General features: G+C 40.3%; 1 long non-coding RNA gene and 1 pseudogene across 1 annotated transcript; both read right to left on the bottom strand.

Annotated features, from left to right (window-relative positions):
- Positions 1–25033: 25033 nt before the first annotated feature.
- On the bottom strand, positions 25034–67949 carry Cdk4-ps4 (cyclin-dependent kinase 4, pseudogene 4). The gene is made up of 3 exons (XR_015687189.1): positions 67832–67949; positions 66491–66643; positions 25034–25221 (listed from the first exon to the last, which is right to left on the bottom strand). It is a non-coding gene; the product is annotated as a cyclin-dependent kinase 4, pseudogene 4 (long non-coding RNA).
- Positions 39836–40679, bottom strand: LOC147994668 (cyclin-dependent kinase 4 pseudogene; annotated as a pseudogene).
- Positions 67950–72089: the final 4140 nt, after the last annotated feature.

Here is a 72089-nt window from a genome sequence, read left to right as displayed (position 1 = left end):
TGAATGGACAGCTCTCTAAAGAACTTTATACAGTGGTCCACAGGTGTATCAAGAGGCAGTCATCATGACCAATAGCAACAATACAAAACTAAACCACAATGAGGTAGCCCCTTACCTATGTGAGGATGGATGCTATGTATGTCAGGTTGCTTCTGTCAACTTGATACAACCTGGAATCACCTAGGAAGAAGGTCTCAGTGAGGGACTGTCTGATTCAGGTTGGTCAGTGGGCATGTCTGTGGGTTGTCCTGATTATGCTAACTGAGAAGGTAAGGCATGTTCACTAGGAATGGCACCTGGGTTTAGATCCTGGACTGTAGAACAAGGAGGTGAGCTAAGCACCAAGCATGACATATTCATTCTCTCTGTTTTCTTGACTCTAGATGTGAGTGAGCTCCTGCTTCCAGTTTCCACCATCTTGACTTCCTGCTTTGGCAGAGTGAAACCTGGAATCTTGAGTGCAAATGAACTCTTTCTCTCCTAAGTTGCTTTTGTCAGGGTATTTTATCACATGATATAAATGAAAATTTGATATTATTAAAAATTATAGTGTTGATGGGTTGCTAAGAGATCAGAATATCAGTCACTGTTAGTTGGAATGTAAGAGGACATTATCATCTTAGAAGTTCTTAAAAAACACTGAACATCTACCAATCTCATTTCTGGGTATGTATCCTAAAGATCCTAAAGATAACTTTGAAATCTTTGGGATGCATTTATATTTCCACATTCCTGTGTACCCTAATTTCCCATATAGAAGATACAGAAGAAAATCAAATGCCCATAATTAAATGTACAGCATATGGGGTAGAGTACACGTGCTTAAAAAGAAAGACACCATCTTATATTGTCTGGAGGGCCTTATGGTAAATGGAATAAGCTAATCAACCGAGAACAAATACTCTGAGATGTTTGCTCATGTAAAAAGCCCAGATTCACCAAAGTCACATGAATATAAAATAGAAGTGATGCTGCCCATGCATAGGGCTATAAGTTGGGGGTGACTGGAGCATTACTCACAGAGCTGGCAAATCAGCCCGGTGTGTCAGCTTTCCACACACGATCACTGGGAGATGTCTATACTCACCAGTCTGGGGAACAGTGAGGACTGCTAAGGGACAAGATGATGAGGTGTGGCTGAAAAAGACATTTTTTTCTTGGTGACATGGATTTTGAAGACATCTGCATTTTGAGGGTTCTGTGTCTGTGACTATGTGACTTCATCTTGAATATGACAAACCATGTGGAAGGATACTACTCAAGTTTTAATGTTTACCTTGGGGAGACATTTGTTGCAGAGAGGATGGAAAATAGCATTTGATTTCCTGACTCCCCACTGTGAACTGTTGATTTACCTTGTAACAAGCAGCATGTGTTCCTTTGTAGTTTGAAAGGTAAGCCTGATAACATATTAACAATTAAATACAGTTGTGTCTTCAGTCTGCTCCCAGAAAATTGTGGAATCTCTTTACTACTTGCAAAATTTGTGTCATGTGTACCTACCTGGCCCACAGACTCAATCAGTACATAGCTCTAGGTCCCTGAAAGGATTCAAATTCTCATCCAGAAACCATCCTATGTACAGCCTGGCCTTGGAATGCCTCTCAGACAGGCATTCTGTTCTCTGTGGGCTCAGTGATTCACTCTCTGGAAGGGATGGACTGCAGCAAGCAGATGAGACAGAATAGGGGGCACACTATGGTCTTCCTGAGGTTCTCCACCTACCTAGCTCAAACACAGAGTTATAAGGGGCTCTTCAACAGCTTCCATATCACAATCATTTAGCACTTTGTTGGATTACATTAGACCTGTCCAGGAAAGTGATAGATAGAAGAGTGATGAGGATGGTTCCTAACATCAAATTCAGGTCTCCTGAATTTGGAAATGTGTGTGTATGTGTATGCACACAGACAGACAGACAGACAGACAGACAGACACACACACACATACACGGAAAACAATGACATACTATCTATCTTACATAATTAAGTACTTAAGTGAACACCTTTTCAAACTGTGGTTAGTGCTTTGTGTATGAGTGGTGGAGGATGCCCTGGTTCTGCCATCATGAAACCACTCTGCTTTTAGTTCATCAGGACATTGTACAGTTTGAACAAGGTCACTGAAAAGATTTCAAGGGGTTTGAGAGCATGGTCTATGCTGCATGACCCTAGGAGCTCTGAGGTAAACATCCTTCAAGGAATGGGGCCAGGCCAGTCCCCAGAAAACCATGAGGTGGGGGTCAGTTGAGAAGATCCAGATGGCTGGGAACACAAGGAACAGCAGGCAGTTGGGGATAAGATCAGCATATGCATGGGCATTAACAAAGACTTGTTTGTACCTACAGAGGAAGTGCTGGTAGCCAGGTTGAGCCTGAGACAGCCTTCATGGCCAGCCACAGGACAAGGTATGGAAGGAGTTAAATCTGCAGTCCAATGACCTGCTGTCTTGAACTTATATCACCCATCTCTTGTGGACACTGGCTGTTGACCCTGGGTGGACACACAACACTCCTGGCTGCCAAGCAAGCTGTTGCCTTTTCTCCCAAGTAGGCAAAAGTCTGCTTTTGCTACTGTACTAAGTTATGGGTTGTGGTGAAACAAGAGATTTTAAAAAGAAAGTTTGCCAAAGTCTAAAGTGCTCTCCAAGAGAATAGTGCAATATTATCTTTGCTATGGAAACTGGGTCTTTTCCCAAAGTTAGAAGAGTGAATTTTCTACCTCAGAAGGGGGTTCTGCATAATTGGATATCTTACCATGGAACTGCTTTCTGGAATCTTCCCTGGAGAATCAGCTAAAGGAGCAGTGATTACCCACGAGGCTGCACAGCAAGGACTAGATTGATGGGGGCTGGGGAGGCTCTTGAGATCCTTGCCACAGTCATTTGTAAGTGTTCGTTTTGTTTCCCCACCAGACACTCAGTGTTTCTCCCCACAGCTTAGAATTTTATAGCAAGTCTCTTTTAGTTTGTAAAGTAGAAAAACTCAAGTATATTTTCAGGTCAAGCCCCAGCTGCAAGCCAAGCCTTGCTGTGTGATGAGTGAGCTTATAGCTTCAGAACGGCCTTGCTGAGTGATTGGCTTACAGCTACAGGGTGGGCCTTGCTGAGTGATCTAGGCTTACAGCTACAGGGTGGGCCTTGCTGAGTGATCTAGGCTTACAGCTACAGGGTGGGCCTTGCTGAGTGATCTAGGCTTACAGCTACAGGGTGGGCCTTGCTGAGTGATTGGCTTACAGCTACAGGGTGGGCCTTGCTGAGTGATTGGCTTACAGCTACAGGGTGGGCCTTGCTGAGTGATCTAGACTTACAGCTACAGGGTGGGCCTTGCTGAGTGATCTAGGCTTACAGCTACAGGGTGGGCCTTGCTGAGTGATCTAGGCTTACAGCTACAGGGTGGGCCTTGCTGAGTGATCTAGGCTTACAGCTACAGGGTGGGCCTTGCTGAGTGATCTAGGCTTACAGCTACAGGGTGGGCCTTGCTGAGTGATCTAGGCTTACAGCTACAGGGTGGGCCTTGCTGAGTGATCTAGGCTTACAGCTACAGGGTGGGCCTTGCTGAGTGATTGGCTTACAGCTACAGGGTGGGCCTTGCTGAGTGATCTAGACTTACAGCTACAGGGTGGGCCTTGCTGAGTGATCTAGGCTTACAGCTACAGGGTGGGCCTTGCTGAGTGATCTAGGCTTACAGCTAATGGCACATAGTCACAGTGAGGTGAAAACCCAGGATAATGAGGGAATGGAAATGCCCTTCCTTACTGTCTCGGACAACACCTCTGACTTGAACACTACTGTCTTTTCTTCTTCATCCTCCTCTCCTTCCCCCTCCTCCTCTTCTTCTATGAATATGTGCATATTTTTGCATGCACATGGGTGCCATACCTATGGAAGCCATAGGGCAACATGGAAGTTTTGTTCCTCAGTTTCCACCTTGCTTGTTTTTTGGAGTCTCTTGTTGGCCTGGAATCCACTAAGTGGACTAAGTTGGCTACACTGTTGAGATCTGACAGTTTTTTAGTGACTCCTGAAAGATGCTGTAGCTATGACTTACTTTTCTGGCCCCCATAAAGTGATGTGCATGAGACTCAGTCAAACCAGCTCCTGCATAGGCTGTTGTGATGGCTAATTTTGCTTGTTAACTTGATATAATCCAGAATTACCTTGGAAGAGGGAACTTCAACTAAGGATTGTCTTCATCAGATTGGCCTGTGAGAGTGTCTTTGAGAGCATTTTACTTACTGCTAATTGATATGGGATGGCACCTCTGTGAGCAGTGCTGTTCATGGACAGGAGGTTCTGGGTTGTGTAAGAAAAGTAGTTGAGTAAGCCAGTAAGCGGCATTCTTCCAGGGTCTTTACTATAGTTCCTGCCTTGGCTCCCCTAGATGATAGATTATAACCTATGAGCCAAATAAACTCTTTCCTTTTCATGTTGGATTTAGCCAGCATTTCACCACAGCCAATAGAAAGTAAACTTGGACAATTAATGCTGGTTAACTGGGGTTGAAAAATAAGCTGCAATTAAGATGGGATCAGCATGGTGGAGGTTAGATTTTCTAGAAAGTACTCGCTCAGGGTCAGCCCACAAAAGCCATGGTCCAGGGGGGTGGGGATGGGGATGGGGTGAGCTCCAGTCAAATTTGGTTATGTATAAGAGTTTCTCATGTACTGGTTCTGAAAATATGAAGGAATCATGGGGAGCAGCTAAGGTGGTTCCGGGCTGCATATGAAAGCAGGCTGAGCAAGCCAGTTAGCAGCATTCTTCCACAGTCTCTGCTTCAGTTCCTGTCTCAGATTCAATGGGTAATGGATCATAACCATAAGCCAAATACATTCTTTCTTCCCTGTCCTTGATAGTTTTGCTAACCTGACACAAACTTGAGTTATCTGAAAGCGGAAAACCTCAACTGAGAAAGTGTCTCCATAAGATACAGCTGTGGGGCATTTTCTTAAGTAGTGATTGACGGGGGGAGGGCCCAGCCCCATTATGGGTAGTGCCATACTTGAGCTGATGGCCCTGGGCTGTATAAGAAAGCAGACTAAGCAAGCCATGAGGAGCAAGCCAGTAAGCAGTACCCCTCCATGGCCTCTGCATCAACTCCTGCTTTGAGGCTCTTGCCCTGTTTGAGTTGTTGGTTTTCTTTGATGATTCACCACAATGTGGAAACATAATACCAATAAACCCTTTCCTCCTCAAGCTGGCTTTGGTCAGTGTTTTGTCATAGCCACAAAGAGAAAATTGTGGCTCAGTGCTAAAGAGCAGAGCAAGTGCTTTGTTACCCATTGTTTTGTTGCCAGAATGTGTATATCTCTCTTCTGTTGATTATAGTAATGATATTTCTTTGTATATGGTCACTGTAGGGTTGATTATTGGCTTATCATGGCTGTCAGAAATAGCTTCTTATTTCTTTATGCATGTTACCAGTAGTATCTTACATGGTCAAATTCTTAAACTAAAGGGATATGTTGACAGTTTTGAGACTTCTGCTTGTATTTCTGAGGAAGGATGCAAAGAAGCTACAGATGTGAGAGCTAGAAGTAGGTCGGTATTCCATGCTGTCAAGAGTCCTATGAGGAATCTCAGTACCGGCTCCCTTCTGGGTAGACAGAGGGATAACCTCTGAGCTTAGTTTATTTTAGCCATCAGTAGGAGTATCATGTGGTCAATAGATACTTGTGAGAAGAAGAAGGCAGATAACAAGGCCATATCCAAGAAATATGTTTGTCACTTCTTTATGTCTAGCCCATACCTAGACCCAGGAGGGTCATAGAGTCTCTGGGAGCTCATTATCTTAAAATACTCTTTAAATTACACCTCAGCAAAATCTAGATAATAGACCCTCTATGCACAGGGAGCAGAGCATCCTACTTGGACATGGGCTGGGGAAGATGTCATGGAAAAGAAGAGGCCTCAAGACAAATCTTGAATCTATCAGATCAGGCTTGATGGAAATTAAGAAATAGACTCAAGTGAGGCCCAAGAGAGGGAAGGAAAGATGGAGGTTCAGCAACAGAACTGGGTTTGGAAGAAAGGAAGTTCCTTTCAGTTCTTCATTGAAGTATTGCCTGTGCCTTGCTTGTCCACTGTCAATCTTCCTATGATGGACTGGGGGCTTCCATGGAGGCTTGAGCCAGCAGGACATGGACAGAAACTGATCTTTCAGCCAGTGCTTCCTCACTGTGATAGATTTCAGGAAAAACATCTGTCTGCTGAAGGATCACTTCAGGCCCACACATCAGGGATGCTGCTGAATGTTCTCTCACTCCAGCTTCCTCATCTCCATGCCATGACAATCCAAGGGCAAGGCTGGCTGATAACCAAGGTGCTATCTTTTTTGTGATCAGTGTTTTAATCTTTTGTTTTAGAGGTAACTAGATAAAACAATATTGGCACATCGAATAGACGACAGGTGGCATGCAATAGTTACTTTCTAGGTGTGGTTGACTAAATGGGCTCCACTATTTGTTGTGAAACCTAAATGGAAAGACTGCTGCCCTGGGACATTCTCAGGGAAACACAGTGTTTTAAGTCTTTGGTCTCATAACCCTAGCCATGGGAAGTAGGATGTGTTCTATCTTCCTTTGCTCAGGCAGTAATGGGAATTAAATAGCCTCTCCATCCTTCCTAAGCCTATTTCCCAAGGCTGACCTAAGTATTAAATGATATTAATATATATTAATGTCTGTACAGTAGGTACTCAATATGTATTTAATGTGAGTCATGAATAAAAAATATTTAGTTCACTTCAGAAGTATTTTAACTTTAACAGATTTCTCCAAAGGAAGTCAGTATCTTCTTTTCAGTTGTTTAGTGGTTGGTAGTGGTAAATTAGTTGGCATTTTGAGAACCTTTAAACTCATTCCTCAGATCTTTTGATATAGTCCCTTTTCTGCCTTGGCAGAGCTGGAACATTTGCATCCAGGCTGTATCTGGGGTTTTTGGTCTAGTGACTCTGGGGAGGAGTAGATATAAAGCTGTGTAGTAGTGGAGACCAAGAAGACATATTCTAAAAGGCAGAGATATCTACATTATCTTAAACAAATGAAGAGTGCTAGCCTTAACTGCAAGAATTTGGCCCTAGTGACCCAGAAGTTCAGGACTCAAGGCTTTTCATTACTTATTTCCAAAGTTGCTTAGTCCAATTATAGGGTTACACACATTTCAACCAAGGCTTTGACCTTGGACTTGCTAAGATTAAGAACTTGATTCTCTTTGTAATGCTCCTAGTCTTAACTTGCTTTGTAACCAAGTCTCAAATCATGTACTTATATTTTTTCTACTCTTAGACTTCAGAAGATGAGAGTCATTTTTATAAACGTACAGAGAATCCCCTTGGATTTTGCATGGCTGTTAAATGATCTCTAATGGTAGTTAGCCTTCACTGTTTTACTCCCATGCATCAGTCATCTGATTCATGCTTCCTATTACTATCACCCACCCCCATTATGGCTAGTCTCACTTGTCACTTTGACTATATATGGAAGGCTGGGAACACCTGAGAGGGGTTCTTTCTTAAATCATTTGAACTGGAAAGATCCACCCAGGTCTTTTTAGATGGTTATATCCACTTTTAATCTGAGCTACACCATTGTTGGTAGCCTATATAAAAAATAAAAGAAGAAAGATTGCCTTCTTTGCCTGCTTGCTCTCAATCTCACTGGCAAGTTTATTATTTCACTGGTGGTAGAGCCTAGTTCTTTGGAATTTGGATATATACTGAAGTCCAGCTATGACATCTTGTCTTGTGGATTGAACAATTGGATTCTTGGACTTTCCATCAGTATACAACCATTCTAGGATTGGCTGGGCCATACATAGTCTGTAAACTATTATAATAAATCTCTATTACATATATTTTATTCTATAAATTCTGTTCCGCTAGAAAACTTTGACTAATACAGAGTTTTGGATCAGGCATCGTTCTAGAGCAACAGAATTGTAAGGGTGAATTTTTTAACTATCTGGACCAGGTTTCCAATTTGTGAACACTTACAGTTACTGAGGCCTCTTTAGTAACTAAAGCATCCCTTAGAAGCTCAAAGACTATTGAAAACACATGGTGTGAAGTATTTTACAAATTTAAGGAGACAAATGCATTTGACTCTCCTGATTCACAAAATGTGAGGGGCAATGGATTTGATGACTATGTAAAACTTGACAATTTGTGGAAAAATAAGGAAAATGATAGCATTGTCTGGTTGCTCCTAGCATCTTTGGATAAAATGACAAAGGAAAAGAATGAGCTGTGTGATAAAATTTACCAGCTTCTAGCATCTGAGAGTATGGTGAAGGACAACGATGGACTTGGTGATAAAATGACTGACTTCAGATACACGGAAACAGTCTAAAGGTTTCTACGTGTGTCCTGGAAGAAAGTCTTCTCTGGCAGCCACAGAACCACATTCAAGTCATGGTTTTGGAGGGTGTTTGTGGTTAGAGTAAAAACAATATCCATGACGACCTAACCCATAATGAACAACATGAGGAGTTTTGTGGTAGCATGACCTTTTTAAATCTTTGTTACTGGCTAAAGTTATCATGTTGTTTTCCAACATTAAATGATAAGAAGCCAACTACATTTTTATTTGATGTATAAATGTGGACTTTCTTCCCCAAACAAATGAAACGTTGCATTAATTTGTGGCAACTAGGTATCTCAGCCTGTGAAGCATTTTCCAGACTTGAGCCTGTTTAAACACCCAGAAACCCTTAATGAAGAGAAAGCCAGGTTCCTCCGAAGAAGGGCTTTCAGAAAATACCTAAGAGTTTTACTGCTAGTTTCTTCAGTTCTTCCTCAGAGCTAACTATAGCATTTTACAAGGATAAAAATACACCAAAAGAAAGGAAACAATCAGACTTTCTGGAGCCTATTGGATACAGGTTCTGAATTGATACTGATTCTGGGAGATCCAAAAAGCATTATGACCCTCCACATAAAGTAAGGGCTTATGCAGCTCAGGTGATTGACAGTTTTGGCTGAAGTTTCACTCAAAGTAGGTTTAATAGGTCTCCAAATTCATTCTATGGTTATTTTTCCAGCCCAGAATGTGTGGTTTGGGGTAGATATACTTAGAAATTGGTTCCCTGACCTGTGGAATGAAGGCCATTATGGTTAGAATGGCTAAATGGAAGACTTTAGAGTTGCCCCTATCAAGGAAAGTAGTGAATAAAATCCTATTCTAGCATTCTTGGAGGAATTGCCACAATTAGTACCACCATCAAGGACTTGAATGATGCAGAGGTGATGATTCCCACCACTTCTCCCTTTAACTCTCCTCTCTGATCAGAGCAGAAGATAATGAATCATGGAGAATGACAGTTGACTACCAAAATCTCAGTCAAGTAGTGACTCCAATTATGGCTGTGGTGCCAGATGTGGAGTGTTTACTTGAGCAGAGAAATACATCTACAGATAAATGGTATGCAGCTATTGATCTAGCAAATACCCCTTTCTTGGTACCAGTTCATAAGGACCACCAGAAGCAATTTATTTTCAGTTGGCAAGGCCAGAAGTATAACTTTATAATTTTAACTTAAGACTATATTAACTTTCCAGCCATGTGTCATAACTTAGTTTGAAGGGATCTTTATTATCTGCCTCTTCCATAAAATATCACATTGGTCCACTATTTTGACAATGCAATGCTGATTGGATCAAATGAGCAGGAGGTAGCAACCACCTATGTGCTTCAGATGACAGGTAATAAATCCTTAAAGGGCCTTCTAGCTCCATAACATTCTTAAAAATCTAGTGCTGTAGGGCATGCAGAGATATTTCTTCTAAGGTGAAGGGGAAGGTATTGTACCTGATTTCTCCCACCATCAAGGTAGAAGTACAATGTTTAGTTGGCCTATTTGGATTTAGGAGACAACATATTCTTCACTTGGGTGTGATATTCTAGCCCATAAACCAAGTGATTCAGAATACTACAAGCTTTGGGCTAGTTCTGGAACAGGAAAGGTTTTTCAACAGGTCCAGGCTGCTGTGTAGCTCTACCACTTGGGAACCTATGACATGATTTTACTTAAGTTTTCAATGGAAGATGTGAAATGCTTTTTGGAGCCTTTAACAGGCCCCTACACACAAATCAGAGAAGTGATATTTGGAATTTTAGAAGAAGGATCTACCATCATCTACAAACAACTATTCTTCCTTTGAAAGATAGCTCTTAGACTGCCACTGGGCCTTAGTGAAAACTAAACTTTTGACAATGGGCCACCAAGTTACCATGCAATCTAAGCTGCTCATCATGAGCTAAGTGTTATCAGACACATTAAGTCATAAAGTAGGACATGCATAGCAGTGATCCATTATAAAATGAAAATGTGTTTTGCCAAAGCAGGCCCTGAAGGCACAATCAAGTTCCATAAAAAAATTTGCCCAAATGGATTCTATTCCCATTATAATGTCTCTGCAACCAAACATGTACCTATAGCCTCAAGGTTATACCCAAGGATCAGTTGACTAAGATAAGACTAGGACCTAGTTTACTGATTGTTCTGTGCTTCATGCAGGTACTGCCCAGAAGTGGACATCTGCAACCCCTGTCTGAGACAATCCAGACACAACTAAAACAAGCAAAGAGAAACCCCCCACAGTGGGCAGAACTTTTGGCAGTACACATGGACATACATTTTATTTGGAAGGATAAATGACCAAATATATAATTGTTTACTGACTCATAGACTGTGGCCAAAGGTTTGGTTGGATGGTTAGGAACTTGTAAAGAGCATGATTGGAAAATGGTGAGAAAGACATCTGAGGGAGAAATATGTGAATAGATCTCGGAAATGACTGAGGATGTAAAGGCTGCACAGTTCCAGAGACGGATTAGAGTGTGCACTAGAGAGAACTAGGTGACTGGAAGACATGGCACTGTAGGTCCTGTGTATTTGGCACATGTCATTCTGCAGACTGATTCCCACCCCATCCCCTACTCTATCTCACCTCCCCTACACCCCATTCCAACCCCGACTCCTCACACCCACCCCTGCTACCCCACCTCCCTCATGCACAAGGTGCATCTGCACATTGGAGCTGACAGCAGGTGTGGGGTTGGGAGAGACTGCACGTTTGCCCAGATCTGGGGCAGTCAGAGCAGCTTGGCATGTAGGCCACAAGCAGAGTGCTGATTCTAGAATCAGGTTGAACTGACCCAAGGTGGTGGAGCTAGCCACTGCCAGTTGCTAAACATCAGGGGGAGCATTGGAGACAACACAAATGAAATTCAAGGCCTGAGCACAGATGATCCTCTGATCGGGTTTGGAATTGTGCTTAAGTACTGGAAAAAGAAAAGAAACTGGGTATACAAGTCATAGACAGAAATAAATAGTTAAAAAGTAATAAAATAAAGTACTAAAAATGAATCAATTAAAATTAAAAAGAATAAGACACATAAGGATGAAAAAACCAAATAACACCCATATAGAAACCCAAATATTTGGACCCTACAAAATGCTATCTTAGATGGTTTAAAAACAGAGATAGAAAATGAAAAGACAGATGAGGTAACTGAGTTTGGCTCAATACCAATTATAATTACTATCATTCTGGTCTTTCATATTTTATTCTTAAAAGTCATAGTGGCTTTCAATGCCTTCTTAAACAAAAGGATTTAAAGATTTAGAGACACAGGGAAAGGAAAAATGTGAAAAAATGGGAACAAGCCTTAGGAAGAAAATATTAGAAAAAGTTATAAATAAAATGAGAAAGATACTTAGAGACAGAGAAATTAAGAAAGGAGCCTACTGTACCAGCATATAATGAAATAAAAGAAGGTCAATCAAAACTAACCTTAGCTTATGCGGTTACTATATGACAAATACTGACAGGCAATATTCACCCCAAAGGTTTTTAAAGAATTTGCATGACATCCTATAGATGTGCTAGATCTTAAAAAAAAACAATCTGTTGCTTAATATGGTATGCATATACCATTTGTGAGGCAGATATTAAATTCTTGGACAGTTCAAAATAGAATAATACCCCAAGATTGGAAAGATGTGACAAAAGGAATATTAGAAGCTGGTCTTCAATTACAATACATCATGATGGAAAGAAGAAGCTAAAGAGACAAAAAAAAAAAAAAAAAAAAAAAAAGAGAAGTACGACAAGAAGCATCAATATTTCCCAAGATCAATTATTTGGTGAAGGTCAATATACTGAGGTACAGATGCCAATTGAATATGAGAAAGCCACTTTGGCATTATGTTGTTTTATGGTAGCTTTAAGTGCTTGTAACTGTTGAAGAAATCGGAAAAAGATTTGAACCATTTACTCAGATTATACAAGGCCCTAAAGAAACATTCACTGACTTTTAACAAAGGTTGACTTCATTTGTAAATATCAGATCCAGAAGATAGGAAAGCACTGATTGAATCTTAAGCTTTCTAAAATGCCAGTGTTGAATGCAAAAAGGTTATCAGGTCCTAAAAGACCTAATACTGATAGCAATAGATGAATGGAATAGAAATACAGCTGATACTGGTGTTCATTCACATGATGTAATTTTAATAGAAGAGACCTCCAAAGGTTTTGAGAAACTTTTGAGAAAACTGTCAAATGTCTTAATTGTGGTAAGCAAGATCATTCAAAAGGAATTGTAGGCAAAGCCAACCTAATTCTAAAAGAAGGCCTGAGGCTTCTGGAGTGTGCAGTAAGGTGTGGTAAAAGCCAACCCTGGTCTGTTGTGGATTAGTTCTAATGCTGTTTGTGTTAATTTGGTTCCCCAAATCACTCAGAAACTGGTATGCCTGCCTGTAAGATGCTGAAGGTCCCTGACCCCATCTATCTCTAATTGGTAAATAAAGTTGCTGGTGGTCAATGGCTGGGTAGAGAGACAGAGGCAAGACTTTAGATTTCCTGGTCAAGGGGTCACAGGAAGTAGGTATTAGAATCATCATTGCAACAAAAAAATAGGATGCAAGCATGAGAGCTGCAGAAGACAGAACGAGCCCTGTAAGAATTGTGGAAAAGCAGCCCCAGGGGCCAAATCTCCTATTGGGCCTAGGGTAGCAGAGATGAAATATAGAGTTTAAAAAGTAAGAACTCAGGAATATTGGAGGGGGGAGTGAATTAGGCACAAGGAGGTTTGGAAGTACCCAATCATTGAACTGCTTAGGGCACCTTAAAAATAAGCCAGCATGTGCATGTGCATGTGCATGTGCATGTGCATGTGCGTGTGTGCATGTGTATGTGTGTGTTTCTGTGTTTCAGTTTCAAAGATAGAGCATTTTGGTGGGTGATGAGAAGGGTACTTGTACCTGCTGGGGAGTTAACATATAACCACATCACTGGACAAATGAATGCTGATCAACAAAGAACAAACAGGGTAACCCCTTGTCAGGAAATGCTGAAAGGGGTCACTTGTACACCCCGATACCAAATTCAAATTGGCTATTTCAGGTCAGGAGTGGAGAAACTCATCTGCAGAGCAATTAGAGAACACTGTAACAGATATAGACATTAATAAACAAGGTATTTTTTCCATCTTTATTGAGTATTTCTTATTTACATTTCGATTATTATTCCCCTTCCCAGTTTCTGGGCCAACGTCCCCCTAACCCCTCCCTCTCCCCTTCTCTATGGGTGTTCCCCTCCCCATCCTTCCCCCATTACTACCCTCCCCCCAACAATCACAATCACTGGGGTTCAGTCTTGGCAGGACCCAGGGCTTCCCCTTCCACTGGTAATCTTACTAGCCTATTCATTGCTACCTATGTGGTTGGAGCCCAGGGTCAGTTCATGTATAGTCTTTAGGTAGTGGCTTAGTCCTGGAAGCTCTGGTTGGTTGGCATTGTTGTTCATATGAGGTCTCAAGCCCCTTCAAGCTCTTTCAGTCCTTTCTAAGATTCCTTCAACAGGGGTCCCGTTCTCAGTTCAGTGGATTGTTGCTGGCATTTGCCTATGTATTTGTGTCTCTCCGGAGAGATCTACATCCAGTTCCTGTCAGCCTGCACTTCTTTGCTTCATCCACCTTATCTAATTGGGTGGCTGTATATGTATGGGCCACATGTGGGGCAGGCTCTGAGTGGTTCCTTCTGCCTCTGTTCTAAACTTTGCCTCCCTATTCCCTCCCAAGGGTAGTCTTTTTCCCCTTTTAAAGAAGCAGTGAAGCATTCGCATTTTGGTCATCCTTCTTGAGTTTCATGTGTTCTGTGCATCTAGGGTAATTCAGGCATTTGGGCTAATAGCCACTTATCAATGAGTGCATACCGTGTGTGTTTTTATGTGATTGGGTTACCTTACTAGGATGATATTTTCCACTTTCATCCATTTGTCTATGAATTTCATAAAGTCATTGAATAAACCAGGTATTAAGATCAAAGCAACTTCAATAGACAAAACAGAAAATCTGGAAAAAAACCAAAACCAAGAATTTGGCAAACTGCCATAGACAGAGGGTAAAACTATAAGTATTTATAAATAATTTTGAAGTTGAAGGTATTGTAGACATAGGAGCTGATGTAACAAAATTATATCCAAAATCCCAGCCTCCAGACTGCCAGTTTAGGAGACAGACATTCGATTCTAGGGTTTAGAACTTTATTCCAAATAAAACAGATTGTAAAGTGACTTAAATGTATATTTCCTGAAGGCCAAATAGGAAAATTAAAGCCATATGAGTCTACTATAGCTATGAATTTATGGGGAAGAATTTATCTATAGCAACAATGATTTAGCCTTGCTCCAACTTCAGGGACAAGCTATATGATAGGAGTTGTTTCTGATGAAAGTATTGAAAAAATTATCAAGAATGGTTATGGACAGTCCATGTTGTCCATAAGCAGGAGACAGAAGAAGCTGACTCCAATTTTATATGGGGGGGGGGCACTGCTGGCAGAACTCTAACATCCCTAACACTAATGTGGTTGACTGATGAGCCTGTTTGGATAGAACAATGGCCCATAGCAAAAGAAAAATTATAGGCACTAGAGTAGTCCAAGTGCTGCTAGAGCCCAACAGGTAGAAGAGTCTACCAGTCCTTGGATTTCTCCTATATTTATCATGAAAAAGAATCTGGAAAATGGAGGATATGAGAACAATCAATAAAATCATCCAGTCAACGGGCTCTTTATAGGATGAAATCCCATTGCCTTCTTTGATATCTAAGGCATAGCTTATTATAGTGATTGATTTAAATGACTACCGTTTCATAATTTGCTTTCTCAATACCTACTTATAATTGTTGTCCAATAAAAATGTACCATTGGGGTTTGATATGTAATTTAAGCTCTAACAATATTTCTTTTACAAATGTTGGTGCTCTTGTGTTTCAGGAATAGATGTTCAGAATTAAGGTATCATCTTGATAGTTTTTTTTTCTTTGATGAAGTGTCCTTTGTGAAGTGTCCTTCCCTGTCTATTTTAATTTTGGTTAAAAGTGTATTTTATTAGATATGTGACTGTCCCAGTTCGCTTCATGAGTCTGTTAGTTGGAAAAACTTTTTCCAGCCCTTTTCTCTAAGGTATTGACTATTTCTTTTGCTGATGTGTATTTCTTTTATGCAGCATAATGATGGATCCTGTTTTCACACCCATTCTCTTTGCCTATTTCTTCTTATTGGGGAATTCAGTCCACTAATGTTGAGAGATATTAACGACCAGTGATTATTAGTTCTTGTTATTTTGATGCTGGTGGTGGTGGTGGTGGTGGTGGTGGTGGTGGTGGTGGTGGTGTGTGTGTGTGTGTGTGTGTGTGTGTGTGTGTGTGTGTGTGTGTGTCTGTGTGTGTGTGTGTTTCCTTTGTTTTTCTGGTATGGAATTACTTATTTATTGTGTTTTCTTGGATGTAGTTTTCTCCTTGGGGTGGAGTTTTCCTTCTAGTATCTTTTGTAGAGTAGGATTTGTGGATACTCTTTAATTTAGGTTTTGTCTTAAAATATCTTGTTTTCTCCATCTATAGTCACTGAGAGTTTGGCTGAGTATAATAGTCTTCATTGGCATCTGTGGTTTTGGTTGTTGTTGTTGTTGTTTTTTTTTTTCTTTCTTTTTTTTTTTTTTATTAACTTGAGTATTTCTTATATACATTTCAAGTGTTATTCCCTTTCCCGGTTTCCAGGCAAACATACCCCTCCCCCCTCCCTTTCCTTATGGGTGTTCCCCTCCCAACCCTCCCCCCATTGCCGCCCAACGCCCATAGTCTAGTTCACTGGGGGTTCAGTCTTAGCAGGACCCAGGGCTTCCCCTTCCACTGGTGCTCTTACTAGGATATTCATTGCTACCTATGGGGTCAGAGTCCAGGGTCAGTCCATGTATAGTCTTTAGGTAGTGGCTTAGTCCCTGGAAGCTCTGGTTGCTTGGCATTGTTGTACATTTGGGGTCTCGAGCCCCTTCAAGCTCTTCCAGTTCTTTCTCTGATTCCTTCAATAGGGGACCTATTCTCAGTTCAGTGGTTTGCTGCTGGCATTCGCCTCTGTATTTGCTGTATTCTGGCTGTGTCTATCAGGAGAGATCTACATCCGTCTCCTGTCGGTCTGCACTTCTTTGCTTCATCCATCTTGTCTAATTGGGTGGCTGTATATGTATGGGCCACATGTGGGGCAGGCTCTGAATGGGTGTTCCTTCAGTCTCTGTTTTAATCTTTGCCTCTCCCTTCCACCAAGAGTATTCTTTTTCCTCATTTAAAGAAGGAGTGAAGCATTCACATTTTGATCATCCGTCTTGAGTTTCGTTTGTTCTAGAGATCTAGGGTAATTCAAGCATTTGGGCTAATAGCCACTTATCAATGAGTGCATACCATGTATGTCTTTCTGTGATTGGGTTAGCGCACTCAGGATGATATTTTCCAGTTCCAACCATTTGCCTACGAATTTCATAAAGTCGTTGTTTTTGATAGCTGAGTAATATTCCATTGTGTAGATGTACCACATTTTCTGTATCCATTCCTCTGTTGAAGGGCATCTGGGTTCTTTCCATTTTCTGGCTATTATAAATAAGGCTGCGATGAACATAGTGGAGCACGTGTCTCTTTTATATGTTGAGGCATCTTTTGGGTATATGCCCAAGAGAGGTATAGCTGGATCCTCAGGCAGTTCAATGTCCAATTTTCTGAGGAACCTCCAGACTGATTTCCAGAATGGTTTTACCAGTCTGCAATCCCACCAACAATGGAGGAGTGTTCCTCTTTCTCCACATCCTCGCCAGCATCTGCTGTCACCTGAGTTTTTGATCTTAGCCATTCTCACTGGTGTGAGGTGAAATCTCAGGGTTGTTTTGATTTGCATTTCCCTTATGACTAAAGATGTTGAACATTTCTTTAGGTGTTTCTCAGCCATTCGGCATTCCTCAGCTGTGAATTCTTTGTTCAGCTCTGAACCCCATTTTTTAATAGGGTTATTTGTTTCCCTGCGGTCTAACTTCTTAAGTTCTTTGTATATTTTGGATATAAGGCCTCTATCTGTTGTAGGATTGGTAAAGATCTTTTCCCAATCTGTTGGTTGCCGTTTTGTCCTAACCACAGTGTCCTTTGCCTTACAGAAGCTTTGCAGTTTTATGAGATCCCATTTGTCGATTCTTGATCTTAGAGCATAAGCCATTGGTGTTTTGTTCAGGAAATTTTTTCCAGTGCCCATGTGTTCCAGATGTTTCCCTAGTTTTTCTTCTATTAGTTCGAGTGTGTCTGGTTTGATGTGGAGGTCCTTGATCCACTTGGACTTAAGCTTTGTACAGGGTGATAAGCATGGATCGATCTGCATTCTTCTACATGTTGCCCTCCAGTTGAACCAGCACCATTTGCTGAAAATGCTATCTTTTTTCCATTGGATGGTTTTGGCTCCTTTGTCAAAAATCAAGTGACCATAGGTGTGTGGGTTCATTTCTGGGTCTTCAATTCTATTCCATTGGTCTATCTGTCTGTCCCTGTACCAATACCATGCAGTTTTTATCACTATTGCTCTGTAATACTGCTTGAGTTCAGGGATAGTGATTCCCCCTGAAGTCCTTTTATTGTTGAGGATAGCTTTAGCTATCCTGGGTTTTTTGTTATTCCAGATGAATTTGCAAATTGTTCTGTCTAACTCTTTGAAGAATTGGATTGGTATTTTGATGGGGATTGCATTGAATCTGTAGATTGCTTTTGGTAAAATGGCCATTTTTACTATATTAATCCTGCCAATCCATGAGCATGGGAGATCTTTCCATCTTCTGAGGTCTTCTTCAATTTCTTTCCTCAGTGTCTTGAAGTTCTTATTGTACAGATCTTTTACTTGCTTGGTTAAAGTCACACCGAGGTACTTTATATTATTTGGGTCTATTATGAAGGGTGTCGTTTCCCTAATTTCTTTCTCGGCTTGTTTCTCTTTTGTATAGAGGAAGGCAACTGATTTATTCGAGTTAATTTTACACCCAGCCACTTTGCTGAAGTTGTTTATCAGCTTTAGTAGTTCTCTGGTGGAACTTTTGGGTTCACTTAAATATACTATCATGTCATCTGCAAATAGTGATATTTTGACCTCTTCTTTTCCGATCTGTATCCCTTTGATCTCCTTTTGTTGTCTGATTGCTCTGGCTAGAACTTCAAGAACTATATTGAATAAGTAGGGAGAGAGTGGGCAGCCTTGTCTAGTCCCTGATTTTAGTGGGATTGCTTCAAGTTTCTCTCCATTTAGTTTAATGTTAGCAACTGGTTTGCTGTATATGGCTTTTACTATGTTTAGGTATGGGCCTTGAATTCCTATTCTTTCCAGGACTTTTATCATGAAGGGGTGTTGAATTTTGTCAAATGCTTTCTCAGCATCTAATGAAATGATCATGTGGTTCTGTTCTTTCAGTTTGTTTATATAATGGATCACGTTGATGGTTTTCCGTATATTAAACCATCCCTGCATGCCTGGGATGAAGCCTACTTGATCATGGTGGATGATTGTTTTGATGTGCTCTTGAATTCGGTTTGCCAGAATTTTATTGAGTATTTTTGCGTGGATATTCATAAGGGAAATTGGTCTGAAGTTCTCTTTCTTTGTTGTGTCTTTGTGTGGTTTAGGTATAAGAGTAATTGTGGCTTCGTAGAAGGAATTCGGTAGGGCTCCATCTGTTTCAATTTTGTGGAATAGTTTGGATAATATTGGTATGAGGTCTTCTATGAAGGTTTGATAGAATTCTGCACTAAACCCGTCTGGACCTGGGCTCTTTTTGGTTGAGAGACCTTTAATGACTGCTTCTATTTCCTTAGGAGTTATGGGGTTGTTTAACTGGTTTATCTGTTCCTGATTTAACTTCGATACCTGGTATCTGTCTAGGAAATTGTCCATTTCCTGAAGATTTTCAAATTTTGTTGAATATAGGTTTTTATAGTAAGATCTGATGATTTTTTGAATTTCCTCTGAATCTGTAGTTATGTCTCCCTTTTCATTTCTGATTTTGTTAATTTGGACGCACTCTCTGTGTCCTCTCGTTAGTCTGGCTAAGGGTTTATCTATCTTGTTGATTTTCTCAAAGAACCAACTTTTGGTTCTGTTGATTCTTTCTATGGTCCTTTTTGTTTCTACTTGGTTGATTTCAGCTCTGAGTTTGATTATTTCCTGCCTTCTACTCCTCCTGGGTGTATTTGCTTCTTTTTGCTCTAGAGCTTTTAGGTGTGCTGTCAAGCTGCTGACATATGCCCTTTCCTGTTTCTTTCTGCAGGCACTCAGCGCTATGAGTTTTCCTCTTAGCACAGCTTTCATTGTGTCCCATAAGTTTGGGTATGTTGTATCTTCATTTTCATTAAATTCTAAAAAGTTTTTAATTTCTTTATTTCTTCCTTGACCAGGTTATCATTGAGTAGAGCATTGTTCAATTTCCACGTATATGTGGGCATTCTTCCCTTATTGTTATTGAAGACCAGTTTTAGGCCGTGGTGGTCCGATAGCACGCATGGGATTATTTCTATCTTTCTGTACCTGTTGAGGCCCGTTTTTTGACCAATTATATGGTCAATTTTGGAGAAAGTACCATGAGGAGCTGAGAAGAAGGTATATCCTTTTGCTTTAGGATAGAATGTTCTATAAATATCTGTTAAGTCCATTTGGCTCATGACTTCTCTTAGTCTGTCGACATCACTGTTTAATTTCTGTTTCCATGATCTGTCCATTGATGAGAGTGGGGTGTTGAAATCTCCCACTATTATTGTGTTAGGTGCAATGTGTGTTTTGAGCTTTAGTAAGGTTTCTTTTACATATGTAGGTGCCCTTGTATTTGGGGCATAGATATTTAGGATTGAGAGTTCATCTTGGTGGATTTTTCCTTTGATGAATATGAAGTGTCCTTCCTTATCTTTTTTGATGACTTTTAGTTGGAAATTGATTTTATTTGATATTAGAATGGGTACTCCAGCTTGCTTCTTCTGACCATTTGCTTGGAAAGTTGTTTTCCAGCCTTTCACTCTGAGGTAGTGTCTGTCTTTGTCTCTGAGGTGTGTTTCCTGTAGGCAGCAGAATGCAGGGTCCTTGTTGCGTATCCAGTTTGTTAATCTATGTCTTTTTATTGGGGAGTTGAGGCCATTGATATTGAGAGATATTAAGGAATAGTGATTATTGTTTCCCTTTATATTCATATTTGGATGTGAGGTTATGTTTGTGTGCTTTCATTCTCTTTGTTTTGTTGCCAAGACGATTAGTTTCTTGCTTCTTCTAGGGTATAGCTTGCCTCCTTATGTTGGGCTTTACCATTTATTATCCTTTGTAGTGCTGGATTTGTAGAAAGATATTGTGTAAATTTGGTTTTGTCATGGAATATCTTGGTTTCTCCATCAATGTTAATTGAGAGTTTTGCTGGATACAGTAACCTGGGCTGGCATTTGTGTTCTCTTAGGGTCTGTATGACATCAGTCCAGGATCTTCTGGCCTTCATAGTTTCTGGCGAGAAGTCTGGTGTGATTCTGATAGGTCTCCCTTTATATGTTACTTGACCTTTTTCCCTTACTGGTTTTAATATTCTTTCTTTATTTTGTGCGTTTGGTGTTTTGACAATTATGTGACGGGAGGTGTTTCTTTTCTGGTCCAATCTATTTGGAGTTCTGTAGGCTTCTTGTATGTCTATGGGTATCTTTTTTTTTAGGTTAGGGAAGTTTTCTTCTATGATTTTGTTGAAGATATTTACCGGTCCTTTGAGCTGGGAGTCTTCACTCTCTTCTATACCTATTATCCTTAGGTTTGATCTTCTCATTGAGTCCTGGATTTCCTGTATGTTTTGGACCAGTAGCTTTTTCTGCTTTACATTATCTTTGACAGTTGAGTCAATGATTTCTATGGAATCTTCTGCTCCTGAGATTCTCTCTTCCATCTCTTGTATTCTGTTGGTGAAGCTTGTATCTACAGCTCCTTGTCTCTTCTTTTGGTTTTCTATATCCAGGGTTGTTTCCTTGTGTTCTTTCTTGATTGCTTCTATTTCCATTTTTAATTCCTTCAACTGTTTGATTGTGCTTTCCTGGAATTCTTTCGGGGATTTTTGTGTCTCCTCTCTATGGGCTTCTACTTGTTTATTTATGTTTTCCTGGAATTCTTTCAGGGATTTTTGCGATTCTTTCAGGCGTTTTTGCGATTCCTCTCTGTAGGCTTCTACTTGTTCTCTAAGGGAGTTCTTCACGTCTTTCTTGAAGTCCTCCAGCATCATGATCAAAAATGATTTTGAAACTAGATCTTGCTTTTCTGGTGTGTTTGGATATTCCATGTTTGTTTTGATGGGAGAATTGGGCTCCGATGGTGCCATGTAGTCTTGGTTTCTGTTGCTTGGGTTCCTGCGCTTGCCTCTCGCCATCAGATTATCTCTAGTGTTACTTTGTTCTGCTATTTCTGACAGTGGCTAGACTGTCCTATAAGCCTGTGTGTCAGGAGTGCTGTAGACCTGTTTTCCTCTCTTTCAGTCAGTTATGGGGACAGAGTGTTCTGCTTTCGGGCGTGTAGTTTTTCCTCTCTACAGGTCTTCAGCTGTTCCTGTGGGTCTGTGTCTTGAGTTCACCAGGCAGCTTTCTTGCAGCAGAAAAGTTGGTCTTACCTGTGGTCCCGAGGCTCAAGTTCACTCGTGGGGTGCTGCCCACCGGCTCTCTGCAGCGGCAGCAACCAGGAAGACCTGTGCTGCCGTTTCCGGGAGCTTCAGTGCACCAGGGTTCCAGATGGTCTTTGGCTTTTTCCTCTGGCGTCCGAGATGTGTGTGCAGAGAGCAGTCTCTTCTGGTTTCCCAGGCTTGTCTGCCTCTCTGAAGGTTCAGCTCTCCCTCCCACGGGATTTGGGTGCAGAGAACTGTTTATCCGGTCTGTTTCCCTCAGGTTCCGGCAGTGTCTCAGGCAGGGGTCCTGCCGCTGCTGGGCCCTCCCCCACGGGAGCCTAGAGGCCTTATACAGTTTCCTCTTGGGCCAGGGATGTGGGCAGGGGTGAGCAGTGTTGTTGGTCTCTTCTGCTCTGCAGCCTCAGGAGTGCCCACCTGACCAGGCGGTTGGGTCTCTCTCTCACAGGGTCTGAAGGCAGAGAGCTGCTGCGGGCCGGGATCCGCGGGTTCTTTTTTTTTTTTTTTTAGAGGTTTAATGACACAAATGTCTCTTGACTGTCACTTCTAAAGCAAACAGTTGTGTCTACTGTCCTGTGGGCAGTCTGTGAATAGGGTAGTATGTAATGTACCACAGGAAGGGCACTAGAAGAGGAGGTGCAAAATAGGGGATCATAAGTTTAATGAAAGACATTGTACTCCACTGGAAAAATACAGTGCAATTCTGCTTACTGGAAGCTGGAAGAAAAGGGGAATCTCAGCTAGAGAAATACAGATAAATGTGAGGATTTAATTAAATCATTGATAAAATGTTCTGCAGTTTTAGGTCAGGATCTTGACAATGCTAGGACTTAGAGTTTAAAAATCTCTGAATATACCATAGGGAAATCTCTGGTTCATTTCATAGTGCCATCACAGATTCACCTTGATATGCATTTAATGCCAACATTTGTAACATTTATTTTTCTATATTTATTTTTAATGATGGCAAGGATCAAACTAGAGCCACAGACATTCCAAGTAAGGATTCACAAGTGAACTACACCCCCAGGTTGTGTTTATTTAAAGAATATGTATTTTTTATTTAATTTAAAAACCTGTCTTTGTATGTGTGATATGTTGGTAGTTTATGTACATATGTGTGTAATTCTTTATTTTGTTGTCTTTTGTATTCCTGACCTCTCCAGGACTTTTCTTATCAAGGGATGTTAGATTTTGTCAAAGTCTGTTTTTTTATCTAGTGAGATGAATGTGTGTGTGTGTGTGTGTGTGTGTGTGTGTGTGTGTGTGTGTGTGTGTGTTTCCTCTTGGTTTGTTTATCTGGTGAATTATGTTTATTAATTTTCATATATTGAACCATCTCTGTATTTCTAAGGTGAAATCAACTTGATTGTGGTAAATAATTTTTATGTGTTCCTCGACCCAGTTTATAAAGATAGTTACATATTTTTGCATCTATATTCACAAAAGAAATTGGTCAGTAATTCTTTTTCCTGGTTAGCCTTTATATGACTTGGGTTATCAGGGTTAAGTGTGGCCTCATATTTTGTCCTGTTCCTTCTGTATATATTTTGTGGGACAATTTGAGAAGGTTTGGCATTAACTTTTGTCTAAAAGTCTTATAGACTTCTGTGCTAAAACCATCCGGCCCTGTCCTTTTAAAAATTAATTAATATATTCACTTTATATAATGATTAAAACCCCCCCACTACTTCCAGTCCTCCCTTACATAGTCATCTTCCATTCCCCTCCTCTTTTCTTCTGATAGGAAGAGGTTCCCCTGGGCACCAACCCACCCTGCATATCAAGTCACTGCCCACTGAGGTCATACAAGGCAGGCAATATAGTCATGGACAGTCCCAGCTTTACTTTTGAACACACATAAAGACAAAGCTGCACATCTGCTACATGTATGCAGGGGTGGGCAGCTAAGGTCCAGCCCTCATATGCTCTTTGTTTGATGGTTCAGTTTCTGGGAGCTCACAAGGGACCAGGTTAGTTGAGTCTCTTGGCCTTCTTGTAGAGTCCCTATCCCCTCTGAATTCTTCAATCCTTCCTCTAACTGTTCCATGGTAATGAAAGGTTTCTAACTAAACCCTGAGCTGTTTCGCTGTGGGTCTCTGCATCTGTTTCTGTTAGCTACCAAGTGGAGCCTCTCAGAGGACAGTTATGCTAGACTCCTGTCTGTAAGCACGACAGAATATTTTTAACACTGTCAGTGATTGGTTTTTACTCAAAGGATGGGTCTCAAGTTGGGCCAGCCACTGTTTGGTTGTTCCCTCAGCATCTGCTCCAACTTTGCCACTGTAATTCTGGTAGGCAGGACAAATTTCAGGTCAAAGTTTTGTGGGTGGGTTGGTGTCCTTATCCCTTCCACTAGGAGTCCTTCCTGGCTACAGGAGATAGCCACTGAGGTTCCAAATCCCTCACTATTAGGAATCTCATCTAGAGTTACTCTTATAGATTACCTGGAGCCTCCCCCATCCCAGGTCTCTGCTGACAATTTTCAGTTTACTCTCCAGTCCTTCTCTCACTGGCTCTTTACCTGATCCACCATCCCTTTCCCTTCTCCATACTTTCTTATAGCCTGTTCCCTCCCTCCATCTATTTTTTGTGGTGGCATTTAATAGCTGCTTCAATTTCCTTAGGGGATATATTTTTAATTGCTTATCTGATCCTGTTTTAACTATGGTAAATGGTATGTATCAAGAAAATTATCCAGCTCTTCTGAAGAGCTAGATACATTTGTCCCAAAGCACTCAAGTTAGAGGAAAGATTGGTGCTGACCAATAAAGCTTCTGTGATGCTCTTTATGAAAGGAAACAAACAGGAAGCAAAATGTAGATTAAGCAAACAAATTCAGAAAATACTGAATAGTACTGGGGTTGAACTTTTGATATACTGGAGGATGAAGAAATGCGTCAGGGATTAAAAGCATTTTCAAATTGGCCAACCTACTCTCAGCTATATGTGAGAGGGGATCTTGTTGGAAGATTAGATATTGTCAAGGAACTAAAAGATAACAGTGAATTGCTGCCTGTACTGAAAGGAGAAAATTAGTGAACATTAAGCATGTTATCCAAGACTGCAATAAGTATTTAATTACCATGGAACAGTTGATAACTTGAGAAGTTACTGAAAAGTGGACTGAGAGTACAAATATGACACACTCAGTTGTGCTCAATGTGCGTCACAGAGTTGTGCTGAAGAAACAAGTTACATTTTCCATGAAGCATAGAAGGCAATAAACTCTTCAGATTCATCTAGAAATGAAAAAAAGTAAATTATTCATTTCTTTTAGATTATCAAATTTGATAGAATACAGAGCTTTAAAGTATGTCCTAAAGATTCTCTGCATTTCCTTTCATTGTAGTTTATTGTTTGTGTTCCCTTTATCTCTAATTTTGTTAATTTTGATGTTTGCGCTCTGCCTTTTACTGAAATTGGATAAGGATTTGTCAGTCTTACTGATTTTTTTCAAAAACCAATCCATTGTTTCATTGATTAGTTGCATTTTTCTACTTTATTGATTTCAGCCCCAAGCTTGATCATTTCTTACAGTCTACTCCATTATATTGTAATTTCTTCTTTCATTCTATAACTTTAGATGTCCTGCTATTTCTGCTATAAACTGCCTCTAAGAACTTTTGGTCCTTGTGTTCCATTAACTTGAGTGTATAGTGATTAATTTTTATTCGATTATAGAAAGTCTTTAGTTCATTTCTTGATTAATACATTAAACAATTTTTCACTTAATAGAAAGTTGTTCAGTTTCTGTGATTTTGCAACCATTCTACAGTTTGTGTTGTTGATATACAGCTTTAATATGTGGTGTTCTGGTAGGAGGCAGGGTGCTATATAAATTTTCTTGTATTTATTGAGACTTGCCTTGTGTCATAAAATATCAATTTTGGGGAAAGTTTCATTAATTACAGAGAAATAATGTATATTATTTTGTGTTTGGATGAAATGTTCTATAATTATCTATTAGGTCCATTTGATCTATAGCATCAATTTCTTCCAGTATTTCTCTGTGTAATTTGCCTGTGTTACCTGTTTATAGTTTAGAGTGGGTTATTAAAGTCTTCCACTCTCAGTGCGTGAGGGTCAATATGAAATTTAAGCTGTAGTCATGTTTCTTTTATAGACTTTGGAGCAGTTCTGTTTGGCATAGATGTTAAGAATTGAAATGTCATTTGCCCTTTGATGGATATGTAGTGTTCCTCGCTATTTCTTCTGGTTAGTTTTTGTTTGGTCTATTTTGTTAGTTATTAAAATTATTTCCCAGTTTTTTCCTTAAGTCCACTTACTTGGGAAACCTTTTTCAAATCCTTCATCCTGAAATAATGTCTACCTTTGATGTTAAGGTATGTTTCTTGGATGCAAAAAAGGATGGGTGCTTTCCCCCCATTCACTCTGTTAGTCTATGTCTTTTTATTGGGAGTTGAGACCACTGATATTGAAAGATTCCAATGACCAATGATTGTTTGCTGAATCTTGTTATTTTGTTATTGCTTTTTGTGGTAGTGTATGTGTGTGCACATGTGTTTCCCTCCCTTTAGTTTTGGTGGTTTGGAATTATTTATTTATTTCTTGTTTCAAGGTTTTCTTGAAGTTCTTTGAGTAAGAAACTTTTAGCATCTTTTCTAGGACTGGATTTATAGATATATATTCCTTAAATTTTATTTTCATCATGGAGTATCTTATTTTCACCATATATGTTTTGAATTTTTTTCAGGGTATAGTAGTGTGGCCTAGCATGTATGGTCTCTTAGCATCTGTAGCACACCTGTCCAGGACTTTCTGGCTTTAGAGTTTCCATTGTGAAGTCAAGTGAACTTCTGAAATGTTTGCTTTTAGATGTTACTTGGTATTTTTCCCTTGCAGTTTTTAATATTTGTCCTTTGTTCTGTATATTTAGTTTTTTCATTATTATGTGCTAAGGAGACTTTGTTTTCTTGTCCAATCTATTTGTTGTTCTGAATGTTTCTTGTACCTTTTATAGGCATCTCTTTCTTTAGGTTAAAAAATGCTCTTCTATGATTTTGTTGAAGATATTTTCTGATCATTTAATCTGATTTTTTTCCTTTATTCTTATTACTCTTAGATTTGTTCTTTTCACAGTGTACCATATTTCCTGGGGTTTTATGTTATAAAAGTTTTAGACCTAACAGTTTCTTTAACCAATATATCTATTTTTTTTCCAATAGTGTCTTGAATGAATGAAATTCTGCCTTAAGTCTCTTTTATATTCTGTAGTTTCTTTTCAAATATGCAAATTTTTTATTTCCATAATTTGCTCGGTTTGGTTTTTTCTCATTACTTGTACTTCCTTCTTTAAATCTTGAGCAGTTCTATTTCTCTCTTTTCCTGCATGGTTTGTTGTGGCTTTCTGGATTTCTTTAAAGGATTTATTAATTCCTTCACATGGTAAATTTTTGTTTTCCTAGATTTCTTTAAGCAATTAAAAAAAAGTCTTGTTTAAATATCTCTAGGATCCTCATGAATGCTGTTTTCATATGTGTGTCTTGGGCTTCAGCACTTGCTATTGTATTGTTACTGGACTCCAATGGAGATACATTATGCTGGCTGTTACTCTTTGTGTTTTTATGCTGATGTCTAGGCCTGTGGGATTGGGATTATTACAGGACTGGGTGATGGTATCTTCAGTTTCTGTTGGGTGTTGTTGTTTTCCTTGGTTTCTCCTTTTTTCCTGTACTTTAGGAGAGTGTGGTGGCTGTATGCTACCTAGCAGAAAAGTTTCTGTGGACCTGTTTCCATGACCTGCTCACCTGGTGGCTTCCTAGTTTATACCTGCTGGTGTTGGAGGCTGGACAATGGGGTGAGGTGGGGGAAGAAAGGTTGAAAATTTGGGACCTGTTGGAAATGGGGTAAGAGAGACCACAGACCACAGAGCTGGATATAAGCCTGGGAGAATTGGAAGCTGGAGGAGCAGAAGTAGAGATATAGATCTGCCATCAGTTACTTGATACCCTGGCAGGAGGGGCCCTTGAGTTGGCAGGAGTGCTGGGGGCTGGGACTGATCCAAGTGTAATGGGAAGGAGGTTAGAAGTGGAAGATTGGTGAGATCAACAGGAGGGTTGCAGGGAAGGCTGACAGAGGTGTTCTACTGAAGCGCTAGGGGCGAGACTGGAGGATTGGATCTGGAGAAAGAGTTATTAAAACTTAATTAACTGAACAGAAACTTGAAATAGGAACATGCTCAGATTTATTGCAGCTGTTCAGTGTAACCAAGTAGCCTGTGGTTGTTTTTGCATCTATAGACTTTACATGTGAACTACCACCTAATAATCCAGACACTGACAAATGCCCCTAGGACATGTAGCTATCTGGACTACAGTTAATCATGCTGATACCCCAGTGATCAGGAAGCTTGCTTCCACATCTCACTTTTCTTTCTTTTCCTAGTTGCTACTTCTCACTCTAGGCCTGGGCCAGGGGTCTGCTCTGAAGGCTACCAAATCTGTGAGCAGATCATTGTTTAAACCCTGTGAAATATAGGTTGGTAGTTTCAACATGACTGGGAGAATTTTGCCCTTTCACAATGGACTCTTAGGTGATCCCATACTATACGGTCATCTTGTCTTTGGACAGAGTTCACATGTCCTAGGAGTTTTGTCAGGGATTTTGCTGGAATATGAGAACTCTGGCCACTCATTTGGTCTACATTCACTTCTCAGACACAAATTCTTCACATTTGACTAAGATCATCATTTAGATGTTTTTTAACCTGGCAGTTTTGCTTGGTACTTTGGGAATTTTTTCTAGACTAATGAGACTTCGTGGGCTCATTGTCAATCTATGTGTCTAAATATGCAACTGCTTCCCAGGGAGTATACTTCTACAGAAAGATTCTAAAACCAGCCCTGGATTCTTAATGCTTTCCCAGCTCCAGAGTTGAGGAATTGGAACTTTGGGAAGTAGTTATGTCATGAGAGCAGTACCCGGATTAAGAAGATAAGTAATCCAATAAAAGAACATCTAGGGAAGTATCCATTCATGAGTCACAAAATAACCCTCAGCAGTCACAGAAAGTACAAGGGCCTTGAACTCAGACTTCTTGTCTTTAGAACTGTGAGCAAACAGTATCTTCTGATGAGAAGCTACGGGCCTGAGATATAGCAGCTCACATGGCTCATGTAGTCCCAGGAATGAGTATCATTGGAGACACTGGTGAATTCCAGGGAAACAGCACTGAGGGAAGTACCACTCGAGCAGCTAGCCCTGCAGAAGCACCAAGCTTCTGTGATCCTACAATCTTGTGGCTAGAGATGACTGTCAGTATACTTGATTTCCTGTTAGAACAGCTAATCCTTTAAATCGAGGAGGCAGGAGGCAAACTTTCATGGTTTTGAACTACTTTGTAGATGCATGTGTATCCTTGCATGTGTGATCTCTTGGGCCCATATATCCACAAGTAGGCAATTGTTTATCGTTTGTTCACCAGGGCAGTAGCAGTGAGAGGGAAAAAATTAGAGAGATGATCGTCTTCTCATCCTCATGGAGTACTTGTTTCATTACCATAGGGGTGAATTTGCTGCCTTATGCCATATAACAACATGGTGTCTATTGCTCACTTCTGAGCTACAATTCACCATGTAAGAGAAAAACAGCAAGTATTTGGGAAACCAGATTCCAGATGCTGGCTTCTCTTGCTTTATCTTTTCACTTGCAGAACTGAGAAAGTACATTTCTTTCTCCTCTTCCTCCTCTTCTTCTTCTTTCTTTCTTCCTTTCTCTCTCCCTCTCTCTCTCTCTCTCTCTCTCTCTCTCTCTCTCTCTCCATTTTTGGTAATTTCTTAGTCTGCGATGTGTTGTTGAGACTCACATCATATATATAATCTCATAACTTTATTCTGAAGTATTTAGCTGGCCTAGAGGCTATAAAATAGTTTTCAACTTTGAGTCCTACTTTTTCTAAGTGTAAGCTCCTTCATTTTTCTAGATAAGCTGATATTTTGATACACTACCTTCTAATTTTAGTAGTATAGCTATTGATTTCAAGAGATCACTGTTATAGACTACTGCCATTGATCTTGATGTTGTACCAGAACCTGAAGATAAGACCCCATTGCTGGAAACTCTACATGTTTTTGTCATAGGACATGGCAAAGTCAAATGGATCCTGAACAGATGTTTTCTCCATGCTAAATGGCTTCTATAGTACAGAAATGTTCTTTGTAGGTTGATTCATTTGTCCACTAGAACTTTCCTCCAGCTATGTACCTGTGATATGTGTGTGTGTGTGTGTGTATACATATGTATATATACACATCTATAACTATCCTATACCTATAAAACTTATAGAAGAAAGATTAAAGCCTTAAAGATTCATATGAGTTCATGGGGTTATCAGGACAGAGATCACAGCAACAGATTGTCATGCATGGTACTTGAATGATAGTTGAATGCTCTTATCTTGAGACAATAAGCATGAAGCAGAGTGAAATCTCAACGTCCACCATTAATGACACATCTCTTCCTACCATGCAATATCTCCTAATAATACATTCCAACCATTGGCCCCAAGTGGTACCTGATTTTTCAAGCATGGGACCATTCTCACTGAAAACACCAGAGTGTAACCACTTTCTGGTTGGAATTAAGATCAAATTCACAGGCGAAAAAGCAAGCTTCAAACTGTCAAGCTGGAGAAGAACCTGTCTGAACCTACCACAATTTCTGTTAAACAGCCTATCAAAGTTTCCTCTGAATGCATATCTCTATGAATTCAAACCAAGTCAGAGAAGATTTTTAGTGGAAGGAACTGTGTTTAACACCACAAACTGTCCAAATGCAAAGAGAATGTCTGTGGGATTCCTAGGCATGTATGTGAGATTACGTCTTCTACTAAGTCTTAGAGACATCTTAGTTTTATGTCAGAAACCTTAGAATTAACATTTTCTTTGACAGATATATCAGTTTCTTCTATCATATCTTCAATGCTTAGATAGACTTAGATTCTCTGTTCCATCTCTTGTATTTCTCTGTTCAATTTCTTATATTCTGTTATGATTGCTTGCCTCTGTTGTTCCTGGTGGTTTTTTTTTAACCTTTGTCTCCAGGATTCCCCAGTTTGTGTTTTCTTTATTGCTATTTCCATTTCCACATCTTGAACAATTTTTGTTCATTCTTCACCTATTTGTATTTTCCTGTAGTTCTATAATATATCACTCATTTCCTGCGTAAAGGTCTATATCATCTTCATAAAATTGGATGTAATTTTTATTGTACTTTGAATGTGTAGTGGTAGCCAGGGCTTGCTGTCGTAGGATAGCTGGGTTCTTATGATGCCACATTTCCCTGGATCTTGATTGTGTTTTTTATGCTGGCCTTTAGCCAACTGGGTTTTGCAGTTATGATAGGGTAGATGTTGATTTCTGAGTTTATCTTTGGTAAGTATTTACCCAACTCTGTTCTATTTACTCTCTGTCGTCTAGTCTGAGTGGCCTGGGGTTCTGATGACTAGTTAGTTAGTCTTCATGTCTGGCAGGGTATCTTCCCTGGGGTTTTTGTGGCCTGTGTTGCCTCTGTGCTATTGGGTGCTAACCTTGACTCCTTGGTGCCTAGTACCAGCATGGCCTAGAATCCTTGGTGCCAGAAGGGTCTGCAGAAGAGCAGTCAGATTTGTGGGCCAGAAAATAAAGTGTGAGGACAGGGTGCAGAGAGGCTTCAACCAGAAATTGATGGGAAACTGATGCAGAGCCCACAGTCAGACACTAAGTGGAAAGTAAAGCATCCTGCTGTGGAGGAGGCAGAAGGATTGAAGGAGCCAGAGAGATCAAAGACCACAAGAAAACCTACAGAATCCACTAACATGGGCCCAAGGGGCTCATAGAAAGGGAACTGCAACTAGACAGCACGCATGGGACCGACTAGGCTCGTCACATGTGTGTAACAGTTGTGCAGCTGAGTCTTCATGGAGAACTCCTAAAGTGGGAGGAGGAGCTGTTTTTGGCTACATTGCATGCCTTTGTATCCCTTTCCCCTGACTGGACTGCCTTATTTAGCCTCAATAGAAGAAGATGTGTCTATTCTTACTGCAACTTGATATGTCAAGGCTAGCAGTATAAGGCGGGTCTTCTGGTTTCTTAGGGCAAGTTTAAGGGGGATGGGAGGGTGGGGGAAGAGAGCAAGAGGGACTTGGAGGAGGTAGTGGGGTGTGCTTATTGAGGTTCAGGTTCAATAAGGACCATACCAGAGCTGACAATGATCCAGAGTAGTGTCCCTCCCACTTTGGTACAAATAACTGTTTGGTTCATGAACAGTTGCAGAACTGTTCATGAACCAAACAGTTATTTGCAGAGCCTCATGTGCAATTCCTGGCCTGGTAATCATTGTGTAACCAGAAAGCGTGGGATGAATGACAGACATGTGCTCCCTTAGCCACCAAGGCTAATAAATGCTAAGCTAGTTTGCACCTAAGTCTCCAAGATGCAGGGGCTTACACAGCAGAAAGGCTGGTGTGTCCTGGGCTTACTTCAAGAATACAGATGGGCTTAATACAGATGGATCCTGAGTTTATCCCAGTACTGTGTATATTTCCATTAGTGTCCAATATTTCCATCATTGTCTTTGTTATCTTTCCTTTGCTGTGATAAACTTTTTTTTTCTTTTTTTCGGAGCTGGGGACTGAACCCAGGGCCTTGTGCTTGCTAGGCAAGCGCTCTACCACTGAGCTAAATCCCCAACCCCTGATAAACTTTTTAAGTAGCTTTTCTCAGGGTATTTTGTTTGGCTTTCCCACTTGAGGTTACAGATCATAAGGATGGAGAAGTCACAGTAGGAGGAGACTGAGGCAGGCAAGTCACATTGCATTCACGGTCTGGGTTCAGGAAGCAACAGACACTCATGCTCGGCTCTCCCTTTCTGCCCACAGGTTGGTACAATGCACCTTGGACAGGACCAGGACAGGCTGTACTTCCCACCTCACTTCTTTAGGATGACTCCCCCATAGACTTGCCCAGATGTTTGTCTTCCAGGAGATGCTAGATATCTTAAGTTGACAATTAAAAATAGGCATCACACTGGTCTAGAGTATATGGTTGTTAGCTTTTCTGGTATAGGTATGTGTGTTCTCTAGTTCCTATTGATTGCTTGACCTCTGCATGATGGGCCTACCACTGTGCTCTTAAGATCCCTCCTCTGGTTCTCATGTCCTGGTCTTCAGTGGGTGGGGTTTTATTCCTGCTTCTGCTGCCCAAGGTTAGAGAAGAGTGATGGAAAGAGCTACTTGGCCTAACAGTTCTAGTAGCCCAGACCATAGGTATTGACTTAGTAGATAGGGACTTTTCCAAGCACTGGATTTAATGCCTGGTGACAGGTTTCAGTTGTAGAGGTGAGTCATGATTTTCCCTTCCTGAGGTAGGAGCTGTCAACATGTTACAGACTGTTTTGGGAGAAGCAATGCTGCTGGCAACTTTTTTCCTTTCTGTGTTCTTCAGCATGTCTTCTCATTATGTTACACTAAAGCAAGAATTATGGTTTTCCCTGGACTCCTCAGTTCTTGTAGAGGCACTACTCACCAGTAGTGTGGCCACAGCTTGGTTTCTCTGTGCAGAGAGGGTCATTGACAGATGTTACTCAGTTGCATCTTTCTTTGTTTCTCTCATGATTATATCAGGAAGGATGGGTAACAAAACTGCAGAGTGGGACATGATTACCTACCTTTTGCAGGCATAGCCTGAAGGTAGAAGTGGCCTCTTGTATTTAGTATAAAATATAGGTCAGAACATAAATGGTAAGGGAGAATTTTATATTAAAATAAATGTTTATAACTAAATTCATGGAGAAAACATGGAATCAATAAAGAAGTTTAGGTATCTTTAACTTTATTAAAATCCATTCCTACCTATCACCAGGATAGGGAGTCAATACAAAGGAGGAAAGATATGATAGAAAGATATGAGTAGGGAAGTAGAAATGGAGGTGGAGCCTGGGGGAGTGTTTGTGAAGCAGTCAGAGTCAGACTCCCTGATTGGTGACTGGAGTGTAGGTAGAGCAAAGCAGTCCAGCTGAGTTGGCTTACCCATCCTGGGATCTGGTCTTCCTGCTTGCATTCTACTTTTAAAAACAATTTTAATGGATTTTTTATGTTTTTACATTTCAAATGTCATCCCATTTCCCAGTTCCCCCTCTCCCATTCCTCTTCCCACTGCTTCTATGAGGATGCTCCCACTCCCTCCCACCCACTCTTACCTCACCACCCAGGAATTCCCCTAAACTGGGGACCAAGGGCTTCTCCTCCTGTTGATGCCAGACAATGCATTCCTTTGCTGCATATGCAGGTGGAGTCATGGGTACTCTTTGGTTGGTGGTTTAGTCCCTGGGCACTCAGGGGGGTTTGGTTGGTTGATATTGTTCTTCTTCCTATGGGGTTGAAAACCTCTTCAGCTTCTTCAGTCCTTTCTCCATTGGGAATCCAGTGCACAGTCTGTGAGTTACCATGCAAGTATCCTCATATGTATCGATAAGGATCTGGCAGGAGCCTATCAGGAAACATCCATATCAAATTCCTGTTAGCAAGCACTTCTTGGCATCAGCAATAGTAACTGGGTTTGGTGGCTGTGTATGAAATGGATCCAGAGGTGGGGCACTCTATTGATGGCCTTTCCTAAAGTCTCTGCTCCACTCTTTGTGCCTGTATTTCTTCCCATGAATATTTTGTTCCCTTTCTAAGAAGGAATGAAGTATCCACATTTTGGTCTTCCTTCTTCTTGAGCTTCATATGGTCTGTGAATTGTATCTTGGGTATTATAAGCTTTGGGCTAATAGCAACTTATCAATGAGTAATACCATGTATGTTCTATTGCAACTGGGTACCTCACTCTGGATATTTTCTAGTTTCATCCACTTGCCTATGAATTTCATGAAGTCATTGCTTTTAATAGCTGGGAAGTACTACATTGTATAAATGAACCACATTTTCTGTATCCATTCCTCTGTTGAAGGACATCTGGGTTCTTTCTAGCTTCTGGCTATTATAAATAAGGCTGCTATGAATATAGTGGAGTATGTGTCCTTGTTATATGTTGGAGTATCTTTTGGTTATACATCCAGAAGTGGTATAGCTTGGTCCTCAGGTAGTACTATTTCCAATTTTCTGAGGAACTTCCAGACTGATTTCCAGAGTGGTTGTACCAGTTTGCAATCCCACCAACTCTGGAGGAGTGTTCCTATTTCTCCACATCCTCACCAGCATGTGCTTTCACCTGAGTTTTTGATCTTAGCTATTCTGACTGGTGTGAGGTGGAATCTCAGGGTTGTTTTGGTTTTCATTTCCCTGATGACTAAGGATGTTGAACATTTCTTTAGGTGCTTCTCAGTTGTTCAATATTATTCAGTTTAGAATTCTTTGTTTAGCTTTGTACTCCATTTTAATAGGGTTGTTTGGTTGTCTGGAGTCAAACTTCTTGAGTTCTTTGTATATGTTAGGTATCAGCCCTCTGTCAGATGTAGGATTAGTAAAGATCTTTTCCCAATCTGTTGGTTGCCTTTTTGTCCTAATGACAGTGTCCTTTGCTTTACAGAAGCTTTGCAGTTTTATGAGGTCTCATTTGTTGATTCTTGATCTTAGAGCATAAGCCATTGGTGTTCTTTTCAGGAAATTTCCCCCTGTGCCCATGTTTTCCAGGCTCTTGCCCACTTTCTCTTGTATTAGTTTGAGTCTACCTGGTTTTATGTGGAGGTCCTTGATTCACTTGGACTTGAGTTATGTACAAGGAGATAAGAATGGATCAATATGCATTCTTCTACTTGTTGATTGCCAGTTGAAGCAGGACCATTTTTAAAAATGCTTTCTTTTTTTTTTACTGGATGGTTTTAGCTCCTTTGTCAAAGATCAAGGGACCACAGGTGTGTGGGTTCATTTCTGGGTCTTCAATTCTATCACATTGATCTACCTGCCTGTCTCTGTACTAATACCATACAGTTTTTTAAAATCAATATTGCTCTGTGATACAGCTTTAGGTCAGAGATGGTGATTTCCCCACAAAATTCTTTTATGTTGAGAGTAGTTTTCACAATCCTGAGTATTTTGTTACACCAAATGAATTTGCAGAATGCTCTCCCTAACTCTATAAAGAATTGAATTGGAAGTTTGATGGGGATTGAATTGAATCTGTAGATTGTTTGAGGCAAGATGGCCATTTTTACTATATTAATCTTGCCAATCCATGAGCATGGGAGATCTTTCCATCTTCCGAGATCTTCTTCGATTTCTTTCTTCAAAGACTTGAAGTTTTTGGCATACAGAACTTTTATTTGCTTGGTTAGAGTCGCACCAAGGTATTTTATGTTTGCGACTATTGTGAAGGGTGTCCTTTCCCTAATTTCTTTCTCAGTCTGTTTATCTTTTGAGTAGAGGAAGGCTACTCTATTTTATATCCAGTCACTTTGCTGAATTTTTTTTTATCAAGTTTAGGAGTTCTCTGGTGAACTGTGGGGATCACTTAAGTATACTATCATATTATTTGCCAATAGTGATATTTTGACTTCTTCTTTTCCAATATGTATCCCTTTGACCCCGTTTTTTTTGTCTAATTGCACTGGCTAAGACTTCAAATGCTATATTGAATAGGTGGGGAGAGAGTAGGCAGCCTTGTCTCATCCCTGATTTTAGTGGGATTGCTTCAAGTTTCTCTCCATTTACTTTGATGCTGGCTACTGGTTTGCTGAATATTGCTTTTACTATGTTCAGGTATAGACCTTGAATTCCTGATCTTCAAGGGGTGTTGAATTTTGTGAAATGCTTTCTCAGCATCTAATGAGATGATCATGTGAGTTTTTTCTTTGAGTTTATTTGTATAGTGGATTAAGTTGACAGATTTATCTATATTGAACCATTCTTGCATCCCTGGGATGAATCCTATTTCTTCATTCTAAATGATCATTTTGATGTATTCTTGTATTTGGTTTGTCAGAATTTTTATTGAATATTTTGCATTGATATTCATAAGGGAAATTGATCTGATGTTCTCTTTGTTAGGTCTTTGTGTAGTTTAGGTGTAAGTGTAATTGTGGCTTCATAGAAAGAATTAGGTAGTGTTCCTTTTGTTTCTATTTTGTGGAGTAGTTTGAAGAGTATTGGTATTAGTGCTTCTTTGAAGGTCTAATAGAATTATGCATTAAACCCATCTCTTCCTGGGAATTTTACAGTTGGGAGACTTTTAATGACTGTTTTTACTTCTTTAGGGATATGGAATTGGTTAGATGGTTTATCTGATCCTGATTTAACTTTGATAGCTGGTATCTGTCTAGAAATCATCCAAATTTTCTAGTAGTTTTTTTTTTTTTTGAGTATAGGCTTTTGTAGTAGGATCTGATAATTTTTTTGAATTTGCTCAGTTTCTGTTGTTATGTCTTCCTTTTCATTTCCAATCTTGTTAATTTGGATACTGTCTCTGTGCCCTCTGATTAGTCTGGCTAAGGGTTTATCTTGTTGATTTTCTCAAAGAATCAGCTCCTGGTTTTGTTGATTCTCTGTATAGTTCTTTTCACTTCTACTTGGTTGATTTCAGCTCTGAGTTTGATTATTTCCTGCCATTTACTCCTTTTGGGTGTATTTTCTTCTTTTTGTTCTAGAGCTTCAGATGTGCTGTCAAGCTCTTAGTGTAGGCGGTATCCAGTTTCTGTTTGGAGGCACTCAGAGCTATGAGTTTTCCTCTTGCCACTGCTTTCATTGTGTCCCATAAATTTGGGTATGTTGTGCATTCTTTCTCATTAAAATTTAAAAGTCTGTAATTTTTCTTTATTTCTTCCCTGACCAAGTTATCATAGAGTAGAGAGATGTTCAGCTTCCATGTATATGTGGGCTTTCTGATGTTTTTGTTGTTATTTAAGACCAGCCTTAGTCTGAGGTGATCTGGTAAGATACATGGGATTATCTTCAATATGTTCAAGCCTGCTTTGTGACCAGTTATATGGTCAATTTTGGAGAAAGTACTATGAGGTGCTGAGAATGAATATACATATATATATACATATATATATGTATATATATTCATTTATATATGTATATGTATGTGTATATGTATATGTATATATAGTTTTAGGATGAACTGTTCTATAGAAAACTGTTAAATCCATTTGGTTCATAACTTTTGCTAGTTTCCCTGTGTCTCTGCTTATTTTCTGTTTCCTTGATCTGTCCTTTGCTGAGAGTGGGTTGTTGAAGTCTCACCCTATTATTGTATGTGGTGCAATGTATGATTTGAGCTTTAGTAAAGTTTCTTTTATGAATGTGGGTACCCTTGCATTTGGAGTATAGATGTTCAGAATTGACAGTTCATCTTGGTAGATTTTTTTTCCTTTGATGAGTATAAAGTGTCCTTTCTTAACTTTTTTTTATAACTTTTGGCTGAAAGTTGATTTTATTCGATATTAGAATGGCTACTCCACCTTGTTTCTTGTGATCATTTGCTTGGAAAAATTTTTCCAGCTGTTTACTCTGAGGTAGTGTCTTTCTTTGTTATTGAGGTGTGTTTCCTGTATGCAACAAAATGCTGGGTCCTATTTATGTATCCAGTTTGTTAATCTATGTTGTTTTACTAGGGAATTGAGTTCATTGATGTTAAGAGACTAAGATTAAGGAAAAGTGATTGTTGTCTTCTGTTATTTTTGTTGTTAGAGGTAGAATTATGTTTGTGTGACTCTCTTCTTTTGGGTTTGTTGAAAGATTACTTTATTGCTTTTTCTAGGGTGTAGTTTCCCTCATTGTTTAAATTTGGCTTTGTTGTGGAATATCTTGGTTTCTCCATTTATGTTAATTGAGAGTTTTGCTGGGTAAAGTAGCCTGGGCTGTCATTTGTGTTCTCTTAGGGTCTATATGACATTTGCCAAGGATATTCTGGCTTTCATAATCTCTGTTGAGAAGTCTGGTGTAATTGTGATAGGTCTGCCTTTATTTGTTACTTGACCTTTTTCCCTTACTGCTTTTAATATTCTTTCTTTGTTTTCTGCATTTGGTGTTTTGACTATTATGTGACAGTAGAAATTTCTTTTCTGGTCCAATCTATTTGGAGTTCTGTAGGCTTCTTTATGTTCATGGACATGTCTTTCTTTAGGTTAGGGACATTTTCTTTTATAATTTTGTTCAAGGTATTTACTTGTCCTTTAATCTTTACTCTCGTCTATTTTTTTTTTTTTTATCCTTAGTTTGGTCTTCTCATTGTGTCCTGAATTTCCTGGATGGTTTGGGTTAGGAATTTTTTTGCATTTTCTCTTACTATTGTGTCAATATTTTCTATGGTATCTTCTGCCCCTGAGATTTACTCTTCTATCTCGTGTATTCTGTTGGTGTTCCTTGCATCTATGACTCCTGATCTCTTTCCCAGGTTTTCTATCTTCAAGGTTGTCTTTTTTTGTGTGATTTCTTTATTGTTTCTATTTCCATTTTTAGATCTGGGATGCTTTTGTTCAATTCCTTACCCTGTTTGGTTGTGTTCTCCTATAAATCTTTAAGGAATTTCTGTGTTTCATCTTTAAGGGCTTGTACCTGTTTACCTGTGTTCTCCTATATTTATTTTTCTTTATTTTTCCTGTATAAAAAAGATATCAACATAAATTAGGTAGTGAAGAAGACAGATAAGCCTGCTCTTTAATGTAGAGAAATGGGAGGGTAAGGGGGTAAAACCTTGTAAGGAGAGGTCGGAAATTGTCATTTAAGGCTCAAAATATTCTCTATAAAGAAAAACAAAACAAAAAAACCCCAACAAAAAAACAAACAAAAACAAACAAACAAATAAACAAACAAACAAACCTGGAGGGCTTTCCACAGCCTCAGGGTAAGGCAGCGGCTGCTTCTTCAATGAGCTTCTCCCACTGAGTGTTCAAAACTGGAAAAGGCAGCCCCTCTTTTCACTCTGGGCCACTTTCCTTCTTGTTCAGGTAAGAGTGCTGACAGACTCAGAAGGCAGAGGAGATTCACTCATGTGGCCTAAAGGTTCGTATTTCAGCAGCAGCTGCTCTCCATGTTCCTCCATCTCTGGCACCACTAGCAGCACTGACCAAGGCCCTCTAGGGGCAAAAGCTCCTTGAGGTAGAGATACCTCCCAGGGGCAGTCACCTTCTGGAGGCAATCCAATGAAATCAGAGATTTTGCCCAACTGGTCAGCTTCATAGTTTCTACAGAAGAGCAGCTTCTGACCAAACACCTCTTTGAAAATACAGCCAATGCTCCATATGTCTACAGGTGTTGGCTGTGTAGACTACAGAAGAACTTCAGGAGCCCAGTACCAGATTGTAACAACCACAGGAATGAAGGTCATCTGGCTAGTTCAAAGGCAGCTCTCTTGACCGTCCCATTACTTGTCACTAGAATGAATGTTCTCTGGTCCCAGTGAATAATGCAGTTTGCATGAAGAAAATCTTAGGGCACCTAGAAACTGATGCATCAGATCCCTAGTGGTTTCAACTGGCAAGCCTGTCAGAGGTGCTTTGTCCAGGAATGTCCTCAGGTCCTAGTCTATACTCTCAAACACTAGGGAGTCCTTGATATCCAAATCAGTTCAGGAAGTAGCACAGATATCCATCAGCTGCACAACAGTGGTATGTTCCAAGGCCTCCAGCCTCCTTAACAAGGCTACCTCATGAACTGTGTGGATGGGAAGGCCCCCTCCAGTTGCTGCTCCATTAGGAACTCTCACACTCCATAGGCATCATCACCAATTTCAGCCATTGGTTCATATCGAGTGGTAGCCATTCTTGGACCAGGGGATCTTATGCTCAGCAAAGAGCTGTGGAGTTGACCCTTTATCTGGATCCAGGAGCTGGTTCTTGCAGCACCAACACCGGGGTTCAGTCCTGGGGAGCTGGATGCTTCAGGACAGACCATAGACACAGGCTGCAAGCTAGAGAGGCCTTCTCACTCCACCCTGACCATATGACTATCTCTTTCCTGTATTTCTTTAAGGGAAGTTATTTATGTTAGTTATTTATTGGTCATCATCATGAAATGTGATTTTAAATCCAAATCTTGCTTTTCCTGTGTGTTGAAGTATCCAGGACTTGCTGTGTTAGGAGAACTGGGTTTTGATGATGCCGAGTAGCCTTGGTTTCTGTTGCTTAGGTTCTTGTGCTTGCTTCTCACCATCTGGTTATCTCTGGTGTTAGATGGTCTTGTTGTCTCTGACTGGAGCTTGTCCCTCCTGAGTGCCTGTGAGCCTGTAATCTTAGGAGTGAGAGAGCAATCCTGTAAGAACATCTCTCTTCAGGTGGGATTTGGGTATGGAGGGCTGTGGGACAGCCTTAGCTCTGGGTGCAGATGAAGACCAGAAGGATCCTGTCCCAGGTTGTTTACCACTTCTTGTGCCCTATGTGCTCCTGAAGGGTCCCTCTTTGGACAGGTATTCAAGCAAAAGTTATAGTCTCTCCTGTGAGCTGTGGGCTTAGGAGTGAGAGCACTCCTGGGAGACCAGCTCTTTCTGGCAGGATTTGGGTACAGAAGTATGTGGGACAGCCTTAGCTCTGGGGACAGATGGAGACCAGAAGGATCTTGTCCCCACCCTGTCTACATTCTTAATAGACCTCATCAGTTGTCTTGTGCAGCAGTGCATTGGGGATTCTAGTATAGCTCTCATTAATATAGAAGGTTTGATTGAGTCCATACAGTTGTTCTTAGAAGGAGCAGATATGCATCTTGGAGAGAGGATCTTGCCATCCCAGGGTCCTGCTGCTGCTGCATCTTCTAGGCCACTGCTGTGCTGCTGGTTCACCACCACCTGCTGGCTCCTATGGGACTCACAGACTTCCACCACACAAGTTGCTGTTGCAGCCTTGCAGGACATACAGACTTCTACGTGAGCTGCTGCTTGCCATGGTCCACCACATGGTGCTAGCTCTTGCCACAAAGGTCACTTAGACAGGCCCTCACCAACCATACCATTTCATGTTTCCTGCTACCAGACCACTAAAATCTCACACAAACACCAGCAGTTTGGTAGGTTTTTTTCCTCCAGTTGGCAAGGACCACCCCTAATTTCCCAGACAGGGCTTGGCCAGCGTTTATGAGCCAGGGCTTGGTCCTCCACAGCCAAGGTCCAAGATAAGACTTCGAACATTGGGTGAATATTCCCTCGAAAGCAGTTCCTCTCTTCCTTCCCACTCCAGGCTCTTGCAGCCGATTAACTGATTACATCCCAGGCCTGGGTAGGGATGCTTTCTGGTGGGTCCAGGACTTGCCATTCATAGCCTCCAGGAATCTAAGTGGTGACTCAGACACCCGGCCTGGCAGAGTGCTGTTATTGAATTTCTCACTGGGATGCACGAATAATTCAATAAGTCCTCAATAGTTAATTCATTGTCTCTGAATATGCCTTCAGGGTCTGCACTGGGATATCTCCTAGAAAATTTCAAATCTCTGAAATTAATGCCCCTCCTTCAGGGTATCAAAACTGATATACCTTTGCAATAAGGTCTGGACCCAGTACCCATTAGACAATGTGTCTAAATGGCCACTTAATGGCACACTAGTTCCTATAATCTTAAGGGATCTTCATATATACTGCCAGCGATCTGGTAATGGAAGGAGGTCCTTTATGTTCAAACATTCATCTACCTTCGCTCCAACCCCTCTCTGTGCTCCTCCTGCAGCCCCACTCAATTTCTCTTAGCTATGAGACACTCACCAGATGACAATATAATCCTTGATCAGCTAATGAATAGTCTCCTCTCCATTGCAGACCTGTTTTCATGCCTCTGTAAAACCAAGCCACAACTCAGTTTCTCTTTCTCACCAGGCTATCCCAGAGCCTCCTTGCTCGACCTCTTCAGACTCTTCTCCTCCTGTGCTAGCTGCAGGATGCTCCAATCACCCTGCATTGGCACTCCTCCAATCAACCTCCCCAAGGCCACAGCCAAATCCTCCAGTCCTTCCCCAACAGGGACACTTGACCCAGCACTGGTCCTTCCACTAAGGGAAGTTGCTGGGCTAGATGGTCTTGTCAGGGTACATGTTCCTTTTTCACTAAATGAACTTTCTCAGACAGAAAGCAGACTGGGTTCCCATACCTCTAACTCATCTGCCTTTACTAAAGAGTTTCAGTACATTAGTCAGTCTTACAGTTTGACTTTCTACCATGTACATATACATATGATCCTTATTAATTTACTTCCTGAGGAATGCCAGGGAGTTTGGGAGCAGGCAAGAATACATGCAGACAAGAACCATCAAACAGATGGAACAAATCCAATTGGATCTGAGGCAGTACTTGACTAAGATCCCTGATGGATTTATCATTCACAGGTGGTATTTTAGCCAGAGATAGATTCATAACCTGCCTCCTTCTGGTCTTCACCATCCAGTCTTACAACCAGTAAAAATGTAAAAACTCCAGGAGGTCATCCAGGAAAACTCATCTCAATTTTTTAGAAAGCCTCACAAAGGCTTTATTGTAGTACACTAATCTGGACCCTGAAAACCCAGAAGGCAAGCAACTTCTGATGACCTATTTTTTTCTTCAGTGCTACCCTGACATAAAAGACAAACTTAAAAAGCTAGAGAGGTGGTCCCTAACTCCACAGGCAGAAGTTTTGGTGGTGGCCACTTCACAAAAGGGATGAGAAGACTCACAGACAAAAATACCATATGCTGACAAAGGCTGTCCAAGCAGCCCCAGCCACTGCCCCAAACTCCTGTTCTTCTAAGGCTAAGAGACCACCAGGCTCCTGCCACAAATGTGGTCAACAAGGTCATTGGGTGAGGGCTTTCCCTAACTTTCGCAAGCCAGAGGCCATGTCCTAGGTACTATCAGGAGGGACACTGGGCTGTTGATTGACTGCCCTTGTGTTGCACAGGACAGAGGCACATCACTCCCAGATAATTCTCCAGCTAATCTCCTAGGTTTGGCTATGAACAACTGAAGGATCCCAAGCTCTCTTGACCCAACCACCACCATCACCAGCAGGGAGCCCCTGGTAGCCATCATGGTATGTGGGCAACCCATCTCCTTCCTGTTGGACACTGGGGGCATCTACTCAGCCCTAATGGAGTTTTGGGGACCCACCTCTCTCTCCCATTCTATTGTCAGGGTAGGACGACAACCTTACCTTCCTCACCAAACCCCACAACTTAGTTGGATTTTTAGGGGTGTACCTCTCACTCATTCCTTTTTGGTAGTGCCAACATGCCTGGTCCCCATATTGGGAAGGGATCTTCTATAGTTGGGAGCCTCTATTTCCTTTGCTCCACCCATTCACCTAAACCCAAGCTCACCAGCAGCCCCTCTGCTCCTTCTTCTAGCCAGCCAACCTACTAACATGAATATGTTGTTTCCTTTACCAGCTTCTCAGGTAGACCCTGAGTCTGGAACGTCCAGAGCCCCCCTGCTGCTAAACATCATTCTCCTGTTGCCATACAATTACTGGACCCTGCCAGGTACATAGCCGAAGCTCATTGGGATTGTCCACAACAGATACCACCAGGCAGATGACTCTATTGTGTCCAAGGGAAACAACCAAGCCAACTAAACAGCAAGAGCTGCAGTCCTTAGGAGCCTAGACTTGTCTCACCCTCCCCAGGACATTCTTATCCTGCAACCCAAAACTCCAATTTCACCCCTGACACTTGCCAAACTCTGTCCTATCTTCACCAACCCTTTCATCCTAACAACCAAGCAATGTCTATTTGGTTAAGATCCACCTACAGCCCACTCCTGGGGATTTAAGTTTTTTAAAAACTATCATTGCTTCTTGCAAAATCTGCCGGATATCAGACTCCAACTCAAGGTATCATAGCGCCCCTTTCTCTACCCATCAGGCCAGGGGTTCTTTCCCTGGAACCAACTGACAACTTGACTTTATCCACATGCCCACTGTTAAACCTGCCAAGTACCTCCTGGTCTTGGTAGACACCTTCTTGGGGTAGTAGAGGCATTTCCCACAACTAACAAAAGGGCTTAGCCTCTGATCTTCTCTTCCGAGAGATCATTCCCAATTTGGTGTCCCAGCTTCCCTTCAGTCAGAGAAGGTCCTAAATTTACCTCCCAAATCTCTCAAATTCTGTCTAAGGCCCTAGACATCCCTTGGCATTTTCATATTTCCCACCATCCTCAATCTTCAGGAAAGGTAGAATTAATGGCTCTTTAAAAACCACTTTTGTCAAGCTGTCACAGGAACTTTACCTTGATTGGGTAAAACTTCTACCCCTGGCTCTCTTCAGACTATGAGCTCTTCCTAAGCCACCTCTCCAAGTCTCACTTTTTGAACTCATATATGGACACCCAGTCCTACCTCCTGGTCTTTCACCTAAATGCTCTCCCTCTCAGACCATCTACTCACCCCATTACTTTGACACCCTCTCTCTATCCTATGGAACTTTGCTGACCACCATCTACCTCGGCCACACTGTCCCTTGTCCACTGCCTATCAACATTGGAGACTAAGTTCTTCTGTCTCTTCCAAACCATGGACCCTCACTCCTCTCCTCTAAATGGCAGGGCCTTTTAAGGTGATTCTCATGACAGCTACAGCTGTTAACAAGAGGGACTCTCTGATTGTGTCCACCTGTCTCACCTCAAACCATTTATTCCTCCATGAAAACATTGTTCATATACATCGACACTAACAGGACCATGCTCTGTTAAGCCCCAGAAGATGTCTAGACCACCCATCTTGTCTCCAATTCCAGAAAATGAGACTCCACTCCAACAGTTGCTCTCAACACCACTGGATTAGACATGGACTTCTCATCCTCCCCCTGCTGTTTGTTTCCATCCAGGGTAGCCCTTTTATCTGGAGATTCAAGGTTCAAGAAACCCCCACAGATAACAGTCTTTCCAAATAGGGTCTCAAAACTGTTCCATGGCCAGATGCCAGGAACCGATCCAAATTGCTGTCATCTCTGTATTGGTTATCCCATCTAAGTATTATGATCTCTTTATTTGCTTTCTCTTTGACCAGACCAAAAAATTGTAAAAAAAATGGCCAGACAAATATGGGGGTTGTCCATATTGGTCTTGTCAGATACATTGATCATGGACCAATCACTTCTATCAACACTCGAGACACTCTTTTTCTATATACAAGACCCATGGAATCCCATGTGGTAAGCTCTACCATAAAAATCAAGCAGGGTCTCCAATAAGTACTATTCACATTCAGAGAAAATGTCTCAATTGCCCAACCTCTAGATATCAGAAAAGTAGGAGAAGTAATCAAACACTCTTCTGAGGTCTTTATCTCTTTGACATCCCCCCTCATAAGTGGCACTAACTTGCCATTTCACCTTTTGCTTCAGACCCTTACTTCAGCATACCAACTCCTTCCTTTATGTCACTGTACCTGGTCTTTTTAAAGATTGCTGGCTATATGTACCCCCAGGAACTAATGCATGGCTGCTGCTTACAGACTCTCCAGTGATACTGCCCAATAACCTCATCTCACCTTTTGTCAGCTGCCCTGACTCTGATGTTGCCATGACTCTATAGCTTTTCTCTATACCTCTTTTTCACATGGCAAACTGTTTTAAGACATCTAGGACACATTCTGTAGGAATGTTAGGCTCCCTAACCTGCAATAGATCCATAACCCTTGATACCCATCTCTTGCATGATGCCTGGCAATCCAGAACACATCAATCCTTTGTGGTACTCAGGTATAACATCTTCTACCTGAGGCTGGTCAGGAGTTTACAAATTGGTACTCCTTTTCCCTGAACTAGGAGTAATCCAGGGAAAGGAACCCTGCCAATCTCAATTGTAGATATGTTAGCTGCCCAATATAAGAAGACAGTTCACATTGTGCCACCCTTCGTCACTGCAGGAATAGCCATAAGCACTGGCACTGGGATAATTACTTCAATGACCCAGTATAATAAGTTCACTTACGAGATTAACAATGGTTTTCAAAACAATGTCTGAAAACATGCTTACTACCCAAAAACAGATCGATTCTCTGGCAGCTGTGGTGCTTCAGAACCAACAGGGTCTGGATGTCCTGACAGCTAAAGAAGGTGGTCTTTGATTGTTCCTCCAAGAAGAATGATGTTTCTATGTCAACCAATCTGGGATAGTGAGAAATAAAATCCAGGAGCTACAATCAGACACACAAAATTTCAAGGACTGCCAGGCCTCCAATTCCTAGATTTTTGAAAATCCTACATGGAAGTGGATGCTCCCTTTCATAACGCCTTTCCTAGTCATCTTCCTGGCATTACTATTCGCTCCCTGCCTCATTAATTTTAACGACAGATATAGAACATTTCTAACCAAACTATTAATCAGTTCCTGTTACAGGATTACTGTCTACTGTCCACAGAAGAGCCTGTTATGAATGTTTACCAAATAAAGCCTGATGGTGAAAGTCAGCTATACCCTGAAATTGACAATGTCCCAAGATAGCAGGAAGTAGCCTAAGAGACATGGCGCCCCTATTCCTTTTTCACCATTGGCTTCCCCCTCACCTTTTCCTTCTTTTTTTGTTAAGAAAAAAGAGGTATGTTGGTATCAAGAGCTGCTTTCACCTCCAGCAGTGACATCATCTGGTCACCTGTACATCTGTTGCCATGGCAAGAGCCATATATTCCCAGCATACTTTTGGTTCAGCTCCCACCTTCACTTGGGAGCAGTTACATAACATTTTAAATAAAAGGCAGACCTATGTTGCCCATTTCCTCTTTCTCTCTCTTCTCCCTCTCTTACCCACCACGCTGTTGTCTTTGCCATGCCAATAAACCTCTCCATGTGGAACTGTGTTGACCTGGTGTAGTTTGTCCAAACTTGAGTTGTGATTTCCATCCCAACTTCTATGCTAGCAACTTAACAGCACACCTGAAAGCTCTAGAACAAAAAGAAGCAAACACACCCAAGAGGAGGAGAAGGCAGGAAATAGTCAAACTCAGGGCCAAAATCAGCCAAATAAAAAGAAAGAAAGGGAACTCTATAAAGGAGCAACAAAATCAAAAGCTGGTTCTTTAAGAAAATCAGCATAATAGACAAACCCATTAGCCAAACTAAAGGGCACAGAGATAGTAATCAAATTTACAAAATCAGAAATGAAAAGAACAGAACTGAGGAAATTAAAAAATTCTCATATACCAGCACAAAAGCCTATACTCAACAAAACTGGAAAATCTAGATGAAATGGCTGACTTTCTAGACAGATCCAATGTACCAAAGTTAAATCAAGAGCAGGTAACTATCTAAATAGTCCCATATCCCATAAGGAAATAGAAGTCATTACCTCCAGACCCCCAACCAAAAACCAAGACCCAGATGGGTTTGGGGCAGAATTCTACCAGACCATCAAAGAAGAGCTAAAACCAACACTCTACAAACTATTTGATAATATAGAAACAGAGGAAACACTACCTAATTCAATCTGTGAAGCCACAGTTACTCTGATACCTAAACTACACAAAGACCCAACAAAGAAAGAGAACTTCAGACCAAAATGCAAAAATACTCGATAAAATTCTAGTGAACCAAATCCAAGAACACATCAAAACCAGCATTCACTACCATCAAGTAGGCTTCATCATAGGGATGCAGGGTTGGTTCAATATATGAAAATCCATTAATGTATTCCACTATATAAACAAAATCAAAAAATCACATGATCATCCCATTAGATGATGAAAAAGCATTTGACAAAATACAAGACCTCTTCATCTTAAAAGTATTGGAGAGATCAGGAATTCAAGGCCCATATCTAAACATAATAAAAACAATATACAGCAAAACAAAAGCCAATATCAAATGAAGAAATACTTGAAGCAATTCCATTAAAATCATGGACAAGACTGCCAGCTCTCTCCATATTTATTCAATATAGTACATAAAGTTTTAGCTAGAGAAATAAGACAACAATAGGAGATAAAGGGGATACAAATTGTCAAAGAAGAAGTCAAGGTATCACTATTTGCAGATGATATAGTAGTGTACAGAAGCAACCCCAAAATTCTACCAGAGAACTTCTACAGCTGATAAACAACTTCAGCAAAGTGGCTGGATATAAAGTTAACTCAAGCAAATCAGTAGCCTTTCTTTATACAAATGATAAATGGAATGAGAAAGAAAATAGAGAAACAACACCCTACACAATAAACACAAATAAAATAAAATATCTTCGTGTGACTCTAACTAAACAAGTGAAAGATCTGTATGACAAGAACCTCAAGTCCCTGAAGAAAGAAACTGAAGAAGCCCCTCAGAAAATTGAGAGCTCTCCCATGCTCATGGATTGGTAGGATTAACATAGTAAACAATGGCCATTCTATCAAAAGCAATCTACAGATTTAATGCAATCTCAATCAAAATTCCAACACAATTCTTCACAAACATGGAAAGAAAATACTCAAATTCATATGGAAAAACAAAAAGCCCAGAATAGCAAAAACAATTCTCAACAATAAAAGAACTTCTTGAGAAATCACCATCCCTGATCTCAAGCTGTACTACAGAGCAATAGTGGTAAAAACTGCATGATATTTGATAAAGAGACAGACAGGTTGTTTAATAGAATAGAATTGAAGAACCAGAAGTAAATCCATATACTTACAGACACTTGATCTTTGACAAAGAAGCCAAAAATGTACACTGGAAAAAAGGAAAGCATCTCCAATAAAGAATGCTGGTCTAATTGACAGTCTGCATGTAGAAAATGAAAATAAATCCATATTTGTCACCTTGCACAAAGCTCAAGTCCAAGTGAATTGAGGAGTTCAACATAAAATTAGATATGCTGAATCTGATTGAAGAGAAATTATGAAAGAGCCTTGAACTCATTGGCACAGGATAGAGAGCGGGGGAGGGGGGGATTTCCTAAACAGAACTCCAATTGCTTATGCTCTAAGATCAAGAATTGACAAATGGGACCTCATGAAACTAAAAAGCTTCTGTAAGGCAAAAGACATAGTCAATGGAACAAATTGGCAACCTAGAAATTGGGGGAAAAATCTTCACTAACCTTACATCCCATAGAAGGCTATTATCCTAAATATATGAAGAACTCAAGAAGCTCACCTCTAAAGAACCAAACAACCCAATCAAAAATGGAGTATAGAGCTAAACAGAGAATTCACAACAGAGGATCTCAGACGGCTGAGAAGCACTTAAATGTTCAACATCCTCAGACATCAGGGTAAATGCAAGTCAAATGTCCCTGAGATTCCACCTTACACCAATCAGAATGACTAAGATAAAAAACTCAGGTGACAGTACATGTTGGTGAGGATATGGAGAAAGAGGAATACTCTTCCATTGCTGGTGAGATTGTAAACTGTTACACCCATTCTGGAAATCAATCTGGAAGTTCATCAGTAAATTTGAAATAGATCTACCTGAAGACCCAGCAATACCACTCTTGGGCATATACCCAAAGATGCCCCACCATACTACAGGGGCACATGTTCCACTATGTTCATAGCAGCTTGATCTGTGATATCCAGAAGCTGGAAATGATCCAGATGTACCACACCAGAAGAATGGATACAGAACATATGGTTCATTTACATGATGGAATACTATTCCACTATTAAGAATGAAGACATTGTGAGTTTTGTAGGCAAATGGATGGAACTAGATGAGTTACCTCATCCTGGGCCCTCGCTCAAACCCAATAGGACATGCATTGTATGTACTTACTAAGTAATAAGTGGATATTAGCCAAAAAGTGCAGAATGTCTAGGATACAATCCATAGAACTCAAGTACTTTAACAAGAAGAAAAACCCAAGTGAGGATGGTTCAATCCCACTTAGAAGGGAGGAAAAAATTATCATGGGAGGCAGAGAGATGGAGGGGCCTAAGTGAGAGAGAGGAGGGGGAGGGGAAAAGGTAAAATAACCAAGTATTGGGGGGGGGGCAGGAGAGAAGCTCTAAAGGCCTGCGGAATTAATGGAAATATTTAACCTTGGAGGAGGGAGAAGGAAGAGGTACCCTTTAGAAAGTACCAGAGATCTGGGAAGTGAAAGACTATCAGGACACAAAGGGAGGAACCTTAGATGAAATGCCCAACAATAGGGAGAGGGAACTCAGAGTCCACCTCCAGTAGAAACATGGGGCATTAAGTGGAGGGATGGGGTTGCCATCCCACAGTCAAAAACTCTGACCCAGAATTGTTCCTTTCTAAAAGAACTGTAGGACAAAAATGGAAAAGAGACTGACGGAAAGGCAGTCCAGTGACCGGCCCAAATTGGGATCCATCTAAATTCCTTTAGTATTAGGCTCCAATTGGGGCCTAATACTATTACTGGTGATATGGTGTGTTTACAGACAGGAACCTGGCATGACTGTCCCCTGAGAGGCACAACAAGTAGCTGACTGAGACAGACCATTGCATTGAGGTTGAGGACCCCCGTGGTTGAATTAGAGAAAGGCTGGAAGAAGTGAAGATGAGGGTGGCCCCACTGAGAGACCAACAGTCTCAACTAACCTGGACCCCTGAGATGTCTCAGACCCTGAGCCACCAATCAGATAGAATACATGAATTAGTCCGAGGACCCCACACATATATAGAAGAGGACTGCCTAGTCTGGCCTCAGTGGGAGAAGGCAAGCGTAACCCTTTAGGAACTTGAGGCCCTAGGGAGTAGGGAGGCCTGATGGTGGGCACTATCCTCTTGGAAACAGGAGAGGAGAAATGGGATGAGGAACTGTGGGAGGGAGGACCAGGAGGACGACAATGGCTCGACTGTAAAAAAAATATAAGTAATAACAATAACCAAAACAAACAAAAAAACTAAGTCTATTAAATAAAAGATGAATAAACACTAACAGACACAGATGGAGTGAGTTTGGGCAGAGGGTAGTGAATGTACTAAGTAAGATTAGGGTTTCTCATGTCTCTGGTAGTTGCTGTACATAATGCACTAACCATTTTCTTTAAAAGTTTTGTCCTGGTTTGCTTTTCTTTTGCTTTGACAAAGGACAGATCAAAACAAACTTAGGTGGAGCATTTTATTTTACCTTACAACTTTCAGGACATACTATACCATTGAGTCTACTCAGTGAAGGAACTCCAGCTGGAACAGAGGCAGAACCCATGGAGGAAAGCTGCATGCTGGCTAGCTCAGCTTCCCTCTCCACACAACCCAATTAGGTAGGGGTGATACCACTGACAGGGGCCCGAGGTCACCATATCAATCACCAATTAAGAAAATATCACTACAGACAGGTCCACAGCAATGAGGCAGTTCCTCAATTGAGGATCTCTCTTCCCAGATGACTCCACATTAGTTGTTTTTATTCAAACATGTCCTGCACTAGTTTCAAGGGAAATTTGAATGTTTGATTGTAAAGAAACAGTAACATTTGAGGAGATACATCCACACTTGAACATTATGCAATGTGTACTTGTGTCAAAACATGGCATCCATAAATATGCAAAAGTTTTAGGTAGCAGTTAAAATTAATTAAGAGGCTATACATAGTGGCATAGTCAAGCCACTTATCCTTTTGACTTATTTAGTACAAAGTAAATTTACTTACTTTGCTGCTAAAGGTACAGGATAGGATCAAAGGAAAATTTCATAATTAAATGGAACAAGAATAGGTCTTTACTATGTCACCATCAATTAAAGAATGAGACCATCATTTCTGTAGTGTGTTGTGATGAATACTCCTTGGAATGTGCAGCACAAAGCCTTTGGTTTGATGGGAAATGATGAATGCTAATTTGAGAGTGAGGATCAGAAAGGGAAGCTTCTAAAAATTCCATAGGAGAGAAGCCTGTTTAATTTGATTTAGCTTAAGTCTTTCCTAAAAGGTGAGTTTCCCCACACTCTACTTAGCTATTTATCTCTCTCGAAAATTATGACAGAAAACAATTTTTGTGAGATACTAAGTGGTGTAGTGTTATAAATGTATTGAAATGTCAATATTAATGAGTAGCAAAATGTAATCTCTATTGAAATTTATCCGTTTGATGACACAAATGACTCATGACTGTCATTCAAAGGCAAACAGATGTTTTCACTATCATATCTGCCAGTGATGTAGAGTGAAAGCCACCATAGGAAGGACACCAGGAGAGACAGGATGGAAGAGGGACCTAAGCTTAAGGAAAGACATACTAATCCACGGGAGGAACTCAGTGAAATTCTGCTTTTGAAGCTAGAAGAAAAGAAAAAAAGTATTGCAGGCTGAGGAAATAAAACTCAATGTGAAGATTTTATTAAACTCATTGATGTGAATTTTAGGTCATGTTTTGAAGATGAGAGGACTGGCTTCCAGTTCCTGCCTGTGCTGAGTTGACCTGCTCTCTTGGCAAGAATATATCAAAACAACCATCCATCATGATCAAGTAGGTTTCATCGCAGGGATGCAGGGATGGTATAATATAAAGACATCCATCAAAGTAATCCGCTAGGTAAAAAACACAAAGAAATGAAAAAACATGATCACCTCATTAGATGCTGAGAAAGCATTTAACAAAATTCAACACCCCTTCATGTTAAAAGTCTTGGAAAGATCAGGAATTCAAGGACCGTACCTAAACATAGTAAAAAGCAATGTATAGCAAACCAGTAGCCAACATCAACCTAAATGCAGAGAAACCTGAAGCAATTCCACTAAAATCAGGGACTAGACAAAGCTGCCCACTCTGTCCTTACTTATTCAATATAGTACTCGAAGTCCTAGCCAGAGCAGACAACAAAGGGAAGGAAGGAATACAAATTGGAAAGGAAGAAGTAAAAATAGCATTATTTGCAGATGATATGATAGTATACTTAAGTGACCCCAAAAGTTCCACCAGAGAAATACTCAGCCTGGTAAACAACTTCAGCAAAGTGACTGGATATAAAATTAACTCAAACAAATCAGTAGCCTTGCTCTACTTAAAGGATAAACAGGCTGAGAAAGAAATTAGGGAAAGGACACCCTTCACAATAGTCACAAATATCATAAGGTACCTTGGTGTGACTCTAATCAAGCAAGTGAAAAGATCTGTATGACAAGAACTTCAAGTTTCTGAAGAAAGAAATTGAAGAAGACCTCAGAAGATGGAAATTTCTTCCATGCTCATGGATTGACAGGATAATATAGTGAAAATCACCATTTTGCCAAAAGCAATCTACAGATTCAGTGCAATACCCATGAAAATCCCAACTCAATTCTTCATAGAATTAGAAAGAGCAATTTGCAAATTCATTTGTAATAACAAAAAACTTAGGATATTAAAAACTATTCTCAACAATAAAAGAACTTCTGGGGGAACCATCATCCCTGACTTCAAGCTGTATTAAAGAGCAATAGAGATTATTGGTACAGAGACAGGCAGGTAGATTAATGGAATAGAATTGAAGACCCAGAAATGAATGCACATACCTATGGTCACTTGATCTTTGACAAAGGAGCTAAACCATCCAGTGAAATATAGATAGCATTTTCAACAATTAGTGCTGGTTCAACTGACATTCAGCATGTAGAAGAATGCAAATTGATCCATTCTTATTGCCCTGTAGAAAACTTAAGCCCAAGTGGATCAAGGACCTCCACATAAAACCAGATACACTAACACTTATAGAAGAAAAAGGGGGAAGAGCCTTGAATACATGGACATTGGGGGAAAATTTCCTCAATAGAACACCAATGGCTTATGCTCTAAGATCAAGAATCAACAAATGAGACCTCAAAAAATTGCAAAGCTTCTGTAAGGAAAAGGACACTCTAATTAGGACAAAATGGCAACCAACAGATTGGGAAAAGATCTTTACCAATCCTATATCTGATAGAGGGCTACTATCCAATATATATAAAGAACTAAAGAAGTTAGACTCCAGAAAGCCAAATATCCTTATCAAAAATGTGGATAGAGCTAAACCAAGAATTCTCAGATGAGGAATATTGAGTGACTGAGAAGCACCTAAAGAAATGTTCAATCCCCATCAAAATACCAATCCAATTCTTCAAAGAGTTAGACAGAACAATTTGCAAATTCATCTGGAATAACAAAAAACCCAGGACAGCTAAAACTATCCTCAACAATAAAAGGACTTCAGGGGGAATCACTATCCCTGAACTCAAGCAGTATTACAGAGCAATCATGATGAAAACTGCATGGTATTGGTACAGAGACAGACAGATAGACCAATGGAACAGAATTGAAGACCCAGAAATGAACCCACACACCTATGGGCACTTGATTTTTGACAAAGGAGCCAAAACCATCCAATGGAAAAAAGATAGCATTTTCAGCAAATGGTGCTGGTTCAACTGGAGGTCAACATGTAGAAGAATGCAGATCGATCCATGCTTATCACCCTGTACAAAGCTTAAGTCCAAGTGGATCAAGGACCTCCACATCAAACCAGATACACTCAAACTAATAGAAGAAAAACGAGGGAAGCATCTGGAACACATGGGCACTGGAAAAAATTTCCTGAACAAAACACCAATGGCTTATGCTCTAAGATCAAGAATCGACAAATGGGATCTCATAAAACTGCAAAGCTTCTGTAAGGCAAAGGATACTGTGGTTAGGACAAAACGGCATCCAACACATGGGAAAAGATCTTTACCAATCCTACAACAGATAGAGGCCTTATATCCAAAATGTACAAAGAACTCAAGAAGTTAGACCGCAGGGAGACAAATAACCCTATTAAAAAATGGGGTTCAGAGCTAAACAAAGAATTCACAGCTGAGGAATGCCGAATGGCTGAGAAACACCTAAAGTAATGTTCAACATCTTTAGTTATAAGGGAAATGCAAATCAAAACAACCCTGAGATTTCACCTCACACCAGTGAGAATGGCTAAGATCAAAAACTCAGGGGACAGCAGATGCTGGCGAGGATGCGGAGAAAGAGGAACACTCATCCATTGTTGGTGGGATTGCAGAGTGGTACAACCATTCTGGAAATCAGTCTGGAGGTTCCTCAGAAAATTGGACATTGAACTGCCTGAGAATCCAGCTATACCTCTCTTGGGCATATACCCAAAAGATACCCCAACATATAAAAAAGACACGTGCTCCACTATGTTCATCACAGCCTTATTTATAATAGCCAGAAGCTGGAAAGAACCCAGATGCCCTTTAACAGAGGAATGGATACAGAAAATGTGGTACATCTACACAATGGAATATTACTCAGCTATCAAAAACAATGACTTTATGAAATTCGTAGGCAAATGGTCAGAACTGGAAAATATCATCCTGAGTGAGGTAACCCAATCACAGAAAAACACACATGGTATGCACTCATTGATAAGTGGCTATTAGTCCAAATGCTTGAATTACCCTAGATGCCTAGAACAAATGAAACTCAAGACGGATGATCAAAATGTGAATGCTTCACTCCTTCTTTAAAAGGGGAACAAGAATACCCTTGGCAGGGAATAAGGAGGCAAAGTTTCGAATAGAGGCAGAAGGAACACCGATTCAGAGCCTGCCCCACATGTGGCCCATGCATATACATCCATCCAATTAGACAAGATGGATGAAGCAAAGAAGTTCAGGCCAACAGGAGCCGGATGTAGATCTCTCCCGAGAGACACAGCCAGAATACAGCAAACACAGAGGCGTATGCCAGCAGCAAACCACTGAATTGAGAATAGGACCCCCGTTGAAGGAATCAGAGAAAGAACTGGAAGAGCTTGAAGGGGCTCGAGACCCCATATGTACAACAATGCCAAGCAACCAGAGCTTCCAGGGACTAAGCCACTACCTAAAGACTATACATGGACTGACCCTGGACTCTGACCCCATAGGTAGCAATGAGTATCCTAGTAAAAGCACCAGTGGAAGGGGAAGCCCTGGGTCCTGCTAAGACTGAACCCCCAGTGAACGTGATTGTTGGGGGGAGGGCGGCAAGGGGGGGAGGATGGGGAGGGGAACACCCATAAAGAAGGGGAGGGGGGAGTGGGATGTTTGCCCAGAAACGGGGAAAGGGAATAACACTCGAAATGTATATAAGAAATACTCAAGTTAATAAAAAAAATAAAAAAAAAGAATGTTCAACATCTTTAGTCATCAGGGAAATGCAGATCAAAACATCCCTAAGATTCAATCTCATATCAGTCAGAATGGCTAAGATAAGAAACTCAGGTGACAGCACATGGTGGTGAGGATGTGGAGAAAGAGGAACACTCCTCCCGAGTTGGTGGGATTGCAAACTGGTACAGCTACTCTGAAAATCAGTCTGGACATAGTACTACCTGAGGACCCAGCTATACCACTCCTGGGCATATACTCAAATGATGCTCCAACATATAACAAGGACACATGCTACACTATGTTCGTAGCAGCCTTATTTATAATAGCCAGAAGCTGGAAAGAACTCAGATGACCTTCAACAGAGGAATGGATACAGAAAACATACATGTATACAATAGAGTACTACTCAACTATCAAAAACAATGACTTCATGGAATTCATAGGCAAATTCATGGAGCTAGAAAATATCATCCTGAGTAAGGTAACATAGTCACAGAAGAACACACGTGGTATGCACTCACTGATAAGTAGATATTAGCCCAAAAGCTCAAATTACCCAAGATATAATCCATAAACCACATGAAGATCAAGAAGAAGGATGACCAAAGTGCAAATGTTTCAGTCATTTTTAAAAGGCGGAACAAAAGTATTCATAGGAGCTCTCTGCTCCCAGACCCCGTGGGAGAGAGACCCGACCGCCTGGTCAGGTGGGCACTCCTGAGGCTGCAGAGCAGAAGAGACCACCAACACTGCCCACCCCTGCCCACATCCCTGGCCCAAGAGGCAACTGTATAAGGCCTCTGGGTTCCCGTGGGGGAGGGCCCAGGAGCGGCAGGACCGCTGCCTCTGAGACACCGCCGCCGGAACCTGAGGGAAACAGACCAGATAAACAGTTCTCTGCACCCAAATCCCGTGGGAGGGAGAGCTAAACCTTCAGAGAGGCAGACACACCTGGGAAACCAGAAGAGACTGCACTCTGCATACACATCTCAGACGCCAGAGGAAAACACCAAACGCCATCTGGAACCCTGGTGCACTGAAGCTCCGGGAAACGGCGGCACCTTCCTGGTTGCTGCTGCCGCGGAGAGCTCTTGGGCAGCACCCCGCGAGCAAACTTGAGCCTCGGGACCACAGCTAAGACCAACTTTTCTGCTGCAAGTGACCTGTCTGGTGAACTCAAGACACAGGCCCACAGGAACAGCTGAAGACCTGTAGAGAGGGAAAACTACACGCCCAAAAGCAGAACACTCTGTCGTCATAACAGGCTGAAAGAAACCAGGAAAACAGGTCTACAGCACTCCTGACACACAGGCAAAGATTAAATCAGACACAGAAGGAACACCCATTCAGAGCCTGCCCCACATGTGGCCCATACATATACAGCCACCCAATTAGACAAGATGGATGAAGCAAAGAAGTGCAGACCGACAGGAGCCGGATGTAGATCGCTCCTGAGAGACACAGCCAGAATACAGCAAATACAGAGGCGAATGCCAGCAGCAAACCACTGAATTGAGAATAGGACCCCCACTGAAGGAATCAGAGAAAGAACTGGAAGAGCTTGAAGGAGCTCGAGGCGCCATATGTACAACAATGCCAAGCAACCAGAGCTTCCAGGGACTAAGCCACTACCTAAAGACTATACATGGACTGACCCTGGACTCTGACCCCATAGGTAGCAATGAATATCCTAGTAAGAGCACCAGTGGAAGGGGAAGCCCTGGGTCCTGCTAAGACTGAACCCCCAGTGAACGTGATTGTTGGGGGGAGGGCGGCAAGGGGGGGAGGATGGGGAGGGGAACACCCATAAAGAAGGGGAGGGGGGAGGTGGATGTTTGCCCGGAAACCGGGAAAGGGAATAACACTCGAAATGTATATAAGAAATACTCAAGTTAATAAAAAAAAAAGAGAATTAAGAAGCCATCTATTTGTCTATATAGCATCACTGCAAGACAGTACATCCACAAAGTACTGGAGAGATCTTTGCAAAAGGGTGGACTAATACCTAGTGATTGTTATATGTGTTTAATAAAAACAGGAAAAGCATATTAATCGCAGGAACTTTTCCTACAATGATTTTCTCCTGGGCCTTGCCTATTAAAGCTTCATTGAATATTTTTAATCCAAGGACAAGTCATCTCAGGCAGATCACTTGCTAGTTAGTAGCTTGTCTTATGATAGCTTCTTACAAAGGGGCTTTTGCATTTTCTCAAAGCTTTTTTGGCAGCCTAATTAGATGAGACAATCACATTTTATTTTCAGTTTTTTTATACAGTGGAATACATTTATTGATATTTGTATATTAAACTATGCCTGCATCTCTGGGACAATGCCTACTTGTTCATGGTGGATGATCTTTCTTATGTGCTCTTCAAGGTACTTCACGATTATCATGTTGAATATTTTCACGTCTGTCCATAAGAAACATTGTTTTGTAATTTTCTTTTTTTGGTTGGTCTTTTCTGGTTTAGGGATCAGGAAAACTTGTCCTCATAAAATAAACTGTGCAATGTTCCTTCTGTTGGTACTTTGTGGAATAAATTGAGTAGTGTTGGCATTAACTGTTTAAAAGTCTGGTAGAATTCTTTGTCAAAAATCATCTTTTCTGGGCTTTTTTTTTAAAAGAGACTTTTAATGTCTGCTTCCTTTCCCCTATGGATTATTGGCTTTTTTCAATTGCTTATGTGACCTTAGTTTAACTTTGGATAATCTATGTATCTAGAAAGGGAGGCATTTGTTTTAGATTTTCTAGTTTGGTAGAGTACAGGTTTTTAAGGCATGTCCTTACTATTCTGTTTCCTTGGTATCTATTGTTATGTGCCACTTTTCATCCATAACTTTTTTAGTTTCAGTCTTCTTTCTTTGCCTTTTAATGAAATTGGCTGATAGTTTGTCAGTCTTACTGAGATTCTCAAACAACCAACTAACAGTTTCATTGATGCTTTGTATTATTTTATTGATTTCAACCTGAGCTTGATCATTTCTTGCAGTCTTCTTCTTTGTGTTGTGATTCCCCCAGGTTTGTTTTAGAGTTGGCTAGTGCTGTTAAGTAGCATGAAATAACTCCAATTTTTTAAAAAATATTGTCCGTGAGTACTGTGAACTGCCTCTTAGGCCTTTCTTCATTTCTCCATGGATTTGGATATGTTTTGCTTCCATTATTATTCAGTCTTAGAAAGCGTTTATTTTTCATTTCTGCCTTGACATACCTTATTTGATACAGAGTTTTTCAGTTTCTATTAGTTTGCAAGTTTTATATTGTTTTTGGTGGTGGTGGTGTCCAGCATTAGTCCCTGGTGGTCAGGCAGGATGAAGACTGTTATTTCAATTTGTATGGGTTGATTCAAAAATCTGGTTGTTACCAATATTGAGGAATTTCTATAAGTTTCTGAGAAGATGGTAGAGTATTTTGTATTTGGGTAAACTCTTCTGTAAATATTTTTTAGGTCCACCTCATTTTGCTATGTTTGCTGCAGTACTTCTCAGTTTAGTTTTTGTCTGGATGATATATCTACAGGTACTTGAAGTCTCCCACTGTTAGAGTGTGAGGGTCACTCTGATTTTTCCTCGTGGACTGTTTCTTTTAATGTTGGATACCTATGTGTTAAGAATTGAATTGTCCTTTGATTGATTTTTCCTTTGATGGCTATGTAGTATTCTTCTGTATCTCCTTTTATTAGTTTTGAGGTGAAGTCTAAATTGTTAGATATTAAAATGGCATTGGGAGCTTGAATGTTAGCTCCATTTACATGGAATATCTTTTTCCTACCCTTCACCCTGAGGTAATATCTATCCTTAATGTGAAGGTGTGTTTCTTGAATACAGTAAAAGGATATGTCCTGTTTTTGCATGCAGTCTATTAGTCTGTGTCTTTTATTCAATAATTGAGACTATTGATATCAAGACATCAATGAGCAATTACTTTGTTGATTTCTGTCATTTCTTGTTTCATTTGATGGCAGTGATGGTGGTGGTGATGATGGTGATACCTGTCTGTGTGTTGTGGTTTCATTCCTTTGATTTTGGTAGTCTGGAATTATTCATTCCCTGTGGTTTCATAGTTGTAATTTATTTCCTAGTTTAGAATTTTCCTTTTAGCATATTCTATTTATGATCTTCTATTTCTTCTGTAGATTCATAGATAAATATTGCTTAAATTTGTTTTTACCATGGACTATCTTATTTCCCTATCAATGGTGACTAAAAGTTTTGGTGCATTTTTATAGGATACATATATAATACATTTTTATAGGATATATATAATAATTCCTGGCTTTCTGGAAACTGGCAGTTTCGACTACCTGCATACATCTGAAACAAAAGGCAGATGACAGATCTGCTGATCCTTTCAGAAGCTAGGTGTGCTTGTAGCCTTCTCTTCTGTGTTGCCTTCCTTACAGGTGAAGGCAGCATAGTAGGGATGGATTTTAATATATGAGATGGGGCTTGGACATATGTATACATATTATGGAAGATGTAAAATTATTTTCCTTTATTTGTAGTATTCCAGATCAGACTTGGACACAGAGGATCCCTTGGGTGCAACCCACACTCCCTTGATCCCATGGTGTGCCCATGCTCTTTGATATTCATGGGTGGTACAGATTACTTAAATGTATTGATGTTGTCTTGACACACTTGAGGTGAGTTGGTAGAATGGTGGATACAGCCCACAGATCACAGGTGTACCAAAAGGATCTTGTAGATTGGTTTCATTTGGAGATTACAGGCTGTGATATGATCAACATTGAGTCCAAATTTCTTAACAATGGCATGGAGTGGGTCATAATTTGTTGAAGAAATTAAATTTATGTGAGACAATGCCTGGTTTCTGATCATGGCAGGGTCATAGTTGTATCTATTTCATATGATCATTCAATTGAGGCTTGGCCCCTTTAAGGCCTGGCTCCTTTGTGGTGGAATTGTGTCCAGTGGTGGATAGAGGATGTGACTCAAATACCCTTGTTGACAGTCAGAGTCCAGGGTACTTGGTATTCAAGGAGGTTCAATGTCCCCGCCAGTGGGGACCCAGTTATTCAGGGTCCCGAAGGGGCGCTACCCTTGGGCCTAAATGGGGGGTGAGAGAAGAAGGAGACCAAGCAAGATTCTGTTGTCAAGGTCTCGTTTATTGGGGTGAATGTTACAGCTTTTAAGGCTTTCAGGTAGGGGGAGTGTCCTTTGTGAAACACAGAGGAGGGGGAGGTGCGGATATAGGTAGTGATAGCTGGAGGCAAAGAGGTCAGGCGGTAGATGATGAGGTCAGGTGGTGGAGACACTGGGTGTTGATTCAGGAGGTAACAGGTATCTGCTAAGGGAGCTGAGGCATCCCTTGAATGTTATCTTCCTGTGCCATAAATTCATGGGAGAGGCTTTCATTCAACAATCTTAAGACTTAATGCAGTCATCTTAGGGGTGAGTCTCTGTGGCCAAACAGCCCAAAGTCACCTAGCCACTTTGAGCCATGCAGTCAAAAAGCGGCTAGGCCCAAATCCAATACGGCTCCGTGCAGTTCAAGATTTTCTTTGAGGCCTATTCATGGCCTTGTACCTCATTTGATCACCATCAAATCTGCTTCCTGGAGAAAAAAAGTGTCCATATGTCAGTTACTCAGAAGACCAATCTTATGTTAGTCAGAGATTCTTGCTGAAGAAGCTGTGGCCTGAGTTATATTTGAAAATTAATTGTTCCTAAAGAACAGTTGAAGTCAAGATAAGTTCTTGCCTCAGAAAGGTACACAGTGAAGTATAACAAGCCTTTTTTACATGGTAAGTCCATATTGATAGGTGATTGGCACATTATAGTAATTGTGTCACTCTAGCTTGTATGCACTGAGGATGTGGTTGAGCGAAGTAGTATGTGATTCATATCCCTTGTACTCAGGACGACAGCTTACATCAGTCATCAGTATAGATAGGGAGCACCTTATGTGAGTCAGTCCATGATTATGGAGGGACAACTGGGAGTGTCTGCATCGATGCCTCGATTGGTTGTAAAATGAGAATTTAAATTAAGGTCATGAACCAGAGTGCTCAAACTGCAATGATGTTTCTTAGTTTTGGCCTGGGCACAGCTCTTTGTTTGGGATGGTGAACCTGGACTAACTTTATATTAGCATTTTGGCATGGGCATCCTGAATTTCAGTGATTCATTCAGCCATCGTACAGATTTTTGGTTCTGCTGGGGTCTCTCATTTTAGGATTTTTCCCTTCTTGTTTGTTTTCCCTTCTTGTTTCCCTTCTTGGTTAGGATTTATCTTCTTGTTTGGGGCCCTGGATAGGCTCATTCCACATTTATTTTGCTTTTGGTCCAGGATTCTTCTGTTTCAGCTTTGGCTTAGACATGCTCCTGTTTTGTGATTGTCCTGGTCCTCTTTATTCAGTAGTTTACCCATCCACAGATCTTCTGTTACTGAGCTCGAGGTTCTTCAGCGTCAGAGTTGTTCTGCATATACCACTTTCCTAGGATTTTATTTTTAAGTCATGTTTGAGGCCTTGGCACGAAGCCAAGTATTTTCTCTTTTTTGGGGGCTGGGCTTTTTCAGGCTCAGAAATTGGCCCAGGCCTGCACTTTTTTTTTTTTTTTGAGGTGGGGATTCTTTAGGGGCAAGCTCTGCCTTAACACACTTTAGGGGTGTGTGTGTGTGAGGGTGTGGTGGCCTGGGCCTCTTTCATATGAAGGGATGGCCCAAGCCCATGTATTTTCAATATTTGGACATGGCCAGTTCAGGGTTTTTCACTTCTTGATTTGGGCCTGGGCACCTGAGGGTTAGAAATTGTCTCAGGTACAAATCCATTCTTGGTGGGAGCAGACATCTTAAGGGTCAGGTGTTGGCCCAGGTCCACATATCTATGTCTTTCAGCCTAGGCCTTGTCATTTTTAAAGATAGGCTCAAGCCCATATTTCTTCTTACTTTAGACCCAGGCTTCTTCAGTGGTAGGGATTGGCCCAGGCCCACATCTCTTCTTGCTTTGGGCCTGGGCTTCTTCATGATCAGGGATTTGTCTAGGCCCACATCTCTTTCTCGTTGGGCCCAGGCCCATACTTTTTCTTCTTTGGGCCTAAGCCGCTTCAGGGTTTAGGATAGGCCTAAGTCCACATATCTTATTGCTTTGAGCCCAGGCTATGTCTGGGTTAGGTTTAGGCCTAGTCCCATGTTTATTTTTTCTTGTCCTGGGCTTCTTCAGGGTCAGTGATTGGTCTAGTTCCACATCTATTCTTCTTTGGACCTGGGCCTCTCCAGGTTTTAGGGATAAGCCCAGGCCCACATCTCTTTTGGCTTTGGGCCTGGGCCTCTTCATCAGGGTAGAGAGTGACCCAGGCAAATCCTTCCCTTAATTTTCCTAGGGCCTCTTTCATTTGAGGCACTGTTGCAGGCCCATATATCTTATCCTCAGGGGCGGAATTTCTGGTTTTCTTTAGGTTGATGTAGTGAATCCTTTTGAATTCATGCAAGTGGAAACTTTTACTTTCAAATATGATCACCATTGGAAAAAACATTTTTTTTAAAAAAAAAGCAACAAAACTAGACTTGTGAATTCGTATACAGCAAAATACTTGGTAACCTAAATGTACTCAGAATATCATTGACCTGTCCTCAGGGAAACATGGACAGACAACTAAAGCCCAGAATCCAGATGAAACAAATTATACATCAAATATTTAGGGGAATGGTGAGGAAAAGACCCTCTCGTTGCCCAGGTGACTGTGCCTGTGGTTGATTAGGCCCATGAACTGATGTGGAAAGATTGATGTTTTTAAGTTATGAGACCCACAAGAGAGTCCCTATATGATGGCACCATGATGCATTTTTTACCTTTTGTGTTGAAGTATCGTGGTGAAATATCACAAGTAGGCAAGAGAAAAAATAGAAATTAGTCCTCCAAAGTCTAAAGGGTGCCTTGCTAAAGTGTTGAATGCTTAAATGGAGATCTTCACACGACCCTTTTTACCCTGTGTGCAAGTGGTTTCTGTGCTCCCTAAGTTTGCCTGGCCATGGTGTTTGAAAGTGTCTCTGAGGTTTTTGTTACTGCAATTCTTCTCAAGATAACATCTGTCTTGTATATCAAAAACCCCTAGACACTGAATTTTACCTCTCTCACCCATTTTATAAAGCCCCTTAGCAAGTACTTATACTGACGTGAGATCACATCTTTACCCAAAGAATTCTCTGCACTGACTTAACTGAAAGGCATCCCTGACTACCTTCTCCTGGTTTCAAGTCCTAGCCATAGCCAACTCAAGTAGACTATGCTGCTTGTAGAACTAGGACATGTAATAACCATGACAATGATTTGTATGTGAAGTCATAGAAGACAGGCCTCAGTTGGTTTGGGAAAGCTGAAAGTTTGTCCAGGCACACAGGTGTCTTTTGGACTGGGATTTAAGGGCAGAACCTGATGTCTTATGGCCATTTTATGGAAACAGGTTCACTTCCAGTCTTTCACTGTGGGGAACTTCACCCCTAGTGCCAGAGCACAAAAACATGATTGAAGGAGTGAAGGTGATTATACGAAAGGTTAAAAGAAGGTGCAAGAGATGGATATGGGAGGGCTGCTGGTCAATACAATGCCAACAACAGGTGTATTTTCTCAGTGTCTTTTAAAGACTGGAAACAGAAAGCATGACCAATTCCAGGAAGTTAAACAATGGCCACAAATGCTTTATGTGGTAAGTTTATGATATACAATTTTGATGTTTAACTAAGGTCATTTCTTTTAGGCTCGGACAATCTTTCAATGAAGTATGAGTAAGTTGATAAACTTAGCAGGGTATACTGTAAGTCTTAATTAAAAACAAAAATGTATATCAGCACACTCATTCATAATTAACCACAGCAAGAAGTCGGCCACAGTTAACTCCGTAGGTGTTCTCCACATGACCCCTTTATGTATACAAGCCAACGCTGTCTCAGCTATTGACACAGGATGACTGTGCTTGTTTTAGGCATCCACTCAAGAAGTGTGGACCTTACCCATCATCAGTACATGAGTCCTAGCATTCATTTCATGTCTTAGGTTGATCCATCTCTGAGAGAATCTTATCTGTCTTTTTTATCTATAAGAGCCACACACTATTGGTCATGGAGCAGAAAGTTGTGACTGTCTTAGGTTGTCATCTGAAAACACAGCTCTTAACTGTCATTGGCATTTGAATAATCTTGTATTTACTCTTTCTTAAGTCGAAAAGGTTTTTAAGATGATCTTATCTGTCATTGGCGAATAATTTCTGCTAAGGAAGACATTGAAGCTTGAACTTATGTATCTCTGCTTTGACATCTGTAAAAGTTTTGATGATTTCTCTTAAAGGAACAGGTAATAGACAAGCTATAGAAAGGATCATAAAGTCAAGTCCTGCTATACACAATGAGAAATGTAAATGAGTAGCATGAAGGAAAAATGACCTTTAATTTTTTCAGAATATCGTTTGTAAGGTTAGCAGCATAAAAAGACAAAGGCTTTTCATTTTTAAACTTACAACCTCCTTATTCAGGGCTAATAAATCTAAATAAGCATTAGTATTATGCCATATACCTTGAAGGTGCCTTTTTACTTTGGTCCAATTATGCTGAACTCATTATACATTTTTGGAGTTTAACAAATCTGTAGGTGTTAAGTCTGACATTCCAAATGGTTTCTGACTTACATTCCTTGTATCTCGTCTCCCGTGATCTTCACTATATCATATAATGTGTCAATTCTTTGTTCTAGCTCTATCCAAATCCTCTTGAATGCTCAGGGCATTGATTACATTTTCTGCAAAACGATTAACTAGTTGCTTGTATCTCTTGTACTAAAACTAATACAGAAGAAATAGCTATAAGTGTTAGGAAAGAAACAACACCATCAATGATCAGCCCAACCATAAATGCTTCTTGCCAGAGCGTGATCTAATTCCTCTAATATTTGTAAGCCTTTTTAAGAATACCAGGATTCAGATAAATTTACAGGATAAAAGCTGGTTGATCAACTATCATTAATAATTGACCATCATACAGTGCAGAAATGTAATTGGACAAAAGACAATTAAAACAAGAAACACTGAATTCACTAACAGAGCCTACAACAGGTAAAATAACCAATTAGTAAAAAATTGGGTAGGGTAACACAGGATGTCACATTTACCTAAACCCCAGAGCCTGTTCCATTTTATCCACAACAAGCATTATACAAGGCAGCTGTCAATTTCCAAATATGTCTCTGAAAATGTCCAGAACCAAACTTCCAAATGCCCACTGTCATTTTGTTTTGTCCAATATTGGATTGATTTCCAGACTAGTTCATGATTCTGTCAGAATAACTGGTCACATTAAAGGAAAGAGGAGAGTCATTATAACAACTTCTCAATTTGATTGACTTCTTGAAGGCAGGTTCCACAGTTTCTGTGTTCATTGTCTCACAAGGTCTAAAAGCCCAAGACAAGACAGCTTTTCCAGTCTGAGAGATAGGCCTTCCCATTTTCATGCTTTGCACTGCAGTCTTAGAAATATTCTTTTAAGTTTGAGGGTTCACAGAAATACATCCAGCATTGGTAGTATTTCTAGTAAAGCAAATAGGTAGGCCCTGGCCCATAGCAGTGTAATTCATTAATTTGAAATACTTTTTACTCTCAGACCAAGGAAATCCTAACAGCTGAACATTATTAGAGGTCACAAGTACTTCTGGCCTTGACCCACTATTAATTCCATAAGGATTAATGAATTTGAGGCCAGTCTCTTCTATGGAGCAAGTTCCAGGGTAGACCTGGCTACACAGAGAAACCCTTTCTAGAAAAACAAAACAGAAAAAAACAGAAAAAAGTAATTGTACATAGTCTCCAGGGTTAGGTAGAGTACTAGAATGCTCTTTCCTATTGAGTTCTTTACTTTAGTCATGATGGGGACTACTCAAGGATTGCTACTTTGAAGAAGTCCCTCAGTATGTTTCAGTCTCCTTATCCCATAAAGAACCTAATGAAAAATTGCCTCACACTAAGTGAGTTACTCACATGATGAATTTTGGGTAATGTTCATCCCAGAAAACAGCCAAACCTGTGTAAATCGATGTACTTGCTGTAAATCCCAGGCCTCCTTGCAGGACTCTGAGTTGTCCTCAGGGTATGAATACTGTTGTTACTAGGGCAGCGATTTACTCTGTGAGATCACAGAGGCCTCATCCCCCACTTCACTCTGAGAATCACAAGGAGCATCCAGACATCAGTTATCTCCCAGCTCTGCCCATGGTTTCAATCATGCATGGAAACATTAGATTTGAGGAAGTATCTGGAAATGCTTCTCAGAGACATGTCCCTCAAATCACCTGCATTCATCTTATGGAATGCTTCTATCTTCTTAGAATTAACTTCATCCTTGAGAGAACAACGAAGCTTCCTCATCTCAAATGTCTGACCTCGTACTCTGCCTCATTATCTCAGATTCTCTCATGGTTTATTGCTGCCCCTCAGCTAATGGGGCTGTAAAAGAAACATTGCTAAAGCTTAAATCACATATTGAACCTCACACATAAATAGTGGGAGACTTCGCCACCACACTCTCACCAATAGACAGGTCATCCTGATAAAAACTAAACAAATAATGGAACTTTCTGACATTATGAACCAAATGGACCTAATAGATATCTATAGAACATTTTACCCAAACACAAACCAGTATACCTTGTTTTCAGCACCTCATGGAACCTTGTCCTAACTTGACAATATAGTCTGTCACAAAGCAAGCCTCAGCTGATCCAAGAAAATTGAAATAATACAACAACAGAAACAGTGGAAAGCCTACACACTCATGGAAACTGAATAACTCTCTACTCAGTGATACTTTCTGGGTCAGGGAAGAAATAAAGAAATTAAGACTTTCTAGTATTCAATGAAAATAAAGACATAACATACACAAAATTATGGGACACAGAGCAGTGCTAAGAGGAAAGTTCATAGCACTAAATGCTTCCATAAGGAAATTAGAAAGTTCTCATAATCTGAAAGCTGGAAAGAAAAAGAGAGAGAAAGAAAGAAAGGAAGAAAGAAAGAAAGAAAGAAAGGAAAAGAGCAAACACACCGAGGAGGAGTAGACAGCAGGAAATAAGCAAAGTAAGGGTTGAAATCAATCAATTAAGTAAAAACAAAGAAAACAATACAAAGAATCAAGAAAACAAAGGGATGGTTCATTGATTAAATAAGTACGATACACAAATTCTTAGCCAAACTAACTAAAAGACAGAGAGAATATCCAAATAAAGAAAATCAGAAAGGAAAAGGTAACATAACAGATGATGAGGAACTTCAAAGTATCATTAGGTCTTACTTCAAAAGCCTGTACTCCAAAAAATTGGAAAATATAAATGAAATAGATGATTTTTTACACAGGTACCACTGACCCAAAGTTAAATCAAGGTCAGGTAAACTATCTAAATAATCATATAACCCGGAAATAGAAGCATTCATTAAAAGTCTTAAAAAATAAAAGCCCAGGGCCAGATGATTTTAGCACAGTATTCTAACAGACTTTCAAAGAAGACCTAATACCAACACTCCTCAAATTATTTCATAAAATAGCAATAGAAAGAACATTGCCAAACTCATTCCGTGAGGCCATAGTCACTCTGATAACTAAACCACACAAAGACTCAACAAAGAAAGAGAATTTCAGACCAATTGCTCTTATAAATATTGATGCAAAAATACTCAAGAAAATACTTGCAAATCAAGTAGACTTCATCCCAGAGATATAGATATGGTTCCATATAAGAAAATCCATGACCACAAAAAATACAGACCAGGAGAGAACCATTATAAACACTTAATGATTTTCAAAATTTGTTGGGAGATATTAATTGACTAAGGTCCATAATTGGATTAACTACTTAAGAACTAAGTAATTTATTTCAAACCTTACAATATGATAAGGATTTAAATAGTCTAAGAAAATTATCAGTTGAGGTTGAGAGAGAATTGCCTTTGGTACAAAAGAAATTACAAGATGCACATGTGGACCATTTAGGGCTAAAGTTAAACTGTATTTTATGTTTGTCTTCTAGTTATTCTCCCACAGCAATTCTTATGCAGAGAGATTATATTTTAGAATGGATATTTTTAGCACACAGAGTAAAATATTGAATACCTGCATAGAAAAAGTTTAAAATTGATTCTGAAAGAAAAAGTGAGACCTCATCAATTAACAGGAATAGACCCAGTAGCAACTGTAATTTTTACTAATGCTGAGATTGTCTCATTATGGGCAGAAAAATGAAGATTAGCAAAGAGCTTATAGTATTCTGGTGAGATTGACAGCAAATACCCCAAAAGCTAGTGACTTCAGTTCATAAAAAGAACTAATTGTATTGTCCCACATATAATTAAAGGAACACCAATTTCTGGAGCCTCTACATTCTATAATAATGCAAGTAAATCAGGAAAGACAGTTTCTGAGTCAGAAAAATATGTAAAATGGCACTGAGTCCTTGTGATTCAGTTAAAAAAATCAGGGTTGTATTTCATTCTTATGGTATTATTAATCTAATATAGTTAATATTAATATGATATATTATATAATCTCTTAATATAGCTACTTATTCTTAATATGGAGAAAGAGTTGTTTTGCAAATAGAAACCACCGAACTTATTCAGGATTACCCAGAATTAGCTTCATTATTTATTCAATTACAATAAGTAATCAGAAATAGAAATCTTCCATTGTATATAACATATATTAGAACCCATACTGGTCTATGAGGTTTTTTGGCGCAAGATAGTGATAAAATTGATCAGTTATTAATATGAAATATGCAAGAAGTCTCAGAATTTTATAAGAAACACCATGTTGAGATCTATCATGACTGCCCTCCGAAAGACCCAACAAGCAGTTGAAATAGTCAGATACAGATTTTTACACCCAATCAATGGACAGAAGCTGCTGAACCCTGTGATTGAATTAGGGAAAACCTGGGAGAAGCTGAGGAGGAGAGTGAGCCTGTAGAAGGACCAGTAATCTCAACTAATCTGGACCCCTGAGATCTCTCAGACACTCGATCACTAACCAGGAAGCACACACCAGCTGACATGAGGCCCCCAACACATATACAGCAGAGGAATGCAGGGTCTGGACTCAAGTCAGAGAAGATGCACCTAACCCTCAAGTCACTGGAGGCTCCAGAGAGTGGGGAGGTCTGGTGGGGTGGGAGGTGGGGACATCTTCATGAAGACGGGAACGGGGGGGTTGGGAAGGAGGTATATCTTGTGGAACAGTCAGAGGGTGGATCAGGAGGGGGACAAAATATGGATTGTAAAAAAAAGATTAAATAAAATTAAAAAAGGAAACACCATGTTAACAGCAATGATTTGAAGAAAGATTTTTATATCACTTAGCATCAAGCCAATGAAATGATAAAGAAACATCCCACCTGTACTTTCTATAACAAAATTCTATTACATACTAGAAATAAACCAAAAGCTACCTGAAGAAATTATTTGGAAAATTAATGTGTTTCATTTTGAAGAATTTGGAAAATTAAACTTATGTGTACCATACCACAGATGCACATTCAGGATTTCATTGGTAATGAAAGTTTCTGTATATTATAATATAAAGAATGTTATAGACATAGCATACAGTCCTACAAGACCAACAGTTGTAGAAAGATCGAACTATACTCTAGAAGAGATGCTTAATAAACATAAATGGGTAACAATGATCCCCAGAGATAGATTACATTGTGCTTTATTAACTTAAAAAATTTAAATTCTAATGAGCAAAAGATAACAGCCCCTGAGAGACATTGAATTGTGGGAAAAACTGCTGATTTAGACCAACCTATTTATTTTAAAAGTGTCTCAATTTCAGAACGTAAAGCAGAAACTATGTTGCATTAGGGGAGAGGTTTTGTCTTTGCTTCAACATCAGAAGAGCTATGGATTCCATCAAAATTAATAAAGATTAGAGTTGACCAGGGGAGACCTGAAAATCTTGGCTGCAGAAACAAAAGAAGAAACCAAGAAGATGAACAAAACAGGCACATATATGCTGATCCTTCTACATGGGAGCAGCCCTGAGACTGGCTGAGACATGAATGTTTCTGCATAGCCAATAAATCTTATTGGCTACAGAGTCTTTAGGACTTATCATGCCATACTTTCACACGGCATGAATGGAAATATTACATTACACTTTGGTTATACAGTTTAAACTGACTTAAAATTTCCTACTGGAATATGGAAGAGAGAATCATTTCGCTGAATTGTGCATACCAAAAATTCC

Source organism: Rattus norvegicus, chromosome 4 (genome assembly GCF_021556685.1).
Source record: "Rattus norvegicus strain SHRSP/BbbUtx chromosome 4, alternate assembly SHRSP_T2T, whole genome shotgun sequence".
NCBI classification, from domain to species: domain Eukaryota; kingdom Metazoa; phylum Chordata; class Mammalia; order Rodentia; family Muridae; genus Rattus; species Rattus norvegicus.
The sequence above is the reverse complement of the archived record's forward strand: the minus strand, read 5'-3'. Positions and strand labels throughout refer to the sequence as shown.